This window comes from Carassius auratus, chromosome 13 (genome assembly GCF_003368295.1).
Source record: "Carassius auratus strain Wakin chromosome 13, ASM336829v1, whole genome shotgun sequence".
Taxonomy (NCBI): Eukaryota; Metazoa; Chordata; class Actinopteri; order Cypriniformes; family Cyprinidae; genus Carassius; species Carassius auratus.
This window is the reverse complement of record NC_039255.1, coordinates 4,955,506-5,012,629: the sequence shown is the minus strand read 5'-3', so window position 1 is coordinate 5,012,629 and position 57,124 is coordinate 4,955,506. Positions and strand designations below refer to the sequence as shown.

Below are 57,124 nucleotides of genomic sequence, written 5' to 3'. Positions count from 1 at the left end.
CCAATGTTTTCTTTACAAATCCTAGTTTTGTAACTATAATTCATGACCAGCATTTTGTTTTGTTCTTTCTCCGCTCTCATCACTAACCACGCAGCTCGGACGAACTACGACATGCGCCTGCACGTCTTTCGGTTCCCCACAGTCAGCAGAAGTGGGAAAAAAGTTATTATTACATTTGATATCTGGATATTTATCTTACAAAAATGCATGGATCCGCTACAGGGGGCCTTTATTCACCCCCCGTAGCCATGTGAGGGAAATCTTTATTACAGATGCGCGCACTTTATTTCACGTCTTCTGAACAGCTGACAACAAACACTCGCTTACCCCATATGATAGGCCTGGAAGAGCAAGGACAATATTTATATTAACTTCGACTGGATTATTCTGAAAAAAGAAAGTCATACACTACTAGGATGCTTTGAGGGTGAGTAGAAGATGGACAATTTTTCATTCACGGGTGAACTAACCCTTTTTAAGGTGGATTTTTTTTCTCAAAATGTAACTTGATCTGAAACAGCTTTCCTTTGCAGCTGACATCACGAAATTCTTAATTTCCGGCCACCTGGCCAGGCACAATTATGGTAAGTAAGCTAATCAGTCTAATTAACTCTTGAAAACAAAACAAAATTCCTGTTTTACACTGTTTCTTTTATAATATCTAGAGTACCAAAAACTTAAATGTGTTTAATTCACCAACTGTCAGAAAAACCACAATCGACATCTAAAACCAACATCTAAAACAATTTGATCTCTAAAAAAAAAATCATTAATGCATTGATTATTTTTTACATTAATTTTTTTTTTAACCACACACTCATAAAACCCAGTACATTTAAATCTGTGGAATTACAAAGCTGTTCTTATAGTTAGAAAGTGTGTGTTTTCAGAGTTGATGGTTGATAAATGCATCACACTGGCGTAGAGTTAATCTCTTATGGTTTTACTGTAAATGTTTACATTCCAGGTTACTGTGATGTTATCAGCTAATCGTTTCTGGAACAGACTGTGGAGTCCTGTGGGTTGGAGTATTGGTGGTGGTGTTGGGGGGGGTGATTTGCCTGAGGAGACAAGGTCAATGTGAAGCTCTGCTCTCTCCAAACAAAGGTATTAACTTTGGGCCATTTCTTTCCTCTTTCGTGCCCTTTCTATAGCAGGGATGAATGCATTAACGTCTCTTTCCACTGTGCACATGTGAAAATTTACCTTCATGTTACTTTCTCCCACCTTGATCATCTATTCAAGTATCATAGCAAGGCATTTGTGCATGTCATGGACTCCATGACTTTTATTTTGAAGGTGACATGTGTCATTTTTCCCCCAATATAAAATACCTCTCATGTCTCATCTTATAAGAGACAACTTTGTGTATCTTGTTTCCCTAAACAGTTTTAGTATTGTTGATCTGTTGCAAAATTGACTCAACCAATGGTGTGAGGTTAGGGCGGGACTATGTGTTAAATCTTAAATTGACGAAATAGGGTAATAGGGAAAACAGTTTTGCAGTTCTTTTCAGTGACACTAATTGTGCAAAATGTATATGATGCCTTTTAGGATGGGCATTGAACCTATTTTTTGTCTTTTCTCTGACACTGAAATAAATGAGCTGCTAGATGCCCATTTCTGCCATGAAATAAAATAAGCAATTGCAACTTTTTCTCTCACGATTCTGAGTATATCTCATAATTTTGCATTTCTTTCACAAATATTGGAAAAGAAGTCAGAATTGCAAGACATAAACTCACAATTTAGATTAAAAAAATGGAATTACGAGGGAGAATTCTAACTTATTTCTTATAATTGGAAGTATATATCTTCCAATTCCAACTCTTCTTCTCAGAATTTAAAGTTTATATCTTGCACAATTCTAATTCTTTTGCTCCCTCTCTCAGAATTGTGAGAAAATTTCTGAATTGTGAGAGAAAACATTGCAATTACCTTTTTTTATTTTTTTATCCCATTCCAGAAACAAGAAAAAAAGACACCCCAGATATCATGAACCTCTGATCCTTTTGTGTGTCATTCTGGAAGTACTTACAGTTCTTTGTGTGAAATCCCTCAATCAGTGTCCCGGCTGAAGACAGACACTTTGTTCTTCAGTAGTTGATCTGGGAGGCTCCGACTCATGGTTGATGTGTTTTGAATCAATTCTTTGTCTCACCTATTTTAATTTCCTCACAGATGAATGCCAGAGTGAAACATGGCAAAATAACATTTGAGTTTTTTTCGCCTCCTGTCATTGTGAGGCTTAATTGCTGAGGTGTTTTGTCGTAGCAGGTAATAATGAGTATGCAGTGGGCGAACTCTCCCAACCGCTTTTGTTGTCTTTGTGAGGGTTTATAAGCTTGCTCACTCTAGTCTGCACAAATCGTCTGCTCTACTCAAAACTGTTTACATACTTTTCCACGATAGCTTTTTTTTGTTGTTGTTGTATAAACACAGACATCCATATGGTTCTCAACTGCGCCCTAATTCCTCTTCAGAAGCTGAACTATTCACGTGTTTGTGGAGAGGTCTAGAGTAGGCTACTTTAGGCCTTGTGCTTCTAAAAGCCATCATCATTCATCTATTTTAATCATATAAAAAGTTTATAACTGAAAGCAAAAACGAATATACAGAAACTTGGGAGACATTTAATTATCCAATACACTTAAACAACATCTTTGCAAAATTTGCAAGTATTGTTAAAGCATATTTACTAGAATTTGTGCATTTCATTATAGTAAACGTTTTCATTCAGGTCCAGGTGATTGACTCTGATGGTAGGCCAACACAGGTGGCATAAAAGTATATTTTAGTACATTTTCTTTCCTCACTTTGTTGGTGAATTGTAAACAGAAATCCGTGTTTTGCCCTCAAATGGCTCTTACAAAATGTTGCTATGATTTCATCCATGAATCTGGATTGACTATGTGTAATGGATGCAGGTCTCAAAAGGGTGTGACTGCAGATAGATGCTGTATTTTGGTGATACTGAACCTCCTTTCTCTTGCCTTTATGAGGGTGTTGTCTCCTCAAGTGCCCTTGATTAATGTGCTCTGGGCTTTGGCCAGACTATGTTGTGCAACATAGACACGGTTTATTGACAGTATCTGAATCATGCAGATATCACGAAAGGGCTGCTTAAACTCATGTGAACTGCTTTATATTGTGATGGTTGAAATAGAATTATATTCCTCGCCCCCATCATTTTTTAATCGAATTTTTCAACTAATCCTTGAATGTGTGTGAGAGGCAGCACAGTCTCAGTCACGTGGAATGACACACATTTCAACACATTTACCTGAAACCCTTCAGATATTCATTACAGTTAATGAACAGGCTAAGTTAACTAGCTAAAGTTTAATTATTTAATTAATTTAATGACAATTTGTGATTTATTGCTAAATGATCTGAATGAAAAAATTGGTGTAGAAACAGTTTTCAGTCAAATTGCTGAAATATTACAAAATGGATCACAAAAAAATGCTAACACGTTGAATTAAACATGACATTTTTCGAATTAAAAATATATATCTTTTTTCTTTTTTTTTTACAGTGTAACTCAATTAAATTAAATTGATCAGCAGATGATTTACTTATTTTTTATTTTATTTTTTATTTTTTAAAACATGCATTATAATGTACCCTTAATTCAGCTTTGCTTCCCAATCTCAGTATATTAGATATTCAATATATAAACAGTTGATATTGGAGAAATTTTTTTTTTAATTATCTCATACCCTTTTACAAACCATGTGATTTGGCATGTAAACAGCACTTCATTTGTAAACGTGTTTGACCTCACGGTGATACTGTCCTTCTCAAACACAGGTCTGCAGACTTTTCAAAACAGTCTGTCCGTCTCTGTTGTTCTTTATGAAAATGTACGGCGCAGTCTTGCATGCGAGGTCAGAGACGGGGCAGATTATAGATAATGTGATACTTCTAATCCTATATTGACTCGCTTTGAGCATACTTCATTTAATATTTAATTTCAATAATACATTTTGGTGTGGTTTGATCTAAAATTGTATTGAATTAATACTTTAATGTTACATATGGTGTTTTCATTGGCTTTTATCTGTATGTTTGTCTGTCACCGGTCAAGTAATTATTTAATAAGAATCTTTTGATCAGTTCATCCTCTTAAATTACTTCCTTTAAGGCATTAATCTTTGTATGTTGTGTTGACAAACCCACTTCAAGCTTTGTGCTTTTGCGGTTAGTTTGTCTCGAGACAAATGATTGCTCATTTCCTTTTTTTTCTAAAACCTGCTTTACTTTTCTTCAACCTGTATTTTCTGTTCAAGGCAGCGTTTTTGAGGCTGGATTTAGGGAATGAATTGCACATGATGTAATGCACTATAGAGTGTATTTTCCAAGGTGATTGAAATAAACAAGAACTTTAATCAGTGACAAATGCTAACAGAAAAACTCCTCAAAATTGCTAAACACACTCAACATCAAAGCATTTACAGTGGACCTACAGTTTTTGAACACTTATGCCACACTTACAAATACATAGATGCCTTTGCACTAGATAACAAATATTAAACTGAATGGTTTAATAGCACGGTCATGCAAAACATTTTACAAATGGAAGCTTTTAAATTATACAATAAAAACTAATTAGACACTTTGGGAAATGGGAAACTTCTACTAAGCATATATATATATTTTTAAACACTTTTTGGTTTAATATTTTGTTATCTAAAGCAAGACAGTTCATTGATTTTAAGTGTGCATTACTTGTCCAAATACATAACTGTACAACATTAAAAAAGGACAGATATGACAACAAATGAGAGAATGTCTTTTGAGTGAATTGTCTATGCTTTGGCTTACTGATCGTTATTGAAATGATAGATAGTGAACATCAGTAAATCATATTCCTTTTTTGGCTTCATAGTCATTATATAGTTTTTTGTTTTATACTTGCTGCATTTTTAATCCATGGAGAAATGACAGTTTTGTTTACTCTGTTCTCTTCTGCATAAATGAACTGTGTTTGTGGCTGTATGTTTGTGTCTCCACAATCAGTTTCCACATGATGCTATAACTCCAGTAAATCAGTACAGGCCACCACTTAAAGAGTTGCCTGAGTTCCACGGCTGGAAGCAGAGCATGTAAGGATAGTAAGGGAATGACTGGTATAATGGAGGAACAGACGGACTGGGCTGCTCTTCAGTGTTGTATTGCCTCTGGTCGTTTCTCACCAGGACTTTCACTGCCACTCTCTTAGCCAGTGTTGTCATAGGAGTTGTCGCAAGCTCGGCTGCCATTTGTCTGCGCTTAGTTTTGTATCTCCTGTTCTGGAACCAGATCTTCACCTGTGTCTCGGTCAGTTTGAGTGCTCCTGCCAGGTCTGCCCGCTCTGGGCCGGACAGGTACCGCTGCAGGTTAAAGCGCCGCTCCAGCTCATATACTTGTGCGTGAGAAAACGCTGCCCGTGACCTCTTTTTGCTCGATTTGGGGTTGTTATCTTCAAAGTTGCAGCTCTGTGATTTCTGTTGGTCTGTGTCGTGATCTGTATAGATGGAAAAAAAGAGGTTTAGGCTTTGTTTGGAAAATCACAAGCCCTTGTTTTACAAACAGTTGTCCATATGAAAATTATGAGTGACTTCAGCTTCTTCATCTTTGGTTTTTTGTGCTGTGTCTTGAATTTTGATGCATTACTTTAATATATAAACATATATAAATTAGTATCAAGTGCAGAGCTAAAATTTCAAACATTAATATTTAAAATGTTTAAGTGAATTTATTGTTGTAATCAATTTTGTAATCATGTAATCATTTTAAAGACTTTTCTTTAAACAGAAAATAAAATCAGAAGCAAAATACAGAAATACATAAATCATATAGGCTAAAGGCATGAAAAATGTGGTAGCATAAAGCTTGTGTGAATGTTATTTGATCAAATAATATTAAAAACTATCATTACCATGTTTAAGATACCAGTTCTGTCATTTAATTTTCACTAACATGATTATAAATAAAATTTCTATATAAATCTATAAATCTAATGTTTCTCTGTATGTATGTATTGTATGTATTTACAAGACAAACCCCGTTTTGGGGTAAGAAATCCTAATTTCATTTATGTCTTAGATTTGTATGATGTAAATTAGCATTTTCTGTTAATTTGGTTAAATTGGACCCACAGATAAAATGCTAATAAGCTCATATATAAGCTTTAATATCAAAATTGCGACTAACACTCATTTGTTATATTAAACATTAGTCTATGTTTTACCTATGTAATTGTTTCCTGATGTATTTAAAATGCTTCATATATGTGTGCCGTTTTTAATTAAAACGTTTAAGCTGAAATTGAATGGTGACAAAAAATTGATTAACACAATAAATTATTACACAATATCTAAAATGTCAGACAGGCCTACTGACAACATCACTCTTATAACTAACGTTAATCTACACAGTGTATTCATCCGTAGCAGACAAATATGGGAATATCAAAGTTTGAAACACGTACAGTGCAAAAACATTGTAATTACTGAATGTTTTGCAACACTACCCATTGTCCCATCTGTGCTATATACGTGAGGTTATCTTAATGTCTCACCGTGTGGTATTTCGAGTGAATTGTCTTCTCCTCCCGTTGATTCTTCCTCACATGAGTGCTGCTCAGAGGATGAGGAGTCAAGCTCGAGCGCACAGGAAGAGATGCGCCTCTGCGCGCTCTCAGCTCCAGCGTTCACCGGCAGAGATGAGCTCGAACAATCCCGCGCCTCTCTCTCTCCGTGAACGCGCTCATCTGCGCATTCCTCAGAAAGACCGCTAATTTTCTCGCAATCAAGTCCTGTGTTTAATATGTTGTGAATGGAAAAGGAGGTGCGGTTATTCGCCATTTAAAAACATAACCTGCGTAACCTTCTCAATGGCCTGTAGTTTTGCGCTTTTATCTGGGAAGCTCCTGCTCTTTCATGGCGGTGAATTAGTCCACAGTATAATTGCTTTTCTCTTTGCGTGTCATTTAATTACGGCGAAACGTCTTCTGACCCACTCATCGAGTAAAGTGTCAGAAAAAGCCATGTGTGCATCAGTTTCCTCTCATCCCTTTCCAGAAACGGTGCCAATGGGCTTTCTGGAGCGTTTCGCTCCTCCCTCTAAACTAGACGTGTAGAATTGAACACCCATCGAAATCTGTTTACTACCACATGCTTTTTGGCTTTGATGTGTTTGAAGACATTTTTCGATGACAGACAAGGATGTCCGAAACGACATCCTTGTTTTTTGTTGTTGCAGTTGTCGCTTATAACATTTTCTAAAATGATGGTTAGTATCTGCTAAAACATTGGCTCATTTCATACACGCAAGTGTAGCATACACTAAATAATTATTTTTAAAAGTGTTTTCAAACATAGCCTGCTGTTCAATGTGGAAAAATCTTTGGATTAGGCTCCTCCAGTCGACACGAAAACGCGTTCTTCAATAAATATGGTCAGGCTATCTGACTATTTTAAGAAAGACCTAAATACCTTCTTTTACGAAAATTAACCGTGGTTTTAGTTTAGTAACCATGGCGTATCGATTACCATTTGTAAAAGTAAATATATAAACCACTACATTGGTCTTGCGTCTAAACTATAAATAAAACATGAAATAAAAATATTTCATTTTCAAGCTGTATAATTTTTATTTATTTATATGCTTATTATATTAAATATATGCTATGTAATGTATTAGATATATGTACTTGCATGTTGTTAATAATTTAAGTTCTAAAACGCATTCATTCTTTGAAACACAAAATAGGATTTTTTTTTTCGTCTGGAGAAATGAAATGTTTATTCTTCAGTTTATTTTGTCCAATTTTTTTTTTTTTTTTTTTTTTTTGCTTTACATGTCTCTTTTCTCGTATGCTTATTTGTAGAGCATAATTGTGAAATTGTTCATTTAAATTCAGATGTCTTTTGCCTAAACGGTCATCAGCCTGCCTGTGATATTGATGACTCATACTGATGTTTTGTGAGATCTCTTCTCAGTTCCTGGCAGATTTTCTGATGATTTATACAGAATAGCACACTAACTGCTTACAGCGAAGCTCCAGTGAATGTGAATGTGAAATAAATCTCAGTTTGTTGTAAATGATTCTCAAAGCCATTGTTTTCCGTTTGTGTTTTGAAGAAATACGGTTGTAGCACCTCCATGTGGCCAGCATATGTCCGTGTGTTGGATGGTTTGAATCTTTCGTGAAAAAAAAGTAAGCATTTTTATTATGATACTGTTATGAATGAAACAGAGATCGACAAGTGCCATGCTTGGGCTTGATTTTCTGTCTTCTTAAGGTTGTAAATATGTTATGCCTAAAGTGACATATTGCACTAATTATGCCTGTAATTTGGTATATTGAGTGTTTTTCACTCACTCTATTCCAAATGACAGATTCTGATGCTAAACAAGGACAGCTGGTGTAGGCCTATATCCCGTTTTCAAGATATTTGTATAAAATACGAGTTAAAAGTTCCTTCTTTAATGAAAAATATGACAACAACTTTCTGCACTTGTATTTATTTGGTGTCATGTTTCACATATAAGTGCTCACAAACCAAACTGGGCCAGATCTTGTAAAGTGGCTCATGTTTAAACCCTTAAAAAAAAAAAAAAAAAAAAAAAAAAACTTTTAGCAGGATGCTTTTCTTTTGTTTGCACTTCCACCATGGTCAACCAAATAAATATTACTCTACTGTTATTTATGTTGAGTAAGCCATTTCACCATATTGGGAGGTCTGAAATATTGTAAATGTTTTTTCACTCTGAAGAAACATTCCAATTCATCAAGTTTCTAGTCTAAAAAATATAGAAAATATATAAGTGTATTTTATTTTATATTTTTGTTTCATATTCTCAGGTCCTTGTCAGGGATGTCTTCTTCATATATTAATTAAAGAACATGCGTTTGGATGACGGATGTGACGGGACCAGCAGGGGGCGCCTTCCGTCCTGAGCTCCCAGTGTAAAGGTGCTGACAGTATAAATTACATTTAGGATAACACCCAAAGCCGTAGTACTCAACCTTTGAGGATTTCTCTTAAGATATGCCATTTATCACCTTGAGGTTTGTGACAAATTTAAGGCCTGATAATAATTCTTTATCTGCAAATAACTTTCCTCCTATAGTAAATGTGTTGTTTATTGCTTAGCCTACATCATACAGGTTGTGATGTTTGAGATTAACATAGGGTTATGAAAGCAAAAACATTCAGATGCTGTGATTTATGCTTATGCAGCTGTATTCGTCACACATTCTCTCATTCCCTCTTTTATTTATTTTTTACCCTTGGTTTCAATAATTAACATCGCTTTAAAATTCAGTCAGGTTATTTACTTTATGTTCTTCTTGTTTGCCCACTTTACAGCTTAGAAGATGAATGCAGTGGCCTTTGACCTCGTGTTCTCTTAATGTTCCGAATCATCTTTTTTCCCTTTCTTTTTATCTCTACACAGATGACCACATATTTTCCTCCTCTATACCTCCTTTGATTTAGGACTATTTCAGTAGTTATATGACAGTGATTAATTGTAGAATTCTAAGACTTTACAGTGCGTTTATAATATTTTAACCAAATGTGGTCAACCCAACAGTTTTAGCCTGTGCTTATCAGAAATCTGGTCATCCAGCTACTAATATTTGGCCTATGACACACTGTTTAGGGCCGCTAACCACACCCTGTCCTGATATTCGACCAGAAATCCTCTCTATAGATTCATATCTCTTGTCCAGCACTCTCTCTATAGCGGCTCATCCTGAGGCAATACCGCTTTGTCGCCATGAGTATTTACACTGAAGTGTCTGGGCCACTTACCCTGACAGCAGGTATGTGTGTCCAATGGCCTTGCAGTAGCGAGGGGAGCTCTTCATCCTCGCTATTAGTGTAGAGACAACTCGCCGATGATTCTGTTTACTTCTCTATTAATCTTCCTTATTAGAGTATCCTAGGAGCTCTGGTGAACCCGTGAATGGGCTGAAGGAGAAACGAGTTACGCCGTGCGTAAAGCTTTTCCATCAAAGCTTTGTGTCTGTTATTACGAAATCAAAATGATGAATTATAGAATTTTCAAGAACTGAAATTCATTAACTCCAGTGAAGCACGACATTTATTTTCTTTCTTCTTTCTTTTTTCTTTATTTTATTGTAATAATGTTTTTTTTTTTTTTTTTTCGTTTTTTTTTTTACAATTTTATATTGATTATATGGTCATTATAGGAGCTGTCGGTCCAAGATGCTGAATTTCGGCCAGTAATCTCCAAGGATTTTTGTTTTCACAACGAGAAAGTTGCAAAGTGCACAAAAATATTGTTAGGTAAATAAAAACAAAAACAATTATAATAATTCTTACCGCTAGTTCATAAATTTAAAAAACGCTGCATATCTGAATGTGATTTGCAGGATAACGTTATTTGTTATACAAGTTATATATTTAAACGTGATTCAAATTTCTATAGACAAACCCTTAATGTGATTAAACACTATGCGTGTCAATAGGCATTAACATCGTACTTGCCATGACTGAGAAGATTGAAACCTGCCATTGGAGAAAGAAGAAATAGGAGGAGTGGAGACAGAGTGGGATCAATTCGTGTCTCCTTTGCTAAAATAGTTTATTTGTTAGAGCATTTTAAACCCATTACATGTGTTTCTTGTGAAATTGTTATTGTTTAATAATGCATACTTCAAACGCAATTAATCATGCTTATCAAAACAGGCCTCTAAACAAAATTGTAACTTCTTGTTTGTCATAAAGTCAGGGTATTGCGTGGATTAAAGTATCAATGAAGCAGTTTTTACCAGAACGTTTTATTCTCTGCTATCGTATTTATTTGCTTTCCTAAAAAGTCAATTTTCGTTTTTTGCCCTTTTGAAAAACTGGGAGCTGTTTTTTTAAGCGAAAGATTGAGTTTAAGTGTGTAGTACGTATCGACGTCCAAATCTATCGTTAATACGCGAACATTTTCAAATGCTATTTAATTAACGATGTGCTTGGGAGTTCAATTCGAATTATTCTTGTAGGCTAAATGTTAATAATTTAATGTTAAACGTGGCCTATAGTAAAATAAAGCTAATTTATGTCAAACGTAAGTTGACTATTTTAGAACTGTTTATTGAACGAAATGCACTTTAAATTATGTTTACAAATATTGCGAGAATATATTGGCTCAGGCCCAGCTTATTGCTTATATTTAATATTTTTTTCCTCTTATCAAAACCTTTTTGCGTCTTCAATTGCACGTCTTCGATTTATATTAGTTACTCTCTTTCACTTGAACGTTTCTTAAAATGTATGTCCCGTGTATCCAATAGTAAATATTTTAGCATCACCTTTTAAAAATAAAGTTTATTGTTTTTATTTTTTACATTGTACGTTTGCACAAAATTACACACACATTGTCAATATCCGTAACATTTTTTAGCTAATAACTTTTTTCATCGATAAGTGGAATGAATGAGAAAACAGCTGTCTCTGATACCATGGTGCCGGTCTGAACTCAGACCCGCAAATGTTCAAGGTGTATGTTGTCCAAACAGCTGGTCAAAATTGCTACGAATATTCATGTGCATTCGTTCAGCCATCATGGAAGGGTTTCTAGAAGATATTCACTCAAGTTTATACTGAAAAGGTAGACTACAGGACCCTAGGCCTATAAAATATGGATAACTGTGTGCTAATATTGTAAAGTTGCCATTTATACACAGACGGCTGGGTTGCAGTCACACTACCATGCCCGAATGCCCTGCAGAGTCCCTTGGCACGCGGACACGGGTGTCCCTTGTGATGTCTGAGGTTGGGAATAAGTTCCGAGGTTGTTCAGACTCATGCTCATCAGAGCATTAGTGGATGTGTTTGCTGGGAGAGGTGGAAGGCTGGGATATGTACAGCTGTAAGGGTTTGTGTATGCGGCGTTATTGTACGATGAATAGCCGTTATATGTGTACGGGCCTGGATTTACCGCGTACGTGGCGTTGTAACTCTGTGATCCCGTTAAACACGGTTTGCCATCCCGGACTAGGACCGGCACCGCCACTCTCCTGGGCGGCGGCGGGTGATGGTGTCCTGCCATTTCCAGTGTTTTGTCCTGACGCTGTCGCTTGCATTTGTATCTGCGGTTCTGGAACCAGATTTTGACCTGCGTCGATGTCAGTTTCAGGGTACTAGCCAAATGTTCTCTCTCAGGGGCCGATAAATAGCGCTGCTGTTTGAAGCGCCGCTCGAGCTCGAAGACCTGCGCCTGGCTGAAGAGAACACGCGGCTTCCTGCGCGTCCTCTGCCGCTGCGCGCGCTCCGTGTCCGAGTGCAGCTCACCCTCACACTCCGGGGATCGGATGATGGCACCGCAGCTCTCTAGAAAAACAGACACACAATACATAGAGCTAACTCGGTTAACACTCACTTCACGTAGCTAATTCACAGTAGCATTTCCTTGCATAAACCAAAGGGAATTTTTTTTTTTTTTTCGTGAGCCTGGATTTAAGGCCTTTATGCACAGTTTCCTAGTCACTTATACAACTTTGCAAATAGAAAATCATCCATGTTTATTTTTACCCATATATAATGTAAAATAAAATAAACATTTGAATTGTTAGCAATCCATTTTACAGTGCATAGTATATTGCACGACCTTACGCGAGAACACAGTCAGCAGATGAGTCATATATTTATGTAGTGCAATACATAAACAGTAAACAAGTGGTCAGTCAATGTTATTTTTATGCATATACTTTATAGATATATTTATGTTTATGTCTATACGATGTCTCTGCAGAGTTAGGCCGACAGAAAATAAGAGAGAATTAGGACGATTATTATAAACGTCGTAACATGATATATTGACTTTAAACATTAGCCAAAATAATACAGCTTTATCACAATTACATACTTTAACGAGGTTATTTGTATTAGCCTACCTTGCACTGAAGTTGCATAAAAAATAGGCCTACCACGTTGGATCTTTCCAAGCTGCTCTTTGATGCCATCACAAAACAGAATGGTTTTTCTTTTCTTTTCAAAAGCTATTTACATGGTCACATTTCTAAAAAAAGAATTTGACAGGCCTCAAGTCTAGTCAATATAAAAGCCCTTATTGAAGATAGTTTAAAATTTGTGATAAAGCGTTATATAGGATTCATCCAATATTGAGCTTTTGAAAAATAGCATTGTGTACTAATCATCAAAAATACAATGACACTTTGTATTATTCTCGTTTTCGATTTAGAGACGAGCAATTCGATCTCCTCGTTCATTCACGTCAGTTGTAAAACACAAATCACCCACTCGTTTCGTGGTCCTCAAGTTCATCTTCAAGTTTAGTGTCGACGTGTCCCAGCGCCGGATGGACGAAAATCGGAGGGGAAAGGCTGCTCTCCACTAAACTATCCTGCATGGAGAGAGAGTTCAGAAAAGACATCTTCTCGTCGTTGTCTGAGTAGCCGGGGCTGTCTCCACCTCCGAGAAAACAGGATGATGGTGCCTGAAATCTCTCCTGCAGTTCCGGATGCAGTTGTGCGTGGTGTTGCGCGGGATGCAGAGATTGAAGGTGGCGAGATTGCTGCTCCAGTTTCAGTATATCCTTCACAGAAAACGGCGTTGATGTGACCGGGCTCGGAAGCATCATCAGGCGCTGTTGGATTACATCTACAATGTTATTCCAGATTCAACTGGAAGCTTCGAGCACTAAGCCCTGTTGAACAATTGTTTAGATAACCAACAATTTCAAGTAAACATACCTAAATGTGTCGATTAATCTCCCATTTTGTCATAGCTGCTTGATTTGCATGAAGAGAGGTGAGGACCGCCACTCGTCGGTGTACAACGGTTGTGTGTTTTTCTTGGAGTCCGGCAGCAAAAGGCAGTTCTTCTGCCCGGTGATGTCACGTTACCAGGGCGGGATGTAATGATCCTTCCTACAATCCACAGAGGAAACGCATATACAGTTTCATAGCAGGAGAAAAACAGCCTCTAATATCACACGATACGTTTTTGATAGCTATATCCAAACCAACGTAATCGTTTATGCGTGCTTGAAAAATAAAAGTTCTTCAAGTATTCCTCAGTTCAACTGAGAATCATCATCTCATCAAGAACATTGTTTTACTGCACACACTTTTCAAGTCTGTTAATGTGATTCTGTGGAGAGTAAACGTTAATGTCACATTATAGGTTTTCCAGATCAGTGTTGATTTAGATAAAAAAAAAAAGTTATTTACGTCCTATCGAACAATTTTAGTTTATACTCGGAAGCTTTCACTTTCAATGATTTTTTAATGGTGTGTTCCGAAAAAAAAAAAAAAAAAAAAAAAACCTAGAGTTAGTAAAGTGGTATATAATATAGCTCAGGAATAAATTATCCCACAAGGTCCTTATGAAATGTTAATCATGCAAAATGACTCATGCTCATCTGCTCAATGCAAATCCATCTGTTCTGCACAATTACATTTTTTATATATATGTTTAAAAATATTTTGAAACATCTTTGACCATGCTAAGACTGAAGTATGTTTCCTTTCCAATAAACTGAACCAAAAGACGCTTAACCCTGCTGCTGCTATTATCTCCTTCAGATCTGACCTGCATCACACTTGTGTGCCATTACACAGTCAAGCTGGAGCAAAAACAGCTGCAGACTTTTGACAATGAAGCAGCAAGCGGATTTAAACATAACTTTGTTTGAGCGTGAGAGACAAATGGTGTCTGCATGTGTGTGTGCGTCTGTACGAGAGAGCATGGCCTTAAGTAGTTCTAGTTTTCAGAAAAAAAAAAAAAAAAAAATTGAAGAACAATTTTAAGTAGGGCAGATTTCCTTTAGTGGTCAGACTTACTGTAATGGCTTTTCTATGAAGTCGCAGCAGCTTTATTGGAAAAAAGTTTGAAGATGTCGATTCGTGTTTAATCGAGAATTTTAATCTAATCTTGATTCCAGTTTCTTCATCGGCATCTTACTTTAATTAATTATTTAATCAATTTGTTTTTATTATTATAATTATTATTATTTCTCGTTTAAATTTCTTTTTGTTTGTATAACATAATTCTCTCTTCACCTCTTCAAAAGCTGTAAACATGATCAATTATTTGCTAATGTAATATTCATCTTTGCGTTTTCATCACTTTAAGTACAATTGCGTAGAAATAACAATAATACAAATTGCCTGTAAATTTTTGTAACTTTGTTGCATCGATTATCTCAGTTTCACCAAAAGGAATAGGCCTGTTACACATAATATTATTTATTTATTTATTTTCATGTTGTTTAATCTATTTTAGTGCCTGTGACTGATTAAAAACTTTTAATTCAAAATCTCAAAATTATCCAAAACCATTTTGGAGACGCCTTGATGTGCTCAATTTTTTGTCGTATAAACAGCACCAGATGAAGCAGAAATAGTAGGTTTTATACGATTTCTCTTTCCATCCTGTATCCAGTCCTAGGAATCGATCACTTATGAGGAGGGTGCGCAGGAAACCTGTTTGAGGGCGCAATGATGCGCATCGGTGTCTCTCTGAGCTCCTGCTTCGGCGCCAGAGACAAAAGCCTTCCAGAGACTAAGAAGAGGAGAAAAGAAAAGGAAAGAGAGACTAGATTATCTCATCCGTTAGCTATCAACAGTGTTGCTTAGACCAGCTTTGTCTCATCCAGTCCCAAGACTAATGGCTCAGGAGGAAAGTCGAAGTGGAGGGCTTCTAGCTTTTTCTCTTAAGAACCGAATAGCAAGGTATTATTTTCATGATATTTGCTGTAATTCATTTATTAAGTATTTGATCTTTGTTGTTGTACAGCATGTTGGCGGTAGAACACATGCAGTCGTTATTGGTGTACTCATAGGCAGAGGGCCTAACATTTTGTTAAGGTATTTGATTTATTGCAGTTTTTTTTCAACCAGCACCACTTAGCTGACACATCATGATAACGTCATGATAACTTCGTACTGACACGATGACAAACAACATGTAACCTTTTGATCATGTTTAATTGACAAAACGCGGATTAAATAAAATAAATGTTTATTACAAAAACTGTTAATGCAGGTGTCCTTACAGGTCCATGACCAGAGCTTTGGAGAGTGTCCGATCTTAAGATTCGGACGTTGTCGCGTGTTTTATCTTATCAGTATAGTGATCTTTGCCCCACACACGACTAAAGTGTGTGAGTGTTTTGTCTGGTTAATAGTACCATTAAGGAGAGTCTCAGTCAAGCATGAAGCCAAGCTGACCGTGAAGAGTGCATGTCTACACAGGACACTCCTCTGGAGTCTCCAGTGTCCTGATGGATGGACATATTGATCATAGCAACACCAGAATATGTAACAATAATTCAAACGCTACCGTTCGTTTGCACGACTTGCTTATGTGGATGAAGTCACTGTTAATAGCACTGCATGAGCCTAAAACCGAATAAAGTCAAAAATAAATTAGTCCACATTAAGCACCAAATTAAGTGATTTTACGATTTATGATTTCTGTATCCATTTGGAATATCTAACAAATTAGATTTATCTAATATCTAAATTATGCTCAAATGTTTTGTACAGTTAACCTAAACAAATGAATGTTCTTTTATCAGTGTAAACTATATAAATGATAATTAATTTTAATTGTCAGATCAGAACAACTGCACGTTTTCACTTTTTACTAAGGCTATTTTTATCAGATCGCATGATGATGTTGGGGGGAAATCTTAAAAGCCTAAATAATTAAACTTTTTTATTATAAAATATAGGAAGTTTATATATTATATACATATCAAACTTATTTATTAATTCATATGGATGTTTTAGAGCATCTCATTATATTAAGGTAAATTTTATAGCTATTTAACGTTGAGACTTAATTTAGTTTATTTACTTGTTTGCTGGATATATAATGATTTTAGATTTTAAGATGTTTAGATATTGTAAACTAAATTAATTATTCATTGTCTGTAGAAGTCACATTTCCTATATGGTAGTAAACGGCTTAATGTCTAGACGGTGGTGTTATTGACAGTTTACTGTTCAGTAGCCTACTAGCCTAGGCTACTTCTCCGTTTTTGTTCACAAGTTCATTGTGTCACACGCATCTCCTGTAGCTTTATGTTAATTATAATTTTCCTTTCAATTGTTTAATTAATTTATACAAATAATAGGCTGCCTATCCATATTTTACCAACAGACTACCTCTAGCTGCAGCACAGCAAGTTATCTTAAATTCTACCACACTCCTAAATGTTCACTGCATGGCGTTTTAGTGTTTAAAACAATAATAATCCATCTTCATTTTCAGTATTAAAATACTCAGAAAAACATCGATTTAACAAAACGATTGCGTGCCAATGCCAGTCCTAAAAAAAAAAGAAAAGAAAAAAGCCCATGTTTATGTAAAGGAAGAGCCTGTTTCCTGCACCTAACAAAACCCAGACCTGAGCACCATGACAGTGACGCGGTCAGCAGAGGGAGGGAGAGGCCGGTAGATCATCTTCATCACGGACACTGGCTTGGTTAGATGTAGAGGTACCAGAAGTGGATCAGGGACATGCATCTTTTCGGACCATCAACTGCTCATTGACATCACTGCATTCTGTACAAACTCAAAGACAGCGAATGTGAACATCAGGCTCAAATCCAAAGTCTGTGAGAACAGAATGTAAATTCATGTTTATGAGTTCAGAATATGTTTTAGATGGATATCTGCAGCAATTTAAAGGAACTGTATGTGGTTTTGTGTATTTTTGCGAACCCCCTACAGATAGGCTAAGTGAGTGGACTTCACTGTGGTAAAAAAATAAAAAGTTTTAATTAGAGTGGCTAGCAGATCCAAAATCGCATAATCTCTCGGAATAAGTAATTATGAATGTTAACTATGAATGCAATCAGGTCTCTTCAGAATTTCGCTGGAAATAATAGCCTACGTAAGACTTTTTGTCTCCTGTTTTATGAATATTGTGAATTCGGGCATACTAGCCTACTGTGTCCACACATGGTGCTGTTTTTCGCCTTTTTTATAGTAGGGAAGTGTTTTTTTGTTTGTTTGTTTTTTTTGTTTTTTTTGTTTTTTTTTTGGTGCCGTAAAGCAATCGGAAGCAGAATTTCGTACCGCTTGCCAAACTCTCAAAATATAGGCGTTTGAGGCTCTAGGTTGGCCATATGTGCCGTTCATACGGCACACGTCATAGACAGGTATATAATCGACCAATCCTGGCGCCTGTGAACGTGAGCTCTCCAGAGAACGATCAAAGTGACGCAAATATTCGCACTTGTTTGTTCTTTTGACTTGAAGCGTCGCTGCGCGCAGATCAATGAATAACACTAAAGTACCCCGAGAGCGATTCGAAAGCATAAGAAGCCGGCTGATCTGCTCTCTATAGCTCTCGTGAATATCATACAACGATCGATCTGCACAGTGCAAACACCCATTTCCCCGTTTAAATGGCCCGTATGGTCAACCTAGTTTGATGTGGGAACGTGGGAAAGAAACAGAAAGACAATTTCCTTAATAGAAGTCAGTGTACCACCAGAATAATTTCGAAACTAATATCTCAAGGTTTATGTGTATATTAAAAAAAGGAATAAATATGCAAAAAGTTGTATTTTTGGTTCCCCAGCGAACCTTTCAGTATGCAGTTCTTAAAAGAACCATATTTTCTTAATGTGAAAAACACTTTAATAGTCTAAATAACCTTTTTCTGCTATGAAGAAGCTTCTGTAGAATTGACAGTTTCCCTGGTTGTGAAACATTCTTCATGAAACCAAAAATTCCAATAAAGAACTGTAATTTTTAAGAGCCTACACAGGTAAAGACTTGCTCGCAGTGGCCAACAGGAGGACATTTCCTCACACGATTCTCAGCAGTCCCAGAAAACCTTCCATATACACACAACGCGTATCTGAAGAGGTGCAGATCCTGTTAGGTCCCGGAAGGTGAGTCTTATCAGCTCCTGGTTTCAGGCCGTGTGCTGCGCCAGGCCTTGAAACCTCGCCTGGAACCATTGTGCATTTGACCCAGCTGTATGACTGATAGCCTTCCCCGTTTCTGCCGCAGACGGGGAGGAAAGGAGGGAGGCGAGGCACTGCAGCACCAGACATTCCCTGTCACACCAGAGCTCTGAGTTAGGGAGGTCTGGTCTGGAAGCCCGATGACGGAAGTCAGGCCAGGAGAAATCCACACAGCCTCCTGGGACTAATAAATTAGACAGCTGTATTTTCTCTCATGGCCTTAACCCTGCAGGTGTGTGTTTGTATACATGTGCACAAATTACCGAGCGTTTAGCCTATAATGTGTGTGACCTACACTGTGTCATGTGGTGAGAGAGGAAGGCCGAAACCTAAATATTCGACAGGAGTGATTAAGAATCAGAGTAGCTACACAAAGTCTTCGAGTGGGATGTGAACGGCTAGATTTCCTCTCTTTTTTTTTTTTTGTCTAAACATTCCCTGGGCCATGCCAGAGAGGCAAAAATAAAAGGAAAGGTTGCTTCAAGTTCATCTGACCGCTGGTATGTGCACAGTTTACAAAGATTGTCATTCAAACAATAATACAATTAATTTTATTCAGATTTATATGTTGTTCATTTGGGGATGCACACCACATGACCTTCCACTGGATAAACATGTTGCGAGCAGGGAGCCTGTGTTACTCAGAGCAGCCAGTGTGGCGTCTCCCATCAAACTGACAATTTGTTTCTATTCGAGCATGAGATCCCATTCATTCGCCGTCGCAGCTGTAAATAAAAAGGAAGCTCGTTTCTGCTCCTACATTTTCCTTGGGTTTGGAGCGGCTCGTTTCAGTTGGGAAACAGACAAGTTGTGTGCGGCCCCTGAGATTGCAGTGCTGGGAATCCCTTGGTTTGTGCAAGCAGGGCTAGTTGATCAATTGACGATTGTGATAAACAGTTGTGGTGTCATTTCCACAACAACCAACATTTTTGCTTAGTGTACTTGGTTACCAAATTGAGAAATATTTTGGTCAGAATATGCATTCGGAAGTGAATATATAATCTTTTTGTGTTTATTTTGAATGCATGATGGTTAGAATTTTTTTATTTTAGTTTTTTTTTTATTCCAAAAATTGTTCAAATGTCATTTCCACAACAGAATTTTGTCCAAAAAAAAAAAAAAAGAAATTCCTAAATAAATTTGTGATGATTTGTGCTGTTAGAAGACACATTAAATAATAAGACGTTTTATTATTCAGCTATTTTGAAACTCAGATTGATTATAATGAGTTATTATACTGTCTTTCTTAACATGTTAATGTCAAAAAGACTTTTGAGATCCGATTTATTACTGGTAATGGCTTTTATTTTCTTGGCTTCTTAAGTGGAAAAAAATGGCAGTATGACAGTGTAGGACGAAAAGAAAAATTCTCAGAAGTATTCATAGCAGACATGTAGGAACTTGTAGTCTTCCAAGTTGTCAGGCTCTGTGATTGCGATGGATTTCTTTCATCGCCGTGACTTTACTATTTATTGCTGAAAAATCAGAAGTATTAGTGTGCTACATTTATAATCTCTGAGACCATAAAGATGCGGTTTCTTGTCAAATCTGCTTTGCAAATATTTGTGCGATGACATTTGTCAGAACTGCTAATTCAAACAAGCATAATTGTGTGGTTTCACAACCTCTGAAAATCATGGCAAAGAGACGCAGTTTGTTGTGTTCCATATATTTTTATGAGTGACAATCCCAGCATTCATACAAAGGCTCTGAATCTGGTGACTGAAGTAAATAAAGGCTAATTGCGGACAGCTGTATGTATCAGCTATGATTCTGCTGCCATTATGACATGTTTGTGGTGAGGTATGAATTAAGACGGTGTTTGTACGGTCCTTTTCGTGTATGTTTATTTGTTCTTTCAATAAGACGTAAACCAATTGGTGGCAGCAGACTTGTAGACATGAGGTTGCACTTCCTCCCATTGTTTAAAAGGGTCAGATCGAAAAGTAGTCAAGGTCAAAATTGGAAGAAAAGGAACATCTGTTCAATTTGTAGACAGGCGCACACATATCTGTGTTTTGCTACTATGAAAGTCATACAAGTAAATGTATTCGTAGGGTGTGACTTGTTCTGTTTGTACAGAACTATTATGGATTAGTCTTTCAATGAGTAATGGCACTTTAATCACGCTTAACAGCACTTATGCATCATATTTTCATCCATATTGACATACAGGGCCGTAACCACCATAGACATTCTTCTCAGCGTTCAGATTAGTTCAGATTTGGTTGATTCTTAAGTCGACGGTTATTTCTTCAGTGTTTATGTCCCAAGGGTTACGTTTTTGAAACTTTTTGTTTAATGAAGATCAAGTTTACAATATCTATGAAATGTCTTAGACATTCAGATGTCCTTCATGTGGAGATTTTAGTGATTTACTCTTGTCACAAACTCAAACATTTCATCTTAAACTATAAAAATATTATGTTAATTATTACATGTACAAATATTTGCACAAATTTCAACAAATGTCTCAAAAGTTGATATTCAAACAACCAACAATTTTGGCCCAATAAAAATATTTTTATTGTTAGAGTAGTTGGTTGCGAAATAAAATTCTCTGTGGTTGAAATTTCTGAAACTAGAGGCGAAAAATCAAGGTAAATATCACTTATGAATATTCTATTCTGCATAACCATCATCTGTTTAGGATACATGATAGTTAGCTATGAAATTACCAAAAACAATGAGTTACCAATTTTATTTCTAAAATGTTTAAAATGTCACTTCACACCGAAAAAAATGGAAATGTGATGGAACGAATTAAACTAGTGTGATTAATATTTCCTTTACTTGAAATAAAATAAACATTAAATGAAATAAAATAAAATATAAATAAACATTTAAGCTTTTGAATTGATGTAAATATATGATCTTAAAATATATAGATTTTTTAAACTTAAAAATTACATTAAAATAATAATAGTAATACATGTTTATAATAAATAGCATCTGAAAATAAAATAACATGTTAAAATGGCCATAGGGACAAAGGTGAACATAGAAACTATTACATTCTTGCTGAGATATGATGAATTTCAGAGATGTCAAATGAAATATGTTTTTGGACATTTTAGCCCATTTCTCCAAATACAGCATATATCTTACCAACATGTCCCTCATGCCCACTCTGAATCTTTAAGAGGTGTCTCGTACAACATTTTTTTTCTCCCGTTTCTTTCTTCTCTCTTTTCTTAAAAAGTGACTCATGATATTTAACCTACTTTCTGAGCTCCACCTATAGCTGCTCTCTTTGGAACGTCTCGGGTCCTCAAGCTCAGAATGCAGTGAAGGGAAAACATGGTGGTCCTTTAGTCAAGTCCATCAAACAGAATGGTTGAAACTAGCAACAGTACACAAAATAACCAACATGGAGTTTAGAAAAGGCCCTCACTCAGTGAAGTGCGCTGACCCTTAGCAGGGAGGCTAATGTAACACGTGAACAACACGAGAAGGTCCTGCACTGGAATGTCGCTCTGTGTACATGTTTGCTATGAGCTGCCGACTTTCCGTCATGGTCCATGCATGTTTTTGAAGTCTAGCTTTTGAACACTGTTTTGTCAGAATGAAGCTGATTATTATGCAGTGTTGAATGTGCATTTCAGATGTTTGTTGATGTTATTGCAAACTTATAATGTTCCAATGTTTTCGTATTTGTTGAGGCGGGTCTCTAATGAATGCTCTTTGATATGGTATTAGCTGACAGAAGCTGCAAACGATTCCCCAGGAGGCACTTGTGTCATGTGCTTCTGTGCTCTCCACTCTTCTCTCAGCCTCTCTCTGTCTGTCCCCAGGCCAACAAACCTTGTGCTGGAAGCTTCAAATCCCATAATTACCAAGCTGACAGTTAACACACAGGTAAGCTACCCTTATTGACGGGCAAAGAATGCAAACATCTTCTGTATGGGATTGAGAGATGGAGACGGAGGCCATGCTGCAGGTGTAGAAGTTACTCCTCCATATCTCCTAGGGGTTGTGAGGGCATACGATCATACTGAGAGGTATAGGTTTGGAGTGATCCATAGAATAAACACTTTAATAGTGATTCCATAGAATAACTATGTTGGTTCCTCAAAGGACATTTAGTTAACAGTTCTTAAAATACCTATTTTTTTTCTTCTTGGTGTGAAGAACATTATATTAATTTCAAAACCACCGTTCCACTATGAAGAACCTTTTGTTCAGTGGAAAGTTTCCATAGATGTTTAAGTTTTTCATGGAACCATATATGCCAATAAAGAGCTTTCATTTTAAAGAGTGGATGTTCTTTAGATTATTAAAATGTTCTTTAAACTAGAAACTAGACAAAAAATATATGTTATTATTATGAAAACCCCCTTTTGTAACCTTTATTTTCAAGAGAAGTAGAAAAATGCTTTCCACATGAATTGTTAATTAAAATCTTAGGATTTTGCAGGTTATTAAATCATTTGCTCACTTTCTCAAACAAAGCAATCACAGTACTTGAAATACAGGTCTGGGCTGTGCAGGTGATTTGAGGTTGATAAGCTATCTGATGGTGCTGCCACTCTGTCTAAGTGGGAGATGGCAGTTTCGTATCTTTTTCAGGTTCATGTCTTCCACTAATAGCAGGTCAAGAGAAGTGAAAGCATAATCTCTTAAACTGACAAAAATCTACAATTTTAGGATGGACAATATAGGCGTAGAGTGGCTTACCAGCAGTATCCTGATAATAAATATATCCTTTAAAAGCACATGATCAATAAGTAAATATAAACCTTCTTTTTTTAATTAAAAGTTTATGATAGCTAACTTCAGATAAAGTATTATTATTGAAAGAGACAATGGAAAAGTGGTAAGATAATGAACAAGAGATCACATGTTGCCTGAACATACATTTTCAGAGACCTTCATGATATAAATACCACTAACAGAACAGCTCATATTTCCTTTTTCCCTCTTGGGCCTTGAATTATGATTCCATTAGAAACCTTAAAACAGATCTCAAGTGTTTAGGTGTGAGACAGTATCGAAAGCTTAGACCGCCACCTTGTGGCCTCACAGGGACATGACTTAAGAAACATACAAATTTATTTATTTTTTCTTCTCAAAAATGTAGGAACTGCATCTGTGTGTGTGTGTCTGTGTGTGTGTGTGTGTTATAGTTTTGTTATTAATTAATTAATTACATTTTGTTAAGTATATCCAAAACAAGTGCTTTATTTCCTCGACGAAACTTGCTATCAGTCTTCTTTTACAACATATAAACTGATCGTCTTGTAATTTACTGATTTACTGACATCAGATTCAGTAGTGTTTTAGGTTGACATCTGGTGTAAGGTGAAAGTAGCTTGAGTTTTACTATCATCATTAAATTGAACTAAGTAGGATATTATGAAATGTTTGTTTTCATAAACGCACATAACACCCATAAATTACACAACATGATCCAGATAACTGTGTATGGAACTCAGATCAGCTGTGTGGGTGTGAATGAAAACAACGCTGCCCATTGAAGCAAACATAGCCCGCCCACTCTTCTTTCTCATTGGTCAGAAGGCACGTCGCTCTTACACGTTCGCGTTGCCATTTGTCCCCGCAGTGCCGTCGAGCGCGTTCTTTGATGACGCAGCGGCTTGACGTTTTTGTTCTAAAAGATGATTGGGTAATCTTCGTGTCGAACATATACTTCTGGGTTTCTATTGGTTAGTTTAGACACGCCTGTCCTCCATTGCTCAAATCTCACATCTGAAGGTTAAAGTGTGTCTGTCTCATCACACCGGTACTTGCGTATCACTCTCCCTGTCCTTGCTCGTAATTTGTAGAAATATTAACGTAATATCATGTCGATATTTGGTGAAGTCCCGCAGGCTGCTCCTGTCGCAGTGTTTAAACTGACAGCAGATTTCCGTGAAGATCAGAATCCCAGCAAGGTGAACCTGGGAGTCGGAGGTGAGAGATGCACACGTACTTTCATATCACAGTAACGTTATATAAATATGAATGTCAGTGTTTGTCAGTTTATGAATGCCTTAGCCATGTATACACAGTTATTTATTCTCTTTCTATGACAACAGTAGGCCTCTTATCGATAATAAGAATCGATCACTTGTGTCTGCTCTGCTTTACTATAGCATTACTCATTGCATTTAAACATGTCTGTTTAAAAAATAATAATAATATATGGTGGTGACCACAGCACCTTATTACAGATTAGCCGTTAGTTTTCTCAAATCTAAAAACATCACCAGTAAAATGAGATTCTTCATGTAGGTTATAATTTGAAATTAAACTATTGTATACTAACGTACTGCACTTAAATCGCTTTAGACTATATGCAAATCATGCACACATTGAATTAAGTTTTTTTCCCCTTGAAGCTTACATTCTTGTAATTGCTTTTGTAAGCGAATATAGACGTCTGAGTCTGACACTTGAACTCTTTTAATAATGTTTAAAACGCATTAAATGCACAGTTTAAAAATATTTGATGTGTGTGCATTATATATACTTATATATAATGTATGTGTGTGTTTGGACACACTTAAAGAATAGTGCTCAAATTTTTGTAATTGGTTCTGATAGATAGTCAAGTCATTAAAATATTAATGTTAAATGTTAACAATCATATTATGTCTGACCTTTTCAAAGTAGTTCTGCACAGTTTTGAGCTATATCCTGGGATGCTTTTGAGCAGTATTTAAAGAGTTCACATGTATGCTTCTTTAATAACTCTAAAATATAGTCAATGTATAATAAAGAATGAACTTAAACTCTGACATTAAACTAAGGACATCGCATTTAGCTCCAGAGGCATCTAGGAGCTAAATATACTGAAGGATAAAGTTGCTCTCCCGGCACTGGTTGTTTCTATCAGAGACCAGGCCCTTGTGCAGTGCTGTTAGCTGGGGATGAATAGCTTGTGTAATGTCAACAGTATTATTTTGCAGAAGCAGTCGTCACGTGTCATCTGTAGTCATTCCTGATTCCTCAGAGAGCGAAACCTTCGGAGGATCATCTTTATCTTCTTCTTTTCCTGAAACCCTACTGACACCATGACTCCTGAGGTTCTGAGACATGAGCAAAAGCTGAAAGTCTCATCTCTAAATTTCCCTGAGTCATGATTGTGTGGACTGTTTTTAAACACCTCCCCCTGGCCTGTGGTCTTTTCTTCAGATTGAAACGATTATCCCTCTTGAACAACCCAGAACACTGATTTCATATGCCTTCTAAAGACATTTACTGTCTCTAACTACAGCTTGCCATGCTTCTGCAGAATGTGACAGCAACATGCTTCAGAATATGCTTCTTTTCTAATATATTTTTGCTTAAAGGCTCATAATTATGCTAAATTATGTTGCACCATAAATTGCGCATTGTTCTAATATTTGATGCATTCAGACATTCAGATTTATTAAAATCATTGCTCTGCTTCGAAATCTTTTGATTCCACAACTTGACCAGTTTATGTACAGGACCGAGTTTCTTTGGATATGTTTTGTTCTGTATTTGTGTAGAATTGTTCATTCTTGTAATGCATTCGGATATGAGCAGTACACGTTTAGTGTCGAATAAGCTAATTTTGCTCTTGGGGAAAAGTTCACAGATGAATCCTGATCATAGACAGCCCTGATAAAAAGGAACAATTCCACATAACAGAAGTTGAGTAGATAGGAATTCAGGAAGCTGTAATGTACGCTATTCAAAAGTTTGGGTTGTGACTCTGTGATTGTGTTTTTGCATTTCTGACAAACTGTAAAGCTTAGAAACACTGTATGGCTGCTTTGACATAACCAGTATTGCATAAAGCACTATACAAATGGAAGTGACTTAACTTTTTTTTTTTTTTTTTTTTTAAGAAGTCTGTCATGTTCATCAAGGCTGCATTTATTTTTTTATTAAAGATATAGCAAAAACAGTTTATGAAATATTACAATTTGAAATAACTTAATTTTATTTAGATATATGTTAAAAGGCTACATTTTCAGCAGCCATAACTCCAGTCTTCAGTGTGACATTATATTTTCGGCAATTTTTTTGATGAGTAGAAAATTCAAAATTTAGTTAGTTAAAAAAATATATACATTTCCTTAAAAATTATTTGCACCAAACTTTTGAGTGGTAGTGTACAAATCTGAATTTTGCCTTTGTATTTTGTAGTCTGGTTTAAATGTTCATCCTCCTCCTCTCCTTAGCCTACAGGACTGATGAATGCCAGCCCTGGGTTCTCCCCGTGGTGAGAAAAGTGGAGAAGATGATCGCTGATGACCATAGTTTGAACCACGAGTACTTGCCCATTCTAGGCCTGCCAGAGTTTCGCTCCAGTGCATCTAAGATCGCTCTGGGTGAAGACAGTCCTGCCATCAAGGACAATCGGGTCAGATGAGATGCTTAAAATCCTGTTTTGATCATCTATATCAAAACATTAAAAAATAAAAAAAATGATGATGCACAGCAGAATTTTCAGCATCATAACTCCAGTCTTCAGTGTCACATGATCCTACAGAAATCATTCCATTTTTGGATTTAGCAAAACGTTTATTTTAGACCTTGTTAACACATTTTGAACTGGTTGGCTATCATTATAATGTAGAGGTTTTTGTTACTGTTTTTTTGTGTTGCAGGTTGGAGCTGTGCAGTGTTTAGGTGGCACTGGTGCTCTGAAGATCGGAGCCGAGTTTCTTCGCCGTTGGTACAATGGAACCGACAACACAAAAACTCCAGTTTATGTGTCTGCGCCAACATGGGGTGAGCATAAGATCGAATTACACTAGGAAATACTGTAAAAAAATGTCTTTCTAATATTTAATTGACTACAGTATAAAATATGTACAAATTTTGCCTCAAAAGAGCTTAACTATTCTCATGCTGACCTTAAGTTCAATAATTAACTTCTATATATATTATGTCAAATTCTAAAAATGTTCAGTTCAGTTTGTGGTCTTTATTCTAGAGAACCACAATGCTGTTTTCTCTAACGCTGGATTTGAGGACATCCGTCCATACAAATATTGGGATGCAGGGAAGCGTGGACTCGATCTGGAAGGTTTTCTGGGTGACCTCGAGGTTAGTAGCGTTTATTTGAAACGAAACAAGCTCTTCGTAGTTACATATTTATCAGTGATAAATGTTATCTAAAAATCTTTGATTGTGCACAAAAACAAGTGTTGAGCTTGAAAGATTTTTTTTTTTAATTTTTTTCTGCTGGGCCCATTAAAAAAAAACCTTGTTTGATTTTTGGCCCTTTGAAATAAATGTTAACACCTCTGCTTTATATATATATATATATATATAGTCCATTTGACACCATGTCTTTCCTGTCAGAGTGCACCTGATCACTCCATCTTTGTGCTGCATGCCTGCGCTCACAACCCCACCGGCACAGATCCCACCCAGGACCAGTGGAAGAAGATCGCTGATGTCATGAAGGTGAGACCATCACAACAACCCCACATCAGCTGACTAAGATTAGAACATTGAAGCCCTTGATGCAAAAATAGATCCTAATTACATGTAATAAGGCATTTAAGCACAATGTGCAATTACAACCTACTGTTGTCTAAGTTTAAACCCTTTGCAGTTTTATAAACAGTGAGTTAACTGTTGCATAATTATCTAAAGCCAACATGTATCAGAATTTTAGTTAGGAGTTATACAGGGCACAGAATGTTACTGTAAAGTTCATCAGTGGAGCTCTAAGTGCATTTTTGTATGGCAGAGATGTTGTTATCTGGCTTTTTTCTTCTCTCAACTCTCTCTTCAGCGAAAGAGTCTGTTTGCCTTCTTTGATTCGGCCTATCAGGGTTTCGCCTCAGGAAATTTAGATAAGGACGCCTGGGCTGTCCGCTACTTTGTGTCACAGGGTTTTGAATTGTTCTGTGCCCAGTCGTTCTCAAAGAACTTCGGTCTGTACAGTAAGTGGTCCCAGCGGAGTTTATGTTAGTTGTTAGAGATTTCATTTTAATGCCTTGTACTGTGTCCTTGTTACGAACCATTTGATTGTAAAGAATAATCTGACTCCACAGATGAGAGAGTGGGGAACCTGACTGTTGTAGCCAAAGACCAAGACAATTTGAACCGTGTACTGTCTCAGATGGAGAAGATTGCTCGAATCACCTGGTCCAACCCTCCGTCCCAGGGTGCACGTCTGGTTGCCATCGTACTCAACACCCCTGAACTCTTCGCTGAATGGTAAATGCAGTTCAAATTCATCTAATTTCATGATTTTGGTTCAACAACGAAACATTGATGCATATGATGATGTCCATTTTCCACAAATTCTCATTAGTGTGTTAAAAAACGAATCTCTATTTCATCACTGTGATGCAAAAGATCAATTATATATTAAATTGTAAACTGTTTATAGTGTTTAGTGTACTGCCTTAAACTTATGATGATTTAAAATAAAAGCGGATGCATTTATACACATTGTTTTGTGCAAAAAACTGTGCAAAAGGAAAGAAATGTGGGTTAAAATGTGACCTACACTTGTAGATGTGTTCTTGACATATTTTGTGAGATTCACCAGTGTATATGTATGCTTTGTTTAAGGTTTGTTACTAGTCTGCCAGTTTTCCATCTTTCTACAGGAAGGACAATGTGAAGACCATGGCAGACAGGGTCCTGCTCATGCGTGCTCAGCTGAAGGAGAAACTCAAAGCACTGGGAACTCCAGGAACCTGGGAGCACATCACTGAACAGATCGGCATGTTCAGCTTCACCGGACTCAACCGTAAGCATCTCCTTCTAGCGCTTTCACACTTCGTTCATCCGAGCGTCTCACCACTGGAAACATCTGTTCTAACACGGCAGTCACGAATGCTTTAGCTACTTTTCCTTACACATTACTGCAGCTGAAGATAAATAGTTGCTATGCTTTCAAATCTTTATTTTAAGCCTTTTAGGTTATAGGCTTAAAAGTGAGAGTAATAGTTAATGCTAATACTTAGAAAATAGTTCAGAGTTAGTACTGAGAAGATAGCTAGAAGTGTAATTGTGAAAATAGATCTGAGAAAATAGTTAAAAGCTTGTACTGTGGAAATAGTTAAAAGCTGGCACTTTGATATTTTGTTAATTAATGCAGTGTGTGTTTCAAATGTTGTTTTCTGTTTTACAGCTAAGCAGGTGGAGTACATGGTGAAAGAGAAGCACATTTATCTGATGGCGAGTGGGCGCATCAACATGTGTGGACTCACCACCAAGAACATCGACTATGTGGCCGAGTCCATTCATGAGGCTGTCACTACAGTGCAATAAGCACCTTTACCACACTTCCTGTCTATGTGTGTGTGTTTGTGTGTGTGGAACATAGACATGCAGTGACACACACACACACTGATGCACCCGTTCACTCTCCAGCTCTCCCGGTTTAATTTAGTCATCAGCATTTCAACATTCTGTTTTAACTTTTAATTATAAAGCAATGAAACCGTCCCAGATATATATATATATATATATATATATATATATATATTGGTGAATCTCACAAAATATGTCAAGGAAACATCAACAGTGTACACATTTCATCCCACTTTTTTTTCCTTTTGCACAGTTTTTTGCACAAAACAATGTGTATAAATGCATCAGCTTTTTAAATCATAAGGTTCACTTCATCCTGCTCTTAAGTTTTCAAAAGAGACTATGTATAAAATATTATCTGTGGAGTTCATGCAAATCTTGTTTCTATGAATAAGCATTCTGTGGTGGGATTTACAGTCAACCATTAACATTGATTTGATTAACCTGAAGGTACAGCTTGACTGGTTTTATGGTATATATCTTTCATGGTCTTCGGTTAAATTCAAACAGGTTAGTGTGAATGAATCAGAGTTATAGTCAGCATTTGAGTTGAAATGGGTGAAAACTAGCCTTTATTAAATTAACTTATGGAATTTTATCACAGTGTGTCTGAAATTTCATTGTATTGAGTGATGAACTGAAGGACAGTTTGCATGTTTCATGATTGATGGGGCTGTATTCTTAAAACATGCAAACAGAGACAACTTTAGAACTTGAATGAATGGGGGCATTAGATTTTGATTTTGTTTCACTGTCTATTTCTGGTTGCTCTTACCTCAAATTAAATGGCTTGAAGAAACATTTTACCTTGAAAACTTATTGTGACTTGTTAAAACAATGGAAGAAGAAACCTGGTATTGTGGTCTATGAAAAGGTACATTTTGGGATATTGGATATCTGACAGCTGAAGGTGATTTAATTATACAAAAAAATGTGATTTGGGGGTTGAATATTCTTTTAAGCTTTTCGTGTTTGATGTTCTGGAAATTCTGGGTTGTGAAGAGACCAGGCATTGATTTGCACTTTATTTTCTGGTGTCTTTTTTTTAAATTATTATTCTGGTCCATCACTTTTACTGCTGTGTTTTTGTGTCCAGGCTCATTTGTGCACTGCAGGAACATTTAATGAATGTTCAGACATTAGTCCAAGTATAATGCTCTCCCACCCAGCTTAGTCTCAAAAGATCAGTCCTCCAGAAGTATGAAAACTCTTTGAGCACAAATATACTAATCAAAGTGCATTGAAATAAATGACGTAAACTAGCATGTTTTCTGCTGTCTTATTTGCACAAGTCACGTGTCCTAGTGATGGTATATTGACAGTATCATTCAGAAGAATGGGGTATTATTAAACAAATTCATACTCATTTTCAGTGTGGATGCATTAACTAATTTCAAAAGTAAAAATGACATTGAATATATGTTTGAGGATTTTTTGGCGCAAAACATAAACTGAGAAATGAGACTACAGTTCTTAATATTAAAGGTTTGAATATAACAGTGTTGGCACAAAAATAATTTTTAAAGATAAATACATGGTGTATTGTTTTTAAAATGTTTGATTTGTTAACTGCACATAGAGGGTGACTGGCACTGCTAGAATTTACTCTATATGCAGTATTCATATTATATGCTTGTCAATTTTAAACTTACTGTGACCAGGTTTGTTTTTTCATCAGAACAGATTTGGAGAAATCTAGCATTAGATCACTTGTTCACCAATGGATGCTAAGCAGTGAATGGGTGCCGTCAGAATGAGAGTCCAAACAGCTGATAAAAACATCACAATAATCCACAAGTAACCCACAAGACTCATCTCTTAACATCTCGTGAAGTTGCATGTTTGTAAGAAGCAGATCAGTATCTGTTGTTCTGTTACATCAAAATCCACCCTCATTTTTGTTTAGAACTGTCCTAGACTATTTTCACTTATAAACTCAGCTTGATCGGTGCATATTTCTCTGCTGATTATGGATAGAAGACTTGTATTTTAACTGGAAGCCACAGTTTAAAGATAAAAACCCATTAAAGATGGATTTGTTTCTTACAAATCGGTTTTACGCTTCACAAGGCAACAACTGATGGACTGGAGTGTTGAATAATGTGTTGTTTTTATCAGCTGTTTAGACTCATTCTGATGGCACCCATTCACTGCAGAGAATCCATTGGTGAGCAAGTAATGTAATGCTAAATTTCTTTAAATTTGATAAAGAAACTAGTGCTTTAAGGTAAGGTATTTTTTACTCCATGCAAAGCTTCAAACATATTTTTAAGTTCAGTGAGCAAAGATTTAAGAATCTACCATTTAACCGGCACAAATTGCATCACTGACAATGGGCCTTCAATTTTGAGTGATCGAGTGGCATTATCTGAACACAATTTATGATAACCATATTCAAAGAACGTGTTCTGCCTCAAAATAAGACCCAGAAAAGGTTATCATCCTGAAATAGTCCAGCAGTTGTTAAACATTAATGAACGTTATGTACTAACTGAAGTGAAATTTGTTGATATGAATCTAAAACATTCTCTTCCATAACAGGACTGAGAACTCAAATGTACCATAATAAACCTTTGACTTTTTATATTGCTTCGCAGTACTTGTTTACTGCAACTGAACAAAAATTATGTTTTCTGAGACAAATTTGAAACAAATCTTAATTTATTGGGATGCCAGTGGAACTTTTCACACTTTTCATTCTGAAATACCACATCAAAACCTATAAGACATTTGATTCTCTTTATATATACAGTACAAACCAAAAGTTTGGACACACCTTCTCATTCAAAGAGTTTTCTTTATTTTCATGACTATGAAAATTGTAGATTCACACTGAAGGCATCAAGAACTATTTGACCAAGAAGGAGAGTGATGGGGAGCTGCGCCAGATGACCTGAACTCCACAGTCACCGGACCTGAACCCAATCCAGATGGTTTAGGGGTGAGCTGGACCGCAGACAGAAGGACAAAGGGCCAACAAGTGCTAAGCATCTCTCGGGGAACTCCTTCAAGACTGTTGGAAGACCATTTCAGGTGACTACCTCTTGAAGCTCATCAAGAGAATGCCAAGAGTGTGCAAAGCAGTAATCAAAGCAAAAGGTGGCTTCTTTGAAGAACCTAGAATATGACATATTTTCAGTTGTTTTACACTTTTTTGTCATGTATACAATTCCATATATAATTCCACGTTCAATCATAGTTTTGAATTTATTTTTCTTTTTTTTTTCTTTTTTTTTTTTGCCTTCAGTGTGAATCTACAATTTTCATACTCATTAAATAAAGAAAACTCTTTGAATGAGAAGGTGTGCCCAAACTTTTGGTCTGTACTGTGTGTGTATGTGTATATATATATATATATATATATATATATATATATATATATATATATATATATATATATATATATATATATATATAATGTTCTTATATAATCAAAGCAAAAACATTTATAAAGTCATACACAATTCCTCAGGTATTTTCAAATACAAGTCTTTGTAAACTCTGTAGAAACATATTTCCTTCGGCCGACTCACTGTACAGAGAGCGAAAGCTGGAGAGGATTTTCTAAATGTCTTTAGCAAGTACCCTCAGTTTAAGGCTTAAATATACACATGCTTAAATATACAGTGGATTTCTCATCTAAAGCAGCTGAGTCAATCATGTGTTTATATGGAGGGGTTGATCCAGGAGTCAGCATCTATCACTCAGTCCACCCTGCAATGCAGCACCGTGACGTTAAAAAGTGCTGCACCCCCCCCCCCCCCCCTCCCCTTTCTTTCTCTCTGTCAGCATGTGCTCTCTGTACAGGGGTTTTAGCACACAGTATTGCACAACCCCATGTGGCCTGAAAGCAAGCAGGCACATTCAATTCACTCCTGACCATCAAGATGCAAAGCAGCTTTATAAAAGGGGCTAGCTTGGTTATTGCTATTAAATATTAGGAATAAATATCAAGGGGAAGGAAACAGACATCCAGTGGTTTCCAGTCTAAGTCTTTGTGCTTTCTGTGTTCGACTTCCCGGTGGTGTGATAGATCACTGTTAGCATAGAGGCAAAAAGAGTCTTGTTTGTGGCCCCACAGTCTCTATATCACCAGTGTTTGCTGCATGCATGCAGGAGAGAGGTATTCACTTGACATACTCCGTAAAAACAGCCTTTCATGCAAAACACATCCTGGGTATAATCCCCTGGCATAATGTAATCATGTGACCTGTTGTTGGCAGGGATGAGCTGATTGGTTAGTTTGTCATGATCATGGCATGCTGGGAAAGTCATGGCAGTGAACCAGTAATGGAAATGTGAGTGAGATTTTCAGTGTGCTGTAAATTACTAAAAGGGCTCAAAAACTAAATACTATAGGCATGTTTTGGATATTGCTTATGATTTTTTCACACACACACACACACACACAATATATCTATATCTGAGGTGACATTTTAGTATCAGTGCTTCAAATTTGTTCGAGTTATGGCTTTGCGCATATCCTAACTTTTTATAAAATTTTATACAATAAGCACAATGCTGTTCTAATAATATCAATAATAACACTGCTGTTCGAGAAAAGCATGCCGATATAATAAATATCATTTTTAAACAAATAAATCTAATGTCAAATACATGTGCTTGGACCATTAGAACTGCCACATAAAATAGCTTAAAAAATTATCTTTGTACCTCTCTATGTGCAAAAATAAAAGCAAAATGATAAGAAATAAATATAAAATATTAATTATTTTGAAAACAGAAAATAGAAAGAAAACAAAAGATTCTGACACCACTTACCTAATATAGGTATTTCTTCTCTGTCAACACCTCAGCTATTCAACAGAATATGAATTAAATGGATCTGATCTGTCTCAAAGTGCTCTGATATCTTGATTGAGCTCCAGACACAGCCTGGCAAATACCTCTCACATAATATGATATAAAAACATACAATAAACACTTTGTTTCTGGATAATTCTACTGAAAGCTGACCATATCTTGTGACATACTAAAGGTTCTGACCTCACATTGGTCAAACGGTTGACTTCAGGTCTCCAGGCTTGTGCTTGCTGGCTTTGCCCGGAGTCAGAGGTCAGAATGTCATTACCACAGTGACTGGAGATGACATCATCATAAACCTCCATCAAAACGGTAGTATATCAACGGTTATGTAGCATCTTGTCAATTAAAAATGTCTTGCTGCATGTTGTAAATTTCTGGTTTGTTATATTTCTCAGGTTGTCCAGCCCGTTGCAATGCTGAAGGCAAGGTTTTCTGATGCTACATCTGTTGTGATGGTCAATTTCACATTTGTGGGAGAAGCAGGTGAGAGAGCAAAAACCCATTCAACGAATGCTAGGTCTTCACCTGTGATTGTTCAGGATTGTCTTCCAGAGGTTTATCTCCATCACGAGACTTTCTTTTTTTGTTGCCTGGAGAATAGAAAGAAAAATGTGAACTCCCTGAATTTTATATATATATATATATATATATATACAGTATTGTTCAAAATAATAGCAGTACAATGTGACTAACCAGAATAATCAAGGTTTTTCGTATATTTTTTTATTGCTACGTGGCAAACAAGTTACCAGTAGGTTCAGTAGATTCTCAGAAAACAAATGAGACCCAGCATTCATGATATGCACGCTCTTAAGGCTGTGCAATTGGGCAATTAGTTGAATTAGTTGAAAGGGGTGTGTTCAAAAAAATAGCAGTGTGGCATTCAATCACTGAGGTCATCAATTTTGTGAAGAAACAGGTGTGAATCAGGTGGCCCCTATTTAAGGATGAAGCCAACACTTGTTGAACATGCATTTGAAAGCTGAGGAAAATGGGTCGTTCAAGACATTGTTCAGAAGAACAGCGTACTTTGATTAAAAAGTTGATTAGAGAGGGGAAAACCTATAAAGATGTGCAAAAAATGATAGGCTGTTCAGCTAAAATGATCTCCAATGCCTTAAAATGGAGAGCAAAACCAGAGAGACGTGGAAGAAAACGGAAGACAACCATCAAAATGGATAGAAGAATAACCAGAATGGCAAAGGCTCAGCCAATGATCACCTCCAGGATGATCAAAGACAGTCTGGAGTTACCTGTAAGTACTGTGACAGTTAGAAGACGTCTGTGTGAAGCTAATCTATTTTCAAGAATCCCCCGCAAAGTCCCTCTGTTAAAAAAAAGGCATGTGCAGAAGAGGTTACAATTTGCCAAAGAACACATCAACTGGCCTAAAGAGAAATGGAGGAACATTTTGTGGACTGATGAGAGTAAAATTGTTCTTTTTGGGTCCAAGGGCCACAGGCAGTTTGTGAGACGACCCCCAAACTCTGAATTCAAGCCACAGTACACAGTGAAGACAGTGAAGCATGGAGATGCAAGCATCATGATATGGGCATGTTTCTCCTACTATGGTGTTGGGCCTATTTATCGCATACCAGGGATCATGGATCAGTTTGCATATGTTAAAATACTTGAAGAGGTCATGTTGCCCTATGCTGAAGAGGACATGCCCTTGAAATGGTTGTTTCAACAAGACAATGACCCAAAACACACTAGTAAACGGGCAAAGTCTTGGTTCCAAACCAACAAAATTAATGTTATGGAGTGGCCAGCCCAATCTCCAGACCTTAATCCAATTGAGAACTTGTGGGGTGATATCAAAAATGCTGTTTCTGAAGCAAAACCAAGAAATGTGAATGAATTGTGGAATGTTGTTAAAGAATCATGGAGTGGAATAACAGCTGAGAGGTGCCACAAGTTGGTTGACTCCATGCCACACAGATGTCAAGCAGTTTTAAAAAACTGTGGTCATACAACTAAATATTAGTTTAGTGATTCACAGGATTGCTAAATCCCAGAAAAAAAAAATGTTTGTACAAAATAGTTTTGAGTTTGTACAGTCAAAGGTAGACACTGCTATTTTTTTGAACACACCCCTTTCAACTAATTGCCCAATTGCACAGCCTTAAGAGCGTGCATATCATGAATGCTGGGTCTTGTTTGTTTTCTGAGAATCTACTGAACCTACTGGTAACTTGTTTGCCACGTAGCAATAAAAAATATACTAAAAACCTTGATTATTCTGGTTAGTCACATTGTACTGCTATTATTTTGAACAATACTGTATATATATATATATATATATATATATATATATATATATATATATATATATGTGAAGCTATTAACTGATGAATAAGTATGAATAAATTATGAAAATGTCTGATTGATGAATACTGTGATTTAGCAAACAGGACATGTTTCTGAAAGGTTTTTGTACCAAGGTTTTTGAATTAAGAATGCCTTCAATATTTCAATGCAAGTCCTGAATTTGAAATAAAATTGGACTTAAACAGGATGCATAATTTGAATTTGAATTTAAGTAGAATTAAAATCTATATAATCTAAAAAATTTTTTAGAGTAAGTCTTGTAAATATGTTTAATGGTGGCTTGAAAGGGGGATATTTGGAATAAAAAAAAATAAATAGCATGTATTTTCTATGAATAATAGCCTCCCACACATTTTTTAACAGCAGGTATGATTTCTTGATTTCTTGATAAAAAGTTTTTCCAGAAGCAACAAAGGCTGCAGACAAAGGAATATGTCCTACGTAAATCACATTGTTCTGAGTTACTTGTCAATTTTTATTAAACGGATGTGTGGGCTGCCTGGCTGGTAGCTATGAAACAGATGGAGTTTGAAAATGCAGAATAAAAGCAGGTGTGTGTTTGTTTTGTGCAGATGTAAACGCAGGTGTCCTGTCATTACGGGAGAGATTCACAAATTTGTGATTCAGTCAGGTGCTTGGCAGCTGATACACACTGAGTTTCCGAAGCAGTTTTTTCCCCAGGTTCTCATCCGAGCCACCCAGAGAGTGAGAGCTGATGAGCTGAGATGTAGACAGGTCTGTATCCATGGGTACGGCTGTTGCATCTGAAATAGATTGGACACACTATGACAATGGGCCATGATCACATGACAAACTGAGCTGAAGAGCCATTGGTTTGTCTCTTCTCTTCTCTTCTCTTCTCTTCTCTTCTCTTCTCTTCTCTTCTCTTCTCTTCTCTTCTCTTCTCTTCTCTTCTCTTCTCTCCTCTCCTCTCCTCTCTTCTCTTCTCTATACATCCAAACGACACTGATTCTTGGTTTTGTCATCCCTGTTAACCTCCAGCCATAACAAGCAAAGCTGAAATGGACAGTTCTTGTCTGATGTCAACATTCCTTTGCAGGTCATATAAACAGAGCTTATACAGCTCATGCATTTCCTCTCCCTGCAGTCTGTCAAACGTCCCGTTCGCTGTCAAACAGCTACTCCAATGTTTGAAATTTGGGTGCATTTAGTCAGAGAACAGACCACCACCCTTCTTAAAGGGATAGTTCACAACACTTTGTCATTATTTACTCACCCTCAGTCATTTTATAACCTGTGCACTGTTACTTTTTTCTGTTATTTTTAAGAATCTTGCATGAAAGTATTGTAAAAGTAGTCCATATGATTATAGTATAAAAAATGACATAATGAGCATACACGGAATGAAAAAAGATATAGTCAGTATGAGTAGTTGTAGTAATAATAATAATAATAATAATAATAATAATGTTCTTCTAAAAGTAGCCATGGACAGCATCCAGGTTTGATGTGCCATGAGAAAATATAAATAAATACAATTTAAAATGTACAGATTTAATTAAAATAGTTTTTCTTTTTGGTGAACTATTCATTTTTGTATTTCAAAAGGACAGTTCCTACAATGATTTATGTTCACCCAATGCCCAGTTCCTTCTGTTGATTTTACTTGTAGCAGCATTTAAATAAATTTTTGGACTTAACAAGGTAAACACTGTATATTGGTGCATAAGATTATGTAATGGTTTGGCTTCAGAAATCATCCTTTAATTCACCCACCAGTTCCTTCTTTTCTCTCCGCGTGATTGTCTCTTATATAGGGGGTGTCATCCATACGCAGGAACACAGAGTCACTGGGGCTCTTCTGTCCATCTGACTTACTTCCTACAGGGGGAGCCAGAGAACCACAGTCGTCTGATCACACAGGAAATGCAGAACTATCTGATTACAAAGCTATGAGTAATCAAAGACATTTAAAGCTTTGAGTCCATGTCTTTTGACATAAAAATGAAATTGATTTGGCAAACACAATTTTCCGACCTGTGTTGACACTGAAACAGCATACTAACATACTACTTTTATGATTTCTGCCATAAAAAGCAAGTATGCAATTCTCAATTCAGCCAAATTGATATTTGATTCACCATAATGAATATCTTATATGATTAGCATTTATAATATCATGTAAATTTAATTAAAAATTATATTTAAGATTATGCAATATTCTTGGTCCGGTTTTTAGTCCAGTTTTTATGAATAGCCTACACTTTATTGACCTCAAATAGTTTCAAGCTAGCAAACTTGGACAAAAAGTCAAACCATTTTGATTTTGTGGAGATTTTAGTTAAAACTTTGATTGTGGAACTGCTGTCATATCTCAAGTTTCAATCAGTACTGCGTGCAAAGTGTATTCAATTTTTACAGTATAGCATTTTACAGTATAGCATGATAATGTTCAACAGTGTAATCTGATTAACCTGCATTTGATCCTGTGTATACTTTGGTACAGGCTTTCTTTAATGAAAGGAAAGTCTATTTGGTTGTGTTTCGACATTTATAAGTTATTTCTAACTTAAGGATTAGATTTAACCCTTTTCACACAAAGTCTGATAGTTTTAGGTTGAGGATTAGAGTTGGGCCATCTGTCTTATCCTGCAGCTGGGAGAAACGTCCATCACAAATATCACCAACATGCATTCATCTGCATCCTCGTCTTCCACAAAGATTAAAATGACTGACATTGATATGTTATAGTTATATTTAGGCATATTCAGACTGTATAAAACAACTCTTTTGGTGTTCCTCAATCAGTGGCATGACACCGTTGTTTTGCAATCTCTCTCAACTTCAGAAAAGATCAGAAGCCTTATGGAGATGAGCTCAAATGGTCTGTCATATAAAGCTTTCTGACTGTTTCCTAACTCCTGAGGGAATCTACTTCAGTGCTTTCATGTCAAATTGTTTTAATATTTACCTGCTGCCTGAGAAATGACCAAGAGAACCCGAGAAACATGCTGTTAATGAGAAGTGAATGCACTCACGGACGATGCGGTTCCTCTCATTAAGGGTGCTGGTGCTCTCTGGCTGTCTGTAGAGGTGTCTGTGCTGGTGGAATCGGGTCAGATAGGGTCGTGGTTCTGTCAGAGGAAGGGCGATGCTGTTGGAGCGCGTCTCAGGGATTGTCATTCTCTCCCCGGGCACTTGGCTGTCTGCGTCGGGTGTTTGTGGAGAGCTGTCCATGCGTGTAGCTGTCAGGGCGTTCTGATAATGGTTACGAGTGATCTGGAAAGAACCACACATTACAGTGCGCATCTAATATTGTTATAGGATTTCTAACATATGGCATTAGAATATATTTGACTGAATTTAATGCAGTTAAATTTATTTTTTTTATAAAATCAAAATGGATCAATTTTAAAAACATAAATTATGTTTTTTATTAATGAAAATAAATAAAAAATATTGTATATAGACAGAATTATTTACATTACTATAATGAGAAAAAAAATCTATTTTATAGAGTAACAGTATAGAGAATTTAGGTTAAAAACTTTAAAGACCCATAGTTTTCTCGAATTTCCCCCTCCTCCAGCTGTCTGAAAAACAGTCTCTCTCTCTCTCTCTCTCTCTCTCTCTCTCTCTCTCTCTCTCTCTCTCTCTCTTTCTCTCTCTCATAATAGTTAAATTTACCTTAATGATCTGTAGGTCTGTGAGCTGGCGAACTGAATAGTCTGGTAAATACGGTCCTCCGCTGATGCTCAGTTGACCCAGACTGCCTACATGAATTGTAGTATCCGAATGATTGAGACCGCTGCTCTGGGACGGTGATCTGTGGACTGAATCACACCAGTAGAAGTCAATCAGCTGATTATTGCTTTAATTATTGCCAGAGATATTTATTTTTCCTTACTCGGGCTATTGAGAGTCTACGTATACTGATATGCTGAGATAGACTAAAAACTTTAAAGGGGGGGTGAAATGCTATTTCATGCATACTGAGTTTTTTACACTGTTAAAGAGTAAGTTTCCCATGCTAAACATGGACAAAGTTTCAAAAATTAAGTTGTAGGTTTGTTCCAAAAATACTCCTTCCGGTTTGTCACAAGTTTCGGAAAGTTTTTTTCGAGTATGGCTCTGTGTGACGTTAGATGGAGCGGAATTTCCTTATATGGGTCCTGAGGCACTTCTGCCGGAAGAGCGCGCGCTCCCGTATAGCAGAGCACTGAGAGCACAGGCATTCACTGGTCAGAGCGATTCACTGATCAGAGCGAGAGCATCGCGAAATGTCACAAAAGAAGTGTGTTTTTGGTTGCCAGGGCAATACAACCCTGCACAGATTACCAAAAGAGAAACAGCATTAAGGGACCAGTGGATGGAGTTTATTTTTACAGAGCATCAACAGAGTTGTGTAAGTGTTTGTGTTTGTTCCCTGCATTTCGAAGATGCTTGTTTTACAAACAAGGCCCAGTTTGACGCCGGATTTGCACATCGTTTATTTCTTAAGGATAATGCAGTCCCAATGAACAAGGGTCATGATCGTGTGTTGGAACCGCAGGCGGTGAGTAAAACTGCTTCAAATATCTCTGTGTTGTTAACTTAGCCATCGGCGCGTGAGCACATCAAGTAAACAACATGCGATGTTGTCATCAAACTGCACTTTCCACATGTACACCTTAAAAAAAAAGACGACATAAAGTGGAACTTAGTCATTTTCCAAAACCGCTAAGCAAATATATACAGTTTCAATACATACTACATAGAGACGTCCTGCTGTAGTCGTTGCTGATGCTGCTCTTGTTAAATTTCAGCCTCTGGATCTGATTCTGGATCATAAATATACGCTGAATCTGACTGTAAGCCATGGTTTGTTTTGGATGATGTTTTTTTCCTCATGGTAATGTCACAGCTTCCAAATGCTCTCAACGCAAAAGCTTACTCGTGCTAGTGATTCTTTAGCTCCACCCACACGTCACGCCTCCAGCCGCTCGTGTTTTTCCGGGAAAAAACGGTACAGACTTTCTCTTACAAATATAATAAAACTAAAGACTTTTTGGAGTTATGAAGGATGCAGTACTACTCTATAGGTACTCAAGATTAACAGGATATTGATTGAAAACGAGCAAAAAAAAATCAGCCAAATGTACACAACTTGGTTGGACTTGTTCATTAACTGAAAAAGTGACCTATTAATTAGTTTTTCTTTTTTTTAAATGTCTAAAATCCTTGAACCAAAATATTTTTTTTCCCTAATATGTAGAAATAGTTTCACGTATTTATGCTAGTGAAGACATTATTTAAGATTTATTTTTAGATGGTAATATATATTTTTTTTTTAATGAGAACAACAACAACCTAAGTGTGCTTTACAAATGTATTAAAAAGAATTGGGCTTTTATATTATTTTTAATAAATATAAAAAATCCTTGAACCAAAATGGGTGTACTTGAAAACACTGATACTGTGATTCGTTTTGAAACATTGTATCCTGACTTTAGGTTTATTTTGTATTTTTTGTTCTGTATGTTTGGCCGATTTTTTGCTTATTTTCATCATTTGTTTTTTTTTATGTTTGTGCATAAAAGATTTGAAACATTTAAGACACAATGTTCTCCTATTAAAGATACATTCTCTGGAAAGAAGCCTATATTATCTACATCAATACAATATACTGCTTCTCAAAGTAAATCATTTTTTTTCAGTGGATTTTTAGATATTTTAACTTGTAAAATTTGGCAAAAATACATGTTAAAAATAGGACATTCAGTGCTGAACAGTGGAAAAACCTTTTAGTGCTGTTGTGTGTCACGAGAGAAAAAAACCATATGCCATTCACAGAATCTCTCTGTGTCCATGTAGATGTCATGTCTCATTAGATGCTGAGGTCCTGGATGGAGTATACCTGTTTGTAACTGTGCTGTGGCTTTTCTTTATGTCTTTATATCATTAAGAGATGTAGAGAAAACCATCACTAGAGAGACAGACTATGACACAGACACTTGGCTTACATTTAACACACTTACATTCTGAATTAATGTCTTCAACTAGGGCTAAAGGCTCCATCCTTTAAGTTATTTTTGCATTTTTGTTAAGCTAAGCTTATGAGATTTTCATCCTTATATAATAGCATGCCATTTTGCCTGAGTGGGCAGACGAGAGTTTCTCTCCCACTGTAATTACCCGACTCTACTCTCCTAAGATTTGCATAGCCACTCTATTTAGATTTGCCTTAATTATTTCTGGAGCATGTTAAGAAGGGTCACTTATGCACCATGCTCAACGCCTTTTAGAGTTTTTAATTGCTTATTAATATTTTAACTGCAGGACAACTGAGATATTCTGGAAAGTTTATTCATTTAATGAGGCTCTGTTCACCTCCAGTGATGAATTCTGACAAAGATTAAAGCAGCAAACAAACCTGTGGGAAGGATGGTCATGATAGCAGGTAAGCCGTAGTATGTGAACGGCCCGTTTTCAAACTTCAGTCCCTCTTTACCGATCTCTACCTCCACTCGACCCTGCAGCCAGAGAGAGATGGTTCAGACATTTTTATTGTTGAGTGCTTTGAAATTAAGTTTTCAATTATGAAAAAAATTCTCCACTTACAGTGTGCTCCAATAGTGAAAATGCTTTTTTTTGCATTTAATGTAATATAATTTTTATAATTTTGCATTTAATATAATATAATATAAAGTTTTTTATTATTATTAATTTTTTATTATTGAATACAATTATTAGTTTTCCCTCAGTTTGCAATAATGAAAAATAAGGAAAATGACACTTTTGTTCATACAATTGGTTGCAAAATAAATGTAATATTATTTTGTCATAAATTAATGTAACAGTTTGGACAAATATGTTTGTAAATATTAATGTTTCTAGTATTTAATAAAATCATTTATTTTGCTCAGTTCACAATTATGAAAACTGCAGAATATAGTATATGGAGTCCAATAGCAATAATCTCATATGTCATAAATTAAATTAGCTGCATAACAGTTTGAACAAATATATATATATATATATTTCAGAGTATATTTGTATTTATTTATAATGAATTTCAGAATATATTTATTGATAATGAATATCAGAATGTCTTTTCAAACTTGTAGTACTTTACCTGCAGTATGAGGATGAAATAATCCACAGGTTTGTTGCGCTGGAAGATGTAGTGCTTTGGCGATTGCTTGTTTTTCTCATTAAACTTGAGTTCCTGCACTACGCTCGGGTGCTTTATCAATCGCAGGAGGATCTTCTCTGAGAGATGTGTCGACTTAAAAGGCTCTACTTCTACCGACAGAAAGGGAACGGAGAGAATAAGAAACATATTAATAATATTGACAATGTACCCGCATTCTGATCCTTCATCATTTGACGATGATTTGCAATGCTGCACTAAGTGAGTAGATACATTAGAATGTCAAATGAATGTGAACACATCATTTTGGTCTTGAATGCTTCGAACCTAAAACAATTTTCAGTTTTTTAAAATCTTCAAATTCTGTTGATCCCAAACTGTCTGAATCGATCATTAACAGGACTGATATATTTTGAGACTCTCCCACAATTGTGAAGTGAGATTACCTGTTGCTAGAAAGCGATGTGTTGCAAGCAGAAGCTGTGGTGAAACTTTGACCTTCATTTCATTCTCTGACAGTTTAAATATGGAGAAGTCTTGCTGTTTCCTCTCATGGTGAGATACTCGTCTCTTTGTACGGTTATCAGCTGCCACAAAAGAAAACTGTTTATTCTATTTAATTCAAGGCAATTTATACATAACTGTGTTGTTGTTGTTGTTTTTTTGTAGTATTTAAACTAAAACACATTTTAAGTATGATTATTGCAGGACATATACGTTGGATCACAATTATTATTATTTTCTTCTGCTTCTAATATGTTACTATTATTGGCAATTTAATTGCAGGTTCCCATTATGACAACTCACCCCACTTTGGAGCAATCAGGATATGTTTTCACAGAAGGTCAAGCTAGCATTCATAACTATTACTTCTTTCATTGGCAGAAAATGTAAATAATGAGCAATGTGTTTTTTTTTTTTTGCAAGACGTTAAGGTAAATGTGATTTACTTTTCAAGCTAACTTACAAATTACTCACAGTAAAAGGTGTAACAACTTTTAGCATTGTATTTAACCAATCATGGTTAAAAATGAACTGATGATAGCAGAGAACAGGCTTTGCCAGAAGACAATAACACACAGAGTTCTGGAACCCAATTAGTTTGATAATTATTTGCAACAGAGTCACAGTGATATTGACTATGCATGAGGAAAGGTACAGGCAGGTTTTCACTCAGAAAAACACTCTGTTAAGGCTGTGTGGAGGAAATATTCCACTAATAATGCACCTCTGGACTGATTTTATAACTTTTAAGTGTTTTGAATGTTAATCTGAAGCTTAATTATTGAAAGATGAGAAGACAGAAATGCACTTGAGGCCTAAGATTAACATGATGGCACCAGATTTAAGGAACAGAAATATTAAAGACCTACTGTAGAGGTCTGTTTCATCCACAATCTCAGACTTGATGATTTCCTCAATGACGTCTTCCAGAGTGATGATGCCCATGACTTCGTAGAACGGGTCTCCTTCTCCTTCGTTATTGACCCTCTGCACGATAGCCAAATGAGATTTCCCTTTACAGTGCCAAAGGAAGACATAGGATCATCATGGCAGGATATGAAATCGACATTTAATTTTATACTCATAATCGGCATCCTCATTTGTGTAACGTCAACTTCACAAAACTGCAGTGCTATTAAATCAACCCATGAAGTTATTAGTCAAAGTGTGCAAAATCAATAGTCACACAACTTTAGTAAATGAAGCCCTGTAAATCTATTTAGCTCCCCTGATACCTTCGTATCTGATTTCTGTGGCAGAGAGTCTTTTGCATTGCTGAACTGATTTGACACATGACATAAAGAGTGCTTGAAATGAATGCTCATGAAGAGATTAACTATGACAGTTCTAAAGATTCAGACCTGACCTTATGTAAAGAGAGCTGAGTGATTATGGAATGGGGTTTGGGAAGCCCTGTAGCTCTGATGATGAAGCTAAGCATGCTAAGAACTGTTGAAATTTGCTATTTCTGAGTATTTTTTTTCTAACTAGTTCATGTTCCCCCTTATTATTAAATAATCATGATGCTCAAATATGTGTTATATACACCAACATTCAATCATAATAATGATATAATGGTTCCTACAAAAATGTTAAGCAGCACAACTGTTTTCAATATTGATAATAAGAAGAAATCTTTTTTGAGCAGCAAATTAGCATATTAAAATTATTTCTGAAGGATCTTGGGACACTGAAGACTGGAGTAATGATGCTGAAATTCAGCTTTACCATCACAGACATATTTCTACTGTAAAATCTATTAAAAAAAAAAAAAAATTATTGTGAATTTTAATAATAATTAAAAAATAGTTTTTACTGTGTTTTTATATTTTATTTATAAATATGTGTGTGCATATATGTTGTGATGTCAGATGCTTTTACATATTAACAATGGCTTTTAAAATATTTCCCCAGAGCCTTCTGAGGAACTCCAACATTAGAAACGAACAGTTGAGGCCTGGTCATGTGGTCATTTCAACAGATTGTTTTATAAATCTCTCATAATGTAATGCAGCTTTGCCAAAAGGTCTGTTATCGAAATATGGGGCTGCTAAATCTATATTGGCACCAACAGCAAACCAGCAGCTTGTTGCGGCAGCAAAGCTTGATCTCATTCCACATGCAAAGAGGGCAATTACATTGGAATCTTAAAGGAACAGCAGCAAAAACGACAACAACAACAAATCTTTACAAAAAAAGAAAAAAAAAACTTTTTAAAAAGCACATATTATGAAGCATGATTAGTGTTGCTTATACAATATTGTTCTGAAATCCCAAACAGAAGCTCTTTGCGAAGGAACAAACAGAACATCCCAGCTAGCATTTCTGTTAATCATCAGTCAGACAGATTTGGAATATCATTTCAGGGAGAGAGGATTAAATATATAATCCTCAACCTTTGGATAGAGAGAACCTAAGTGACAGAAGTGTCTGTCACGCTGTGGTTTCCATGGTAGCGGCACACGCTGAGCGAAGAATTCTGCAGGAGTCAGGCAGAGAGCAAGAGCAATGCAGCACTCTGCATGATACACCTCAAAGCTGATATTCAGGGAACTGCACTACATCACTGCGCTATTATATAACACGCGCACACATGCACGTGAGCCAGGGGGTCTAAGCTCACGTGGATGTCCATGCAATTCCCTCAGCTGCTGTGCCAGCAAATTGACTCGTTAAAGCTGGCACTATACTCTACTAATGTGATGCATGGCAGAGCAGTATGGTGGGAAGTGCTAAATAAAGCACAGTGTGTGGCTAAAAATGGGAAGAAAACACAGAAGATCGGTTGAAGGAAATGTCTGACTGATTTCTAAATAGAATCCAGTAGCACAGTTTGTCCTAAAAAATGCATATGCAAATATATTTATGATTTTCTATGTTAATTGCTTTTGTTTTTATTTATTTTAAAGATTTTGATGCTTGTGCAGCATGCATATTGCATTTGACTTCCATTTGAGCTTAAAGGGAAAGTTCACCCAATTATAAGTTGAATAACCCCCCATATATGGAAGTCAGTGGAAATTGTTTAACATTCTTTAAAATATAATCATTTATGTTCCGCAGAAGAAAGAAACTGATAGGTTTGGTACAGCTTGAGTTAAAGTTTATGATGACAGAATTTTAATTTTGTTGGGTGGACTATCCCTTTAGTAATTTACTTTTTTTGAAGTGTTTTGAAAATGTAAAGTCTGATTATCCATGAATACAGTTTGAGGGATAGGAGTTATGTAGCGATTGATCCAATAATTTGAGGGCTCGTACACTTTAAGGGCCAAGCACTAAAGGTAGGCACCTATTTTATTTTTATTATTTAGTTTTCTTCAGCAGAGTCTATGGCAATCCCTATAAAATTCTAGTGCCACCAGCAGTTCAAAATGTCACATACATTTTAGCTCATAATTTATGAACTGAATAAAACTAAATTCTCTATTTTCATTCCATGGAAAAGTTTCAATTACTGCCCAACAAGGATTTTCTTCTATCTAGGGGGGAAAGCAAATGATTTGCTTTTTAGCAAAGCAAATGATTTTCAGACAAACTCTAAGGCAATTTTTTTTTTTAGCACCATTTTCTGCATAAATCCCAATGGAATTATTTCCAAACAACAATAGGCATCCCATGTTATTATTAATGTTATTGGTCCTTTTAAAATGTGTTTTTATGGGCGTTTTGCATTTATAGGACAGAATGGCAGAGCTAGAAGAGGAAACAATAGAGATAAGTATTGGAGGCTGATCAGTCAGATTCTGTGTGATTTCTTGTTTCTAAATTTATCACACAGCTTACACTCTGCCTATGTTTGAATATGTTTGATGTTTCAAAAGGACAGTAGACCCAAATATAATGCACAAAAGAGGATATATTTTTTTTTTATTATAATATTTTTTTTTCACTGATACAGTGAATGACAGTGAAGTAAAAAACATTATGAAATTGTCATTTTCAGTCCAGGGAACATATAAAGATTTGGATAATTAATTTTACTTTTGGGGTGAACTGGGTGAAGTAGCAGATTGCGAACAGCCGGTGTGTTTTAAATGTAGGATATTTTTTTTAATTGTTATGCACTGAATATAATCATACTATTTTTTTTTTTTTATAGATTATTAGATATTTTGGCAGTTTTACCACTTCAGTAAACAGCTTCCAGCTTGAACTTTTTCAGGAGAAAAAGGTAATTTATGGAGAGGGAAAGGTTGAGCCTGCATATTTCATAATTCCTGCTGTAATTTGTTCACTGGAGGCAGAAGCTTCAAAGAGTGACAGGCTGGGTGCTCACAGTGTGAGGAAGCAGATCCTCTTCTCTCTCACTCCGCTCTTTTTGTCCATATGGTCCCAAGCTGAGACACTGATTGGACCAAAAGGTCACTGCTGCAACTAATCTACCCTGATGTTTCTATACAGACAAGCACTCGGATTTAAAGGGACAGTTCACCCAAAATTGATACTACTTCATTTACTCAATCTTATGACAAAAAAATGAATAAAAAATACTGTAACAACATGCATGTATGACATCCTTTACAGCAGCATTTGAATGAAAAAAATACTGTAATAACAATTTCTGAAAATTAAAAAAGCAATCCAATAGGTAAACTTTGACTTCAGTTCTTAAGATTTCTCAGACAGTTCTGCGGTGTGGTGGAAAATAAATTCAAGTTTTGCACAAAGATTAAACTGAAAACAGGGTTAACTTTGTGCCTGTGTCAGTTCATGCTGAACATCCTATTTTTGCTCTGGGTGTTGCTTAAACTGCCCTGGATTCCTACGGTGGTTATGGAACTGATACTGTTGATGATCCCTTTACTAAATCTATTGCGTACGAACATTTTTGCCCTGTGGGGAAGGTAAATCTGGTAAATCTTGTACCCAGTGAGAGCAGTTCATCTGACAGGTTACTGCATTACGACTGAATTATGGCACTCGGCACCCTGCTGCTGCTCTGTAGCTTTGACTCTGTGCCTTTGCAGAAAACACCATCAATCTCAAGAAGATATTATTACATAATTTGCACTGTGATGCAGTAAAGGCCAAAGTATGATCACATACCAGGCATCAGAACACATCACATCAATGTCTAGACTTTTATGCAGGGCAGGATCAAGAGGAAATGGTATTCAGGCCTGTATTCCACACAGGTCAGTGCTTGGCATGAGTAATTTATGGATTTTCAGTTAAAGGCGTGTCAAAATATGACTAATAGAACAGTAAGTAATGATGACAGAATGAAAACGGTTGCCATGGGAACAAATTTAAATTATTCAAGTCACCCAGCTTCTAGTCTCTCCGCAGATGTCAGCTAAAGTAAAGATGGGGCTGACACTAAATGTGCAATGTATGATTGTTATAACATTGCAACACTTCATTTTTTGTATTATCATAGGTTATAGTCAACATAGCCAGAAGGCCCTGCATCACTTTAAACATCTAAGATTTAACCAGTATTTTCATTTAGAATTCCATAATATTAAAGTACAGTCAATGAACTATATAAAACTATATAAACTTTCATCATATACTCGCCTTCATGTTTTTCCATGCACATCTACATATTTTGAAATGTCTTTTCAGTGGTTTTTTTTTTTTATCCATATAAATTAAAGTTAATGAAGTCCAATGTTTTATTAACATGATATTAAAATATATTTTTGTTACAGAGAAGAAAGAAATGCATACAGGTTTGGAAACGAAATGAGGGTGAGAAATTATTTGTGTGTGATCCTTTTCGCACTGATTTCCTCTCATTCTCTATCATCTGTTGTAACTCTGCACAACTGTCCTACAAACATCTTACCTTTCTTGAATTGCTCCAGCATTGCATCCAGTTTGGTGTCGTTAAAGACACAGTGCAGCGGGTGCTTGTAGAACTGAGTGATGGTTTTTAACGGCGTGCAGTCATCTGGATCAACAAATGCCAGATCTTTGACGAAAAGTATATCGACAATATTAGACCGTTCGTTCTCGAACACAGGAATGCGAGTGTATCCGCTCTGCATTACATCTGACATGGTGTAGAAGTCCAGGATGGCATCCGAGGCCAGCATGAAGCAGTCATTGAGAGGGGTCAGCACGTCTTCCACGGTTTTGCTCCTGAGTTCCAGAGCTCCCTGGATGATGTTCAGCTCCTCTTTCACCAGGTCATGATACGGGTCGGTAACTCTCAGCATAGCCAGCAGCTTCTCACGGGTGTAGAAGTTGCTGATTTCCTGGTGCAGCATATTGTCTAGAAGTTTGCTGATAGGATATGTAATGGGGAAAGTAAGCAGCATCAGCATCTTGGTTAACCATGCGGTCTTGGACGCGATAGCCAGCCCGTGTCTAGAAGCAACGGAGTGCGGCAGGATCTCTCCTATGAAGAAGATGAGAAAAGTGCACGCCGCGGTGGAGACGGGCGTTGCTCCGAGGATCTGGCACATCCAGACCACCAGGAAAGTGTTGGTAAGCACGTTGCACAGCACCAAGGTGCACAGGACGTAGTTGCCGTGTTTGCGCACCGACTCAATCTTGTGCGCGTACTTTTGCTCCTTGCCCGTGCCGCTGTTCTGCAACACTTTGAGCTCCACCGGGTCCAGCGCTAGCATACTGATCACCAGCCCGCTGAAGAGCGCGGAAAGCGCCAGTAGCAGCACCGACAGTCCTGCCTGCAGCCACCCTTCCGTATGCGGCGGCCGCTCCACTACCGCCAGCCAGAAGTCGCGCGTCCGGTAGTGCTCCCATTTGATCCCGTCAAAGGCGCACATGGAGTAATACTTGATGTTCTCTCCTCTCCGCAGGTCTTTGGCGAGCAGCTCTACCAGGATGGAGTTCTGGCTGGAGGCTGACTTAAAAGACCCGATGAGCTCTATATCAGAGCTCCTGGCGCTTTCCTCCACGCACAAGTTGCGTTTGGGATGCACCTGCCCCTCTCTGCCCGGCTCCGGTTCTTCTATGAAAGCGATCCACGGCGCGGCTGTGCCGCCGGAGCTGCTGACGCTCCGGTTGTGCCTCTGCGGAGATGCTGCATAGTACACGCGTAATATGAACCGCGTCCCCTCGGTGGCCTTCAGCACCCCGTCCTGCACGGATAGATCTCCTCCTGTGTCCTCCGGTCGGAAGCCCAGCAGCCCGTGGCTCGGTGTGGTGATAACGGAGACGATCAGGAGGAGCAGGTGCAGGATGCGTGGTAAGGGGATGCGGTGCGGGAGGAGAGCATCTGCAGCATCCGCAGCCATTATGCTGAGTGGTTTGTAGAAGGACATTGGCGAGCGGGATCACGTGGAGATGACACACACCCACGGACACACACATCGGCTCTGTTTGCAGAGTCAGTGTAACAGCTGGAGTCTCATGTAAATAAAATGACACCGCAGTGACGTCATGACGCTTTGCAGGGCTGCGATACTGTAAGGAGCAAGCAGGAAATGCATGGACTGTCCTCCAGAAAAACCCAGCCAGAGATGATGTGATACGATTTCTGTTTATTTTACCATTGTAAACCCAAGAAGTCAGTGGACTGATATATAAACATAAATAACTTTTTTTTTAAACGGCATTTATAATATATAATAATAATAATTAAGGTTTAATATAATGTAAAATGGTTTGGGCCCGGTTCCCCGATAACGCTCACTCTTAGCGCGCTAAGAAGACCTCGAAAGATATATCTTACCAAAGTTGTTTATGTTCTAAGTGTGTTCCCCGAAGTGTCCCTTAGGAAGCTTCTTAGCACGCTGCCTCTTACGTCCGACGTTACAAGAGCGCTGTCCAAAGTGAGGGTGCTGAATTAGTTGGCACCGATTGCTCATGAATCGATTTTCAACTTCACGCGAATGTAAGAAAGACAACACGTTCTATGCAAATGAACATTCCTCAAATCATTACAGTAACATTTATTTTAAAATAGTTTAAGATATCAGTAGAATATAGACTATAAATTAAATTATCAAATGGTCAGTAATATGTTCACACGATATGTTGTGACAGTTAGACTAACCGGGTATCCCTCGCTAATCATCCACCCTCCTTATCCCGTTGTATCCCATTCTTGACATGGGTTTAACGAAAATTATATAGTACACTTTTATATTAATGGTAAGGTACAATAAGAATTGATTGGCAAGCAGCTGCAGTTCTATTTAATGCGGTATTGATTGCCATTGGTTAATGTTTTCAATAAAAAACAACCTATCTACAATTAACAGAGAGAGAGAGAGAGTTAGATACAGAATATGCTGGGGAAGCAACGTAAAAAAGGGCACCAAGCTTCTTGTCAGAGGAACTTGAAGTGTTGCTGGACCTTGCCACCAGGTCAGAGATCACACCCCTATAGATGGTCCACTACAACCTGCACGTTTATGGCCGCGTCTCCCTTTCGCGATGTGCACGCCTGATCAATCACTGATGGATCGACGATAGGGATGAGTGTGCCATCCACAAGGATGTAATCCCCGGCATGGCAGAGAAGGGCGTTGGTGACAGTGTGGACTCACCTCCACACCGGGGTCTTGATTAGGCCGTAGCCCTCTTCCACGACCTCGATGAAGCTCTCTGTAGCAAAAAACAACAACAAAACAAACAAACAAACAAACAACAACAACAAAAACGTAGCGCTGCAAGCAGCTGGACTTCAGGGCTTAAAGCAAAATTCCGCCCCGTATAGCCTGGCAAGCGCAGGTCTGAGAAGGTCCAGCAGCTCCATAATGAGTTGTCTTGGGAGGCGGATTTTTTTTATATAGCCAAGTCAGGCAAAATGTCAAAAGGGCTTAAGTTTTGCCGAATAAAAAAATTGACATGGACTAAACGGCCGGCGCCGTCTTTGATTCAATACAAGGACACGTTGGATCGCTGCCATAGTTGGTCGCTTACTGGACACAACCATGATTACCCATTTATAGTTCTTAGCCATTTAGAGTCAAATTGTTTGCCAGATTTTAATTATCAAAAGTGATTGCCAATTCGCTTTAATAAGTAGCTACATTACAAAATAGCCTAGGCTAATTACCACCATATTAGTTCTGATACCACATAAAGTTAACTTCATAAATAGGCCTGTATCCATTGCGAAAATAATTTATTATGAGTCTTAAAATGTCCATAACATAAAATCATTGTTGTCAACATACCATAGTTTGACTTCAAAATGTCAAAAAATACTGCTGCACAGTGGCGGTGACTGGCGTCTTGAGCTCAAACAACGCTAAGAGAGAGCTTACGAATGGTCCAGACCAACCTTACGAGAGTGTGACTTACAAAATATATACTTAGCATACGAACGTGTCGGGAATCGTGCCATAACGTTAAGAGAGAGGATGAGGAATAGGTTAAGAACTACTTAGCGATAAGAACGTTTTGGGGAACCAGGCCCAGGGTCATTAAAGGCATCAAAGTATTACGCAAAAGTTATACTTATTAAAGTACTCTTGTCTTTTTATATTGACACACTCTAAATTAGCTGGGGGTGGGGGGTTAGGGTTGGGGTCTCTGGGCCTGCATCTGAAATCAAATGGTTTAATTAAACCAGCAAAATATCAGATGTCTGAATTGTACTGAATCACAAATGTTGCATGTATAAAAGTACATTATATTTATAATTAGTAGTTATGGTAGTAGTAGTAGTAGTAGTAGTAATCTTTATATTTTTAGTGAATGTCATGCAATATTTGTCCTTGGTGGGGTAAGGCAACGCACTTGTCTTGAGATTCAATGTGGACAGCAAAGAAATAATTTCATAGTAGAGGGAAACCTGTTTCCTCAGTGTGCACATGACAATAAACTACTTGAATCATTGAGTCCTTTTATGTGGAATAAAAGTTAACGAGTCATAACGAATCATCACCACAAGGTGGCACTACATAACAATTTGCTTTGACTTTAATAACTGCTTGATGGAAACTTTTAGACGTTATTTGTTCTATTTGACTAATGAAATAAAATGTAAAATTGTACTTACGCAAAACACCTTCATAAATAGTGGCATTATGTACTACATTTACAAATGTCTCCTGGTTGTTGTTTTTTTTTTTTTGTTGCCAGTGGTGGCTCTATACATAAAAGACACACAAACACACAAAACCGACTAGGAAGACCGTAATAGTTCAGTTTGTATATATTAAACATCTTTAAGATAATCGTTAGTTAAATCAAATTTTATAACACAAACTTTACCTATTTGCATTTCCAGCCGTTTTAGTTCCCAAAAGCAAGAAACTCGTTCTGTGGGGGTTTTGTTAGCTAAATAATTTCGGAAAAAATTAAATTCAAATAAAAATAAAAATAAAAAACTCAATTAGTCAACAACAGGGTGAAACGCTGGGTGAAACCAATAAGTTGCGGTCTCATAAACACTCAGGTTTATCACGTGGGTGTTTGGAGCTAGGCCTCAAGCAGACAGCCAGTGGCACAGATTATGGAGAACCCCATTCTGACAGTTTATGGGTGAGATAAAACTAAGAAAAAGAAGAATTTGGAGATGTTTGGCTGTGTGTGCTAACCACTTTCGTCTGCTCAGCATCACTCGCTTCCACCTCGTAAATCAGAGACAAATATGTGGATTTTTTTCTCTGTCTTATAGTCCACGGCTCGTCGATATTCAGAGGGACCCGTGTGTAAAGCTTTGACCTTGTGGACGGTCTGCAGGGAGGGCTCACAGGACAGTTAGCAGGCTCAGGAAACTTTTAACTAATACATTACTGATGGTTCACTTGGTTGAAATGTTGCACGTCCTTTAGGGACTTGTTTGAAACAGCCGTGCTCGGATGGTTTCACTAAAAGACTCCTGAAAGACTCAACTATTTGTCTATTGTTGTGTGAGAGGGAAAGGTAGAATCACAGCACAAATAATATACACATTTTTAAATGAAAATAATAAAAAAAATTAAAATGTGTGCAAACTTTCGAGCATATTATTTAATTGTTTAGTCTAGTTTACGATTACAGGGAATTGCTTTATACTTTCATATAATCCTCAAAATAAACATAACATATTCCGACAGGATGAGATTCTTAATAGTGTACATGTGCTTTAAACCAGGCAAGTGGACATTTTCCTTTTATTGTTTTAAGAACTGAAAATGTCAGTTATTTGTTGACCTGTTTTTTTTTGTTTTTGTTTTTTTTCTCGCCTGGGAGCTTCGACAAATGACCCAAACGAAATATACTATCCTATATGCATACATAAGTGTAATGGTGTATATGGCTAATATAACACAGTACAACGTAAGGCAATCTGAGCTTTAGTTTGAAATCTTTCTCTTCGCATCTAATCAACATAAACTTATTATTGTCATCTTATTAATAATTAATAATATGCGTAATTACTGTCATAACTTTTATACAGATTTTTTTTTAATGAAGTTGAAAAGCTTTTGTTTTATTGAATGCATTCTAAAATAAATGAATAAATAAATTATTATTCTGAAGAAAGAACTATACTTTGTATTATTTAGCTTATTTTGTAACTTTATCCATGTTGTATTTATAGCTAAAAAAAAATGTTCTAAGAGTTCTAACCTCTCACTTTTATCAGAATGGGAGTAACAGATGCAAAGTCTGAACTACTTTAGATCCTGTATTGTTTTGTTTCACATTAAACTACAAAACTGTGTATCCCTGAATGTTAATCCTATTTGATATATTTACCTCCAATCTTCCCTGAAGCGACGAGTTCCAGTTCAGAAAGTTAAACATGAACTTCAAAAGATTTCTCGTATACAAATTGATAAATCTAGCCATAAATCTGAGGTTAAAGAGAGGAGCCCTGCCTGGTTTGCTGCCAATAAAACATACTGTAAAACAGAACAGAGTCTTATTTTCTTTCTGTTTTGTTCTATTCTCATTTATTCTGCAACAGTGGACGCGCGGGATGTTAGGCCAAAGTGTCAGTCACAGGAAGAAACATTACATGGGTCCTGTTATTAGACAACAGTGTCCTGAGTGAGGTGAGAGAGCATTATTTTATTGTCTACAATGAACTGTGCACTTCTCAAGTTTAATAATAGCATGACGTATGCCATTCAGCATTTGAAATACCAGAACATCGGCTGGTTTGTCACGCCAAAAGATGCGTCGTAAACCATATGTTCAGCATTTTATATTCACATTTTTAGCAAAGCCATGCAGTGCATAAAGCAAAGAAAGGACAAAGAACAGCGTCAGATCTGTGTTGCTCT

General features: G+C 36.8%; 4 protein-coding genes across 4 annotated transcripts; 1 reads left to right on the top strand and 3 right to left on the bottom strand.

The window, feature by feature from the left end:
- Positions 1-4,411: 4,411 nt before the first annotated feature.
- On the bottom strand, positions 4,412-7,043 carry LOC113113149 (homeobox protein zampogna-like). Its single transcript, XM_026279328.1, has 2 exons — positions 6,566-7,043; positions 4,412-5,509 (listed from the first exon to the last, which is right to left on the bottom strand). The coding sequence occupies exons 1-2, from the start codon at positions 6,849-6,851 to the stop codon at positions 5,052-5,054; spliced, it is 744 nt and encodes a 247-aa protein (XP_026135113.1). The 5' UTR covers positions 6,852-7,043; the 3' UTR covers positions 4,412-5,051.
- Positions 7,044-11,316: 4,273 nt separating this feature from the next.
- Positions 11,317-13,887, bottom strand: LOC113112409 (homeobox protein Nkx-2.3-like). Its single transcript, XM_026277957.1, has 3 exons — positions 13,727-13,887; positions 13,275-13,620; positions 11,317-12,344 (listed from the first exon to the last, which is right to left on the bottom strand). Exons 2-3 carry the CDS (start codon positions 13,612-13,614, stop codon positions 11,719-11,721), a joined length of 966 nt encoding a protein of 321 aa, XP_026133742.1. The 5' UTR covers positions 13,615-13,620; positions 13,727-13,887; the 3' UTR covers positions 11,317-11,718.
- A 10,758-nt stretch (positions 13,888-24,645) lies between these two features.
- LOC113112408 (aspartate aminotransferase, cytoplasmic-like) lies at positions 24,646-31,486 on the top strand. Its single transcript, XM_026277956.1, has 9 exons — positions 24,646-24,877; positions 27,121-27,302; positions 27,550-27,673; positions 27,879-27,991; positions 28,250-28,354; positions 28,689-28,839; positions 28,951-29,116; positions 29,515-29,657; positions 30,042-31,486. The coding sequence occupies exons 1-9, from the start codon at positions 24,769-24,771 to the stop codon at positions 30,179-30,181; spliced, it is 1,233 nt and encodes a 410-aa protein (XP_026133741.1). The 5' UTR covers positions 24,646-24,768; the 3' UTR covers positions 30,182-31,486.
- Positions 31,487-35,001: 3,515 nt separating this feature from the next.
- LOC113112407 (metal transporter CNNM1-like) lies at positions 35,002-52,391 on the bottom strand. Its single transcript, XM_026277955.1, has 10 exons — positions 50,773-52,391; positions 45,848-45,991; positions 44,921-45,061; positions 44,457-44,626; positions 43,755-43,854; positions 41,030-41,175; positions 40,381-40,621; positions 39,119-39,223; positions 38,035-38,145; positions 35,002-35,640 (listed from the first exon to the last, which is right to left on the bottom strand). Exons 1-10 carry the CDS (start codon positions 52,214-52,216, stop codon positions 35,564-35,566), a joined length of 2,679 nt encoding a protein of 892 aa, XP_026133740.1. The 5' UTR covers positions 52,217-52,391; the 3' UTR covers positions 35,002-35,563.
- Between the last annotated feature and the right edge of the window lie 4,733 nt (positions 52,392-57,124).

Excerpts from the sequence above, each read along its gene's own strand:
- LOC113113149 (XM_026279328.1), bottom strand. The coding sequence starts at position 6,851 with ATGGCGAATAACCGCACCTCCTTTTCCATTCACAACATATTAAACACA. Across the intron at positions 5,510-6,565 it reads TTCACTCGAAATACCACACG|ATCACGACACAGACCAACAG; the intron begins GTGAGACATTAA and ends CCATCTATACAG.
- LOC113112409 (XM_026277957.1), bottom strand. The coding sequence starts at position 13,614 with ATGATGCTTCCGAGCCCGGTCACATCAACGCCGTTTTCTGTGAAGGAT. Across the intron at positions 12,345-13,274 it reads ACTTGAGGACCACGAAACGA|AGAGCTGCGGTGCCATCATC; the intron begins GTGGGTGATTTG and ends CTGTTTTTCTAG.
- LOC113112408 (XM_026277956.1), top strand. The coding sequence starts at position 24,769 with ATGTCGATATTTGGTGAAGTCCCGCAGGCTGCTCCTGTCGCAGTGTTT. Across the intron at positions 27,674-27,878 it reads TGTGTCTGCGCCAACATGGG|AGAACCACAATGCTGTTTTC; the intron begins GTGAGCATAAGA and ends TCTTTATTCTAG. Across the intron at positions 29,117-29,514 it reads CCTGAACTCTTCGCTGAATG|GAAGGACAATGTGAAGACCA; the intron begins GTAAATGCAGTT and ends ATCTTTCTACAG.
- LOC113112407 (XM_026277955.1), bottom strand. The coding sequence starts at position 52,216 with ATGTCCTTCTACAAACCACTCAGCATAATGGCTGCGGATGCTGCAGAT. Across the intron at positions 44,627-44,920 it reads ACATCGCTTTCTAGCAACAG|AAGTAGAGCCTTTTAAGTCG; the intron begins GTAATCTCACTT and ends TTCTGTCGGTAG. Across the intron at positions 38,146-39,118 it reads GGAGAGAAAAGAAGGAACTG|ATGCAACAGCCGTACCCATG; the intron begins GTGGGTGAATTA and ends AATCTATTTCAG.